Below are 72,089 nucleotides of genomic sequence, written 5' to 3' on the forward strand. Positions count from 1 at the left end.
AAACCCCCTTGAACATGGTGTATGATTCTCTTAATGTCCTGTTGGGTTCTGTTTGCTACTATTTCGTTGAGGATTTTTGCATCTATGTTCATCAGCGATATTGGCCTGTTGTTTTCTTTTTTTGTGACATATATGTCGGGTTTTGGTATCAGGGTGATGGTGGCCTCATAGAATGAGCTTGGGAGTGTTCCTCCCTCTGCTCTATTTTGGAAGTGTTTGAGAAGGACAGGTTTAACTCTTCTTTCAGTGTTTGATAGAATTTGCCAGTGAAGCCATCTGGTGCTGGGCTTTTATTTGTTGGAAGATATTTAATCATAGTTTCAATTTCAGTGCTTGTTATTGGTCTCTTTTTATTTTCTGTTTCTTCCTGGTTTAGTCTCAGAAGGTTGTGCTTTTCTAAGAATTTGTCCGTTTCTTCCAGGTTGTCCATTTTATTGGTATAGAGTTGCTTGTAGTAATCTCTCATGATCCTTTGTATTTCTGCAGCGTCAGTTGTTACTGCTTCTTTTTCATTTCTAATTCTGTTGATTTGAGTCTTCGCTCTTTGTTTCTTGATGAGTCTGGCTAATGGTTTATCAATTTTGTTTATCTTCTCAAAGAAGCAGCTTTTAGTTTTATTGATCTTTGCTATTGTTTCCTTCATTTCTTTTTCATTTATTTGTGTTCTGATCTTTATGATGTCTTTCCTTCTGCTAACTTTGGTTTTTTCTTGTTTTTCTTTCGCTAATTGCTTTAGGTGTAAGGTTAGGTTGTTTATTTGAGTTGTTTCTTGTTTTTTAAGGTAGGATTGTATTGCTATAAGTTTCCCTCTTAGAACTGCTTTTGCTGCATCCGATAGGTTTTGGGTCATCATGTTTTCATTGTCATTTGTTTCTAGGTATTTTTGATTTCCTTTTTGATTTTTTCAGTATCTCTTGGTTAAATAGTAGCATAGTGTTTAGCCTCCCTGTGTTTGTAATTTTTAGGATTTTTTCCTGTAATTGATATCTACTCTCATTATGTTTTGGTCAGAAAAGACACTTGATATGGTTACAATTTTCTTAAATTTACCAAGGTTTGATTTGTGACTCAAGATATGGTCTGTCCTGGAGAATGTTCCATGAGAACTTGATAAGAAAGTGTATTCTGTTGTGTTTGGATGGAATATCCTAAAAATATTAACTAAGTCCTTCTTGTTTAATGTGTCATTTAAAACTTGTGTTTCCTTATTTATTTTTATTTTTGATGGTTTATCCATTGGTGTAAGTGAGGTGTTAAGTTGCCTACTGTGGTTGTGTTACTGTCGATTTCCCCTTTTATGGCTGTTAGCATTTGCCTTCTGTATTGAGGTGCTCCTGTGTTGGGTCCATAAATATTTATAATTATTGTATCTTCTTCTTGGATTGATCCCTTGATCATTATGTAGTGTCCTTCTTTGTCTCTTTTATTAGTCTTTATTTTAAAGTCTATTTTTTCTGATATTAGAATTGCTAGTCCAGGTTTATTTTGACTTCCATTTGCATGGAATATCTTTTTCCATCCTCTCACTTTCATTCTGTCTGTGTGCCTCAGTCTGAAGTGGGTCTCTTGTAGACAGCATATATATGGGTCTTGTTTTTGTATCCATTCAACCAGTCTATGTCTTTTGGTTGGAGCATTTAATCCATTTACATTTAATTTAATTATCCATATGTATGTTCCTATTCCCATTTTCTTAATTGTTTGGGGTTTGTTAGTTTCCTTCTCTAGTGTTTCCTGCCTAGAGAAGTTTCTTTATCATGTGTTGTAAAGCTGGTTTGGTGGTGTTGAATTCTCTTAAGTTTTTTTGTCTGTAAAGGCTTTAATTTCTCCATCAAATCTGAATGAGATCCTTGTTGGGTAGTTATTTTGCTTGTAAGTTTTCCCCTTTTATCACTTTAAATATGTACTGCTCCTCCCTTCTGGCCTTCAGAGTTTCTGCTGAAAGATCAGCTGTTTAACCATATGGGGGTTCTGTTGTATGTTATTTGTTGCTTTTCCCTTGCTGCTTTTAATGTTTTTTCTCTGTATTTAATTTTTGATAATTTGATTAATATGTGTCTTAACGTGTTTCTCCTTTGATTTATCCTATATGGGCCTCTCTGTGCTTCCTGGAGTTGACTGACTATTTCCTTTCCCATGTTAGGGAATTTTTCATCTATAATCTCTTCAAATATTTTCTGAGACCTTTGTTTTTCTCTTTTTCTTCTGGGACCCCTGTGGTTTGAATGTTGTTTCAGTTAATGTCTGAGACTGTCCTTAATTCTTTTCATTCTTCTTTCTTTATTCTGCTCTGTGGTAGATATTTCCAACTACTTTATCCTCCAGGTTGCTTGTCTGTGCTTGTACTTGAGTTATTCTGCTTTTGATTCCTTCTAGAGAACTTTTAATTTCATTTATTGTGTTGTTCATCATTGTTTGTTTGCTCTTTAGTTCTGCTAAGTCCTGTTTAAATATTTCCTGTATTTTCTCCATTTTATTTCCAAGATTTTGGATCATCTTTACTATCATTACTCTGAATTCATTTTCATGTAAGCTGCCTATTACCTCTTCATTTGTTTGGTGTGCTGGGTTTTTACCTTGCTCCTTCATCTGCTGCATATTTCTCTGTCTTCTCATGTTGTTTAACTTACTGTGTTTGGGGTCTCCTTTTTGCAGGCTGCAGGTTCATGGTTCCCATTGTTTTTTGTGTCTTCCCCCAGTGGGTGATGTTGGTTCATTGGCTTGTGTAGGCTTCCTGGTGGAGGGGGCTGGTACCTGTCTTTCTTGTGGGGAGGGATGTGTCCAGTGCTGTGTTTTGGGGTGTCTGTGAAGGTAGTATGATTTTAGGCAGCCTCTCTGGTAATGGGTGGGGTTGTGTTCCTATTTTGCTAGGTGTTTGGCATAAGGCATCCGGCACTGGATCTTGCTGGCCATTGGATGGAGCTGGGTGTTATCGTTGAGATGGAGATCTCTGGGAGAGCTCTAGCTGACTGATATTATGTGGGGCCTAGAAGTCTCCGGTGGTCCAGTGTCCTGAACTCAGCTCTCACACCTCAGAGGCTCAGGCCTGACACCAGGCCAGAGCACCAGACCCTGTCAGCCACATAGCTCAGAAGAAAAGGGAGGGACTTCCCTGGTGATGCAGTGGTTAAGAATCTGCCTGCCAATGCAGGGGACACGGGTTTGTGCCCTGGTCCAGGAAGATCCCACATGCTGCAGAGCAACTAAGTCCATGTGCCACAACTACTGAGCCTGTGTGCCACAGGTACTGAAGCTCATGTGCCTAGAGCCCATGCTCCACAATGAGAGAAGCCACTGCAATGAGAATCCTGCACACCACAATGAAGAGTAGCACCTGCTCGCCGCAACTAGAGAAAGCCTGCATGCAGCAACGAAGACCCAATGCAGCCAAAAATAAAATCAATAAATAAATTTATGAAAAAAAAAGTTTAAAAAAATGGGGCTTCCCTGGTGGCGCAGTGGTTGGGGGTCCACCTGCCGAGGCAGGGGACGCAGGTTCGTGCCCCAGTCCGGGAGGATCCCACATGCCATGGAGCGGCTGGGCCCGTGGGCCATGGCCACTGGGCCTGCGCGTTTGGAGTCTGTGCTCCGCAGTGGGAGGGGCCACAGCAGTGAGAGGCCCGCGTACTGCAAAAAAAATAAATAAATAAAAAATCCTGAAAAAAAAATAAAAAAATAAAGAAAAGGGAGAAAAATAGAAAGAAAATAATATTAAAAAAAATAAAGACAAAAAATTATTAAAATAAAAAAATCAAATAATAAGATACTAAAAAAGGAGAGCAACCAACCCAATAAACAAATACACCAATGATAACAAGCACTAAACAGTAAACTAAGATAAACATAAATATCAGAAACAAATCAGTCGCAGCTAGCAAACCCAAAGTCTACAGTTGGTCCTAAAGTCCACTGCCCCAATTTTGGGATGATTTGTTGTCTGTTCAGGTATTCCACAGATGCAGTGTACTTCAAGTTGATTGTGGGGATTTAATCTGATGCTCCTGAGGCTGCTGGGGTAGATTTCCCTTCCTCTTCTTTGTTCACACAGCTCCTGGCGTTCAGCTTTGGTTTTGGCCCCACCTCTGCATGTAGGTCACCCTTAGGCATCTTTTCCCCACTCAGACAGGAGGGGGTTAAAGCAGCAGCTTATTAGGGGGCTCTTGCTCATTCAGGCTTGGGGGATGGAGGGTTCTGGTAGGTATAATGGAATGCAGGGTGAGCCTGCAGTGGCAGAGGCCAGCGTGACTTTGCAATAGCCTGGGGCGTGCCGTGTGTTCTCAGGGGGAAGTTGTCCCTGGATCATGGGACCCTGGCTGTGTTGTATTGCACTGGCTTCTGGGGGGTTTGGATAGTGACCTGTGCTTGCACAGAGGATTTTTGGTGGCTGCAGCAGCAGCGTTAGCATTTCTTGCCTGTCTCTGTGGTCCGAGCTGATAGCCGTGGCTCACGCCCGTCTCTGAAGCACGTTTAGGTGGCGCTCTGAATCACCTCTCCTCGCGCACCCTGAAACAATGGTCTCTTGACTATTAGGCAGGTCCAGACTTTTTTCTGGACTCTCTCCTGGCTATCTGTGGTGCATTATCCCCCTTCAGGCTGTGTTCATGTAGCCAACCCCAGTCCTCTCCCTGGGATCTGACATCTGAAGCCCGAGCCTCAGCTCCTAGCCTCCACCCGCCCTGGCAGGTGAGCAGGCAAGCCTCTCGGGCTGGTGAGTGCTGGTCGGCACCAGTCCTTTGTGTGGGAATCTCTCTGCTTTGCCCTCTGCACCCCTGTTGCTGCACTCTCCTCTGTGGCTCAGAAGCCCCCCCACCCCCACCCCTGGTGTCTGCCAGTGAAAGGGCTTCCTAGTGCGTGGAAACTTTTCCTCCTTCACAGCTCCCTCCCAGAGGTGCAGGTCCCATCCCTATTCTTTTGTCTCTTTGTTTTCTTTTTTCTTTTTCCCTACCCAGGTACGTTGGTATTTTCTTGCCTTTTGGGAAGTCTGAGGTCTTCTGCCAGCGTTCAGTAGGTGTTCTGTAGGAATTGTTCCACGTGTAGATGTATTTATGATGTATTTGTGGGGAGGAAGGTGATCTCCACTTCTTACTCCTCCGCCATGTTGAAGGTCCCCACCTCTTTCACCAGTGTCTTATAGTTTTAAGTGTACAGTTCTTTCACCTCCTTGGTAAGATTATTCCTAGTTATTTTATTCTTTTTGATGCAATTGTAAATGGAATTGTTTTCTTAATTTCACTTTTTGATAGTTTGTTAGTAGTATATAGAAATCAACAGATTTCTGTATGTTGGTTTCGTATTCTGCAACTGTACTGAATTTATTTATTAGGTGTAACTTTTTTTTGGTAGAGTCTTTAGGGCTTTCTGTATATAATATCATGTCTGCAAATAGTGACAGTTTTACTTTTTCCTTTTCAATTTGGATGGCTTTTATTTCTTTTTCTTGCCTAATTGCTCTACCTAGGACTTCCAGTAGTCTGTTGAATAAAAGGGGTGAGAATGGGCATCTTTGTCACTGCATTTTTTTATTGCTGGCAAAGCAAGCACAGTCCCGTGTCCCCTCACCAGATGGAGATAGCCTCACAAAGCCTGGGCGTGGATTTCTCCAGATTCTATCTTGTGTTTTTTCCCCTTGCTGATCCTATTGTGTGTCCTTTTGCTATAATAAGCTTTAGCCATTAGTGCTTTTAGCAAAACATTAAATGTTTGCATGGTCTTTGAGACCCCCTGGGACACATGCTCACTGTGAGACTTATAACAATCAAAGAGGAATTGGAGGAAGTACAATTACTAAAATTGATGAATGCACTTCATTCTTTTGGCTTGGGGAGGGACCTATACCACCACCTGAACACATCTGAGGTTCTGGGAGTGATTGGGAAAGGAGGATATGTGTGTATATTGGAGAGTGATATTGAAGTGTAGAACAGTTCCTGGCACATAGAAAGTGTATAGTACACACATTTTGAGAGAGAGAGAAAAAGAATGAACTGAGCAGAGCTAGATTTTGGCTTCAGATATCATTTATTCAAAAGCATAGATCTTAACTATTATGCCATATTGCCCCCTCCTTTGCCTTCTTTCCTTATGTACCGTTGGGAGTGTCACATAAAAGGGCTTTTAAAAAGGACCACATACCATTACAGATGGGAAGTTTCTCTGTCAGTCTACATGCAGTGTCAGAAGGCAAAGTTGCTTTATCCACTTGGAAAATGGGTAAAACAGAATCTTCTTCTGTTCCATCTGGTGTTGTATCTAGACTGGGTATTTTGGAAATGCTGTTGGGTTGATTTGGATGGGAGTTTTAGTCTGTTTTCTTAAATGATTCCTGCAGTAAGCCAAAATAATTTCATTTTGAGAATCCTTGCTTTTAGTGGCCTTGTTTTTTAAGTAGCTTGTACTTCATGAGGAAAAACTTTCAGGCAGTGTTTTCTTTGGGGGTTGTGGGTTGAGATGCCAGAGGAATTGTCCAACAGGTTACCTAGAGGTGAAGATAGGGTGCAGTAGGCATCTTAATTCTGAGAGTGGAGTGGGATCTTGCACAGGTAGGTGCTGTCCTTGTGTGGTGGATAACTGCAGTGCAGCAGCACCAAGCACAGCACACAGTGCTCATAGGAGGTTCGCGTGGCTCTTCCACTAAATTTGTTGTCACCTCTGTCAACATTTTTTTTCCTGCTATACAAGAAAAAAAAGGCTATATCACTTTGATTTATAGAATATCAATTCCAAGAATGACCTTAGATTTAAACCAGCCCAAGACTCTAATTCTGCAGAAAAACTAAGGTTCAGGGAAGGGAAGGGACTTGTCCAATGTCACCAAGGAAATTAGTGTCAAGGTGCAATTAGGAACTGGTTCTGCTGACCCTCAGCTACTGTGCTTTTCTTTGCACATTAGAGACTACCAATGGCAGAGTGGGTGTTAATATTATTCCTCTAAGTTTGTATAGATCCTTATGACTTTTCAAAACCTTATGATCTTCAGAGGTATACCTGTAAATTAGGAAATGGAGATGCAGCATGTTGAATGGAGTTACTCGGATTTGAGCCTAGTTCTTCTAACTCTGAATTTTTGCTTTGTATACTACTCTGGACAGTAGAATTTTAGCAATGATAACAGCAATTATGACTGCTACTCACAGAAGGCTCTTGGATACAATGAACAGAAAATCTACTCAAAGTAGTGTAAGTAACAGAGATTTATTTTCTCATCTAGCAAGAGCAAGCAGGCGGGGAATAGGGCAGCTCTAGGGTTGTGAAGAATTTGGTGGCTCAGTGACATCGTCACAGACCAGGGTTCTTTCCATTTTTTGCTGTGCTATACTCATTCTGTCAGCGGGGTCTCTCTTCATGGTCACAGAGTGGCCTAAGTTAGCATTATAACCTTAATGACTAAGAGGCTTGCAGGTGTCTCTTTTGTTTACTTACTTATTTATTTATTTTTTAGCAAGGAAAACTTCCAAGAAGTTACCCAGAAAAAAATCTTCTCAGGTCTCAATGGCCAGGATTGGGTCCCATACCCATTTACGCAATCACTGGCAAGAAGAAAAGAATACAGTGCCATATAGGCCCATCCCGGTTTACTCCCTGGGATAATGGGGGTAGGGTCAGCTGCTGTTGAGAAACATGTGAAATAACATGTCCACGTTTACACAGGTAGAAAAGGGTAGAGAAAGAAATGAAATGTAGATCTTCCTGGCTCTGCAACCAATGTTCTTAACCACTACGCAAAACCACCTCCCGTTCTTATGTTCCCTGCTGTCTCTCCCCTTCGCAGTACCACTTGGCAAATTCCCAGCGCATACGCCTAAGTCGCTTTGGCTGGTGATTGCAAGATCGTCTCCTTGCCAGGTCAACGTCAGCTATCAATCCCCATATCCTGGGCGTGCGAACCAGCTGATTAGAGCTGTAAGTAGGTGTTTAACAACACGGAGGCAGCCAGAGTATCCGTCAGCAGTTTTTTTTTCCCCTGGTGGCTGGGCATTAGAAAATCTGCTGAGAGAGGCACCCCTGTTCCACTGCTGCTGGGAGGAGGGAGTCTCACCGGAGTAGATGATTTGAGAAGGGTAGAATGACAGGATGTCAGCTGAAAGGTCCCTTAGACATGATCTAGTCCAGTCCCCTCACTGCACTGATGGGAAAACTGGGAAGGATTGCTTAGGATCCCACAGAAGTCGTGGTTGGATCCAGCACTAGAACCTGTATTTACCCAATGGTATTTCCAAGGTATTTCAAAGCCTAACTTACACATTGGCTTGCAATTCCAACTCAAGAAATCAGTTTTTAATTGAAATAATATCTGAAAACTCTTGGTGGGAATGTAAATTGATACAGCCACTATGGAGAACAGTATGGAGGTTCCTTAAGAAACTAAAAATAGAACTACCATATGACCCAGCAATCCCACTCCTGGGTATATACCCTGAGAAAACCATAATTCAAAAAGAGTCATGTACCAAAATGTTCACTGCAGCTCTATTTACAATAGCCAGGACATGGAAACAACCTATGTGTCTATCAACAGATGAATGGATAAAAAAGATGTGACACATATATACAATGGAATATTACTCAACCATCAAAAGGAACGAAACTGAGTTATTTGTAGTGAGATGGATGGACCTAGAGACTGTCATACAGAGTGAAGTAAGTCAGAAAGAGAAAAACAAATACTGTATGCTAACATATATATATATATATGGAATCTAAAAAAACAAAAGAAAAAAAATGGTCAGTAGAGCCTAGGGGCAAGATGGAAATACAGACGCAGACCTACTAGAGAATGGACTTGAGTATACAGGGAGGGGTAAGGGTAAGCTGGGACAAAGTGAGAGAGTGGCATGGACATATATACACTACCAAATGTAAAATAACTAGTGGGAAGCAGCCGCATAGCACAGGGAGATCAGCTCGGTGCTTTGTGACCACCTAGAGGGGTGGGATAGGGAGGGTGGGAGGGAGGGAGATGCAAGAGGGAAAAGATATGGGGACATATGTATATGTATAACTGATTCACTTTGTTATACAGCAGAATCTAACACCATTGTAAAGCAATTATACTCCAATAAAGATGTTAAAAAAAACAGGCATTTTGGATTGTATTGTCCAGTCCCAGTTAGGTGTCTCCTGGCCATCTCCTGAGAGAAATAGTCATTAACATACATTCACATGGGTTAATTGCTCCAAGCAAAGCCTGTCAGGTTTCTAGTTAGACAGGGCAGCCACCTGTAGCAAATCCCCACTCCTTTCCAACTTCCTTCTTCCTTTCCTGGGATGTTAGCCTTTCTGGTTTGATCATTCAGGACAAGTTCTAGCACTGGAAAGTGCTAAAGGCATGTGAACCTTGGAGCCTCAGGTCTAAAAGAGAATGTTCCCAGCTTGAGAAGAAAAAGTTAAACGGCAGGTCAGAGTGCAAGGATTCCTTGTGACATTATGGGATGGCTTGAGATCCCCATATTTCTGATAACTCATATATATGTGGGTATGGAGAGATCCTAAGAATTTAAGCAGTATTTATTGAATGTCAGTAAAGAATGATAGTGGTAGCAGCTGCTATTCATTGAGCACTACTCTGTGCCAAGAACTGCCAGGTCCTTCACATGTGTTTTTAACTTGAGTCTTCAAAATTGATGATACTTTTGTGTTTATTATCTGCCTCTCAAGATTAGAAAGTCTGTTCTATAGTCAAAGGAACCTTTAAGTACTGCTATATGCCGAACTCCTAGAACAGTTTCTATTACATAGTAGGTGCTCAGTTAATATATAGTGAATTAATGATGTGACAGTAAACTGATGAGATAGGTAAGCTTGTTCTTCATTGTACAGATATGACAACAGAGGCTTAGAGAGATTAATTTGTGCAAGGTAACTATATCAGGTATCTTTTGGCTGCAACTAATGTTGCTTTATACAAATGAGGGTATTTTTTTTTTCCTCAGATGAGAATTCTGGTGGTACTCTTAATACTGATTCCACCTCAGTGATGCCATTAAGGATTCAAGTTCTTTCTAACATTCTCCTCTGTCTCCGCTGTCTTCAGTGTGTTGGCTTTTCTTTATGCTTAAATGCTCCTGGCCACAAGATGGTTATAACCCAAAGTGATTGCTTCAGGCAGGAAATCTATGTTCAAGGAAGTAAGAAGATGTGGGTAGCACTAGCCATGTGTATTTGTTTATATGAAAAATAAAAGTCTTCCCAGAGGCCCCTGCCGGATTTCTACTTATGTCTCGTTGGCCAGAGTTATGCCACATGACTAACCCTATATGCAAGGGATGCTGGGAAAATGAGTATTTGCCTTTCTCTGGCTTTTTTTTTCACATATTTATTGAAGTATAATTGCTTTACAATGTTGTGTTAGTTTCTACTTTATAACAAAGTGAATCACCTATACATATACATATATCCCCATATACCCTCCCTCTTGCTTCTCCCTCCCACCCTCCCTATCTCACCCCTCTACGTGGTCACAAAGCACCGAGCTGATCTCCCTGTGGTATGTGGCTTCTTCCCACTAGCTTTCTGTTTTACACTGGGTAGTGTATATATATCAGTGCTGCTCTCTAACTTCATCCCAGCTTACCCTTCCCCCTCCCCGTGTCCTCAAGTCCATTCCCTATGTCTACATCTTTATTCCTGTCCTGCCCCTAGGTTATTCATATATATGTTAGCATACCGTATTTGTTTTTCTCTTTCTGACTTACTTCACTCTGTATGACAGTCTCTAGGTCCATTCACCTCACTACATATAACTCAATTTCATTTCATTTTATGACTGAGTAATATTCCATTGTATATATGTGCCACATCTTCTTTATCCATTCATCTGTTGCTTCCATGTTGCTTCCATAGGTTGCTTCCATGTCTTGGCTATTGTAAATAAAGCTGCAGTGAACATTGTGGTACATGACTCTAGTTGAATTATGGTTTTCTCAGGGTATTTGCCCAGTAGTGGGATTGCTGGGTCGTATGGTAGTTCTATTTTTAGTTTTTTGAAGAACCTCCATACTGTTCTCCATAGTGGCTGTATCAATTTACACTCCTACCAACAGTGCAAGAGGGTTCCCTATTCTCCACAACCTCTCCAGCATTTATTGTTTGTACATTTTTTGATGATGGCCGTTCTGACAGGTGTGAGGTGATACCTCATTGTAGTTTTGATTTGCATTTCTCTAATGATTAGTAATGTTGAGCGTCCTTTCAAGTGCTTGTTGGCAATCTGTATATCTACTTTAGAGAAATGTCTGTTTAGGTATTCTGCCCATTTCTGGATTGGGTTCTTTGCTTTTTGATATTGACCTGCATGGTCTGCTTGTATATTTTGGAGATAAATCCTTGGTCAGTTGCTTCATTTCCTAGAATTTTCTCCCATTCTGAGGGTTGTCTTTTCATCTTGTTTATGGTTTCGTTTGCTGTGCAAAAGCTTTTAAGTTTCATTAGGTCCCATTTGTTTATTTTTGTTTTTATTTCCATTTGTCTAGGAGGTGGGTCAAAAAGGATCTTGCTGTGATTGATGTCATAGAGTGTTCTGCCTATGTTTTCCTCTAAGAGTTTGATAGTGTCTGGCCTTACATTTAGGTCTTTAATCCATTTTGAGTTTATTTTTGTGTATGGTGTTAGAGAATGTTCTAATTTCATTCTTTTACATGTAGCTGTCCAGTTTTCCCAGCACCACTTATTGAACAGCCTGTCTTTTCTCCATTGTATATTCTTGCCTCCTTTGCCAAATTTATGGTGGCCATATGTGGGTGGATTTACCTCTGGGCTTTCTATCCTATTCCATTGATCTATATTTCTGTTTTTGTGCCAGTACCATACTGTCTTGCTTACTGTAGCTTTGTAGTATAGTCTGAAAGCAGGGAGCCTGATTTCTCCAGCTCCATTTTAATTCCTCAAGATTGCTTTGGCTATTCAGGGTCTTTTGTGTTTCCATACAAATTGTGAAATTCTTTGTTCTAGTTCTGTGAAAAATGCCATTGGTAGTTGGTAGAGATTGCACTGAATCCATAGATTGCTTTGGGTAGTACAGTCATTTTCAAAAAGTTGATCCTTCCAACTCAAGAACATAGTATATCTCTTCATCTGTTTGTATCCTCTTTGATTTCTTTTATCAGTGTCTTATAGTTTTCTGCATACAGGTCTTTTGTCTCCTTAGGTAGGTTTATTCCTAGGTATTTTTTTCTTTTTGTTGCAATGGTAAATGGGAATGTTTCCTCAATTTCTCTTTCAGATTTATCATCATTAGTGTATAGGAATGCAAGAGATTTCTGTGAATTCATTTTGTATCCTGCTACTTTACCAAATTCATTGATTAGCTCTAGTAGGTTTCTGGGAGCATCTTTAGGATTCTCTATATATAGTATCATGTCATCTGCACACAGTGACAGTTTTACTTCTTGTTTTCCGATTTGGATTCCTTTTATTTCTTTTTCTTCTCTGATTATTGTGACAAAAACTTCCAAAACTTTGTCAATAACAGTGGTGAGAGAGGGCAACCTTGTCTTATTACTGATCTTAGCGGAAATGGTTTTAGTTTTTCACCATTGAGAATGATGTTGGCTATGGGTTTGTCATATATGCCCTTTATTATGTGGAGGTCAGTTCCCCCATGCCTACTTTTTGGAGGGCTTTTATCATAAATGGGTGTTGAATTTGTCGAAAGCTTTTCTGCATCTCTTGAGATTATTATATGATTTTTATCCTTCAGTTTGTTAATATGGCTTATCACATTGATTGGGTTTATTGAAGAATCCTTGCATTCCTGGGATAAACCCCACTTGATCATGGTGTATGATCCTTTCAATGTGCTGTTGGATTCTGTTTGCTAATATTTTGTTGAGGACTTTTACATCTATGTTCATCAGTGATATTGGCCTGTAATTTTCTTTTTTTGTGACATCTTTGTCTGATTTTCGTATCAGGGTGATGGTGGCCTCGTAGAATGAGTTTGGGAGTGTTGCTCCCTCTGCTATATTTTGGAAGAGTTTGAGAAGGATGGGTGTTAGCTCTTCTCTAAATGTTTGATAGAATTCACCTGTGAAGCCATCTAGTCCTGGGCTTTTGTTTTTTGGAAGAATTTAAATCAGAGTATCAATTTCAGTGCTTATGAAATTTCTGCTTGTATATTCTATTTCTTCCTGGTTCAGTCATGGAAGGTTGTGCTTTTCTAATAATTTGTCTACTTATTCCAGGTTCTCCAATTTATTGGCATATAGTTGCTTGTGGTAATCTCTCATGAACCTTTGTATTTCTGCAATGTCAGTTGTTACTTCTCCTTTTTCATTTCTAATTCTGTTCCTTTTGAGTCTTCTCCCTTTTTTTCTTGATGAGTCTGGCTAATGGTTTATCAATTTTGTTTATCTTCTCAGGGAAGCATATTTTACTTTTATTGATCTTTGCTATTGTTTCCTTTGTTTCTATTTCATTTATTTCTGATCTGATCTTTATGATTTCTTTCCTTCTGCTAAATTTGAGGGTTTTTTTTTTTTTTTTTTTTTTTTTTTTTTTGCTGTTGTTGTTCTTTCTCTAATTGCTCTAGATGTAAAGTTAGGTTGTTTCTTTGAGATTTTTCTTGTTTCTTGACATAGGATTGTATTGCTATAAACTTCCCTCTTAGAACTGCTTTTGCTGCATCCCATAGGTTTTGGGTAATCATGTTTTCATTGTCATTTGTTTCTGGGTATTTTTTGAGTTCTTCTCTGAGTTCTTCAGTGATCACGTTTACTGTCATTACTCTGAATTCTTTTTAAGGTAGACTGCCTATTTCCTCTTCATTTGTTTGGTCTGGTCGGTTTTTACCTTGCTCCTTCAACTGATGCATATTTCTCTCTCTTCTCACGTTGTTTAACTTACTGTGCTTGGGGTCTCCTTTTCATAGCCTGTAGGTTTGAAGTTCTCATTGTTTTTTTGTGTGTGCCACCAGTAGTGAGGTTGGTTCATTGCCTTGTGTAGCCTTCCTGGTGGAGGGGACTGGTGCCTGTGTTCTGGTGGATTAGGCTGGATCTTTTATTTCTGGTGGGCAGGACTGCGTCCGGTGGTGTGTTTTGGGGTGTCTGTGACCTTATTATGATTTTAGGCAGCCTCTCTGCTAATGGGTGGGTTTGTGTTCCTGTCTTGCTAGTTGTTTGCCATAGGGTGTCCAGCCCTGTAGCTTGCTGGTTGTTGAGTGGGCTGGGTCTTCGTGTTGAGATGGAGACCTCTGGGAGAGCTTTCACCATTTGATGTTACTTGGGGCCGGGAGGTCTCTGGTGGACCAATGTGCTGAACTTGGCTCTCCCACCCCAGAGTCTCAGGAACAGCAAGACCCTCTCAGCCACATGGCTCAGAAGCAAAGGGAGAAGAAAAAGAAAGAAAGTAAAAATAAAATAAATTTATTAAAATAAAAAAAATTATTAAAAATAAAAGGAATAAAAAAGTAATAAAAAGAAGAAAAAGAAAGAAGAGAGCAACGAAACCGAAAAACAAATCTGCCAAAGATAACAAGTGCTAAAAACGATACTAAAAAAAAAAAACCAAAAAGACTGGACAGACAGAGCCCTAGGACAAATGGCAAAGGCAAAGCTATACAGACAGACTCACACAAAGAAGCATACATATACACACTCACAAAAAGAGAAAAAGGAAAACCAATATATATATAGAAGGATGAGAGCAACCAAATCAATAAACAAATCTACCAATGATAATAAGCCCTTAATACTAAACTAAGATAAACATAAAACAGAAATAAATTAGATGCAGAAAGCAAACCCCAAGTCTACAGTTGCTCCCAAAGTCCACCGCCTCAATTTTGGGATGATTCGTTGTCTATTCAGATATTCCACAGATGCAGGGTACATCAAGTTGATTGTGGAGATTTAATCCGCTGCTCCTGAGGCTGCTGGGAGAGATTTCCCTTTCTCTTCTTTGTTCGCACAGCTCCAGGGGTTCAGCTTTGGATTTGGCCCCGCCTCTGCATGTAGGTCACCTGAGGGTGTCTGTTCCCTTCCCAGACAGGATGGGGTCAAAGTAGCATCTGATTCAGGGGCTCTGGCTCCCTCAGGCCAGGGAGAGTGAGGGGTACAGAATGCGGGGTGAGCCTGAGGCACAGAGGCCAGTGTGACGTTGCAACAGCCTGAGACGTTCCATGTGTTCTGGGGAAGTTGTCCCTGGATCCCGGGACCCTGGCAGTGGTGGGCTGCACAGGCTCCCAGGAGGGGAGATGTGGATAGTGACCTGTGCTTGCACACAGGCTTCTTGGTACCTGCAGCAACAGCATTAGCATTTCATGCCTGTCTCTGTTGTCCGCACTGATAGCTGTGGCTCATTCCTGTCTCTGGAGCTCGTTTAGGCAGTGCTCTGAATTCCCTCTCCTTGCCCACTCTGAAACAATGATCTTTTGCCTCTTAGGCAGTTCCAGAGCTTTTCCTGGACTTCCTGCCAGCTAGCTGTGGCACACTAGCTCCCTTCAGGCTGTCTTCACGCAGCCAACCCCAGTCCTCTCCCTGGAATCTGACCTCTGAGCAGACAAGCCTCTTGGGCTGGTGAGTGCTGGTTGGCATTGATCCTCTGTGTGGGAATCTCTCCATTTTTCCCTCTGCAGCCCTGTTGCTATGCTCTCCTCCATGGCTCTGAAGCTTCCCTCCTCCACCACCCACAGTCTCCATCCACGAAAGGGCTTCCTAGTGTGTGTAAACTTTTCCCCCTTCACAGCTCCTTCCCAGAGGTGCAGGTCCTGTCCCTATTATTTTGTCTCTGTTTTTCCTTTTTTCTTTTGCCCTATGCAGGTACGCTGGTATTTTCTTGCCTTTTGGGAGGTCTGAGGTCTTCTGCCAGCATTCAGTAGGTGTTCTGTAGGGGTTTTTCCACGTGTCGATGTAGTTTTGATGTATTTGTGGGGAGGAAGGTGATCTCTGCATCTTACTCCTCTACCATCTAGCCATCAGTTCTGGCTTTATAGAGGAGGCAGGGCAAAGAGATGGGGATTAGCAATAGATATATGCTAGCCAACTAATGTGTCTGCTGCAGTCAGGCAAATAGTAGTGGTGGAGCCAGGATTGGAACATAGGTTTATTTGCCTCCAACGTCTGTGCTCTTATTGAGCAAACATTCGCTAATCTGACTTCTACTTCTGATCTCAATAAGAAATGACCAACTTGGGAATGTCTTGTTCTGTTCTGAGTCCATGTTCTGTTCTGTGTCACGGTTTTCTCTTCAAAATGAAGGAATAGGTTAAGAGCAGTTTGCATTTTCTGCTGGCTATAGGATCGTATGATTTTTTCTTTCTTTGCGGTGCGCAGGCCTCTCACTGTTGTGGCCTCTCCCGTTGCAGAGCACAGGCTCCAGACGCGCAGGCTCAGCGTCCATGGCTCACGGGCCCAGCTGCTCCGCGGCACGTGGGATCCTCCCGGACCGGGACACAAACCCGTGTCCCCTGCATTGGCGGACTCTCAACCACTGCGCCACCAGGGAAGCCCGGATCGTATGATTTTATGTCTCAGTCTTGCTGATGGCCACTTTTAGAAGTCTTATTCAAAGCCAAGGCATAATCAAAGTCACCATCTCGGTGGAGTAATATGTTTCCCAGGATCCAAATGCATAAAGTGGAATTGATTTTTTGGAATTTGTTTTCATAGATGGTGTTTTTACGTGTCCCTTTGAGATATCTGATTCAGTTTTAGATGGTGAATGAAGATTTCTTTTGTCTTTTGTGATCTGTAAAGCCCTATTGTTATTGAGGTTACTGTTTAAACACGTCTTCCTCCATCCTTTCCTTTTTTGGCATTCTGACCAGCCTAGTCTATGGAGTTTATATTTCAGGGTTTGCTTTCATTTACTATTGCATCTTGCTATCAATAATTCCTCTTCTAACGTTGAGAACCAGGGGACATGAGGGCCAGTCCCAAATCTTTAATCAGCTGTGGGACCCTGAGGAGGCCCCTCTACTTCTCTGTGTCTCTGTTTCCTCATTTATAAAAGACCTGATCGTTTATATCTTAGGATACTCCCAGCTCTCCTATTCACATATCTGCAAGGACAAAGCAGGTTCTGATTAATAAGCAGAAGAACATATTAGCATTATTTCTTTCATCTGTAAAGTATCTATAAAGATCAAGAGAATAAATAGAAAATGTTAAATAGATATGTGAAATATTAATAATTACTAGTTGTATAATCATTGTTAAAATGCCAGGTCAGACTTACTATTATTTTTTTGAAAATAGTGTATTAGGGTGGATTTAGGATATGCAAGGCAATGTATTGGTAACCTTAGCAAAATATGACACTCTGATGTGGAAAGAGCATTGGATGTAGAAGCAGACCACTCTGGGTTTCCACTGTAACTCTGTCATGTGATAGCTTTGTGATCTGAGTCATGTTATTTATAATCACGTTCCCAGAGTTCCTTTTCCACAAAATTAGGATTAAGGATGTTTAAATCACAAGGTGATGGTGAGGATAAAATAAGCAAATTTATGGAAAGTGCTCATCTGGTGCATCTAGAACCAAACAAAATATTTGTCAATTTTCTGAGTGTAAATTTTCAACTCTGGTGGTAGAGCCACATTTAACTGGACTGGGCATGAAGCCCCATGTATCCTTACTATACCGTCCATCTGAAGTTTTGTTGTTTCATATCGAGTGGAATGAGTGAAGTTTTAGCAGTCAGGACTCCTTGTTCTATTCTGTTCTCTTTAGCTTATGAGATCTGGGACATGGGGAACTTCATTTAATTTTTCGAGTCTTCAGTTAGCACATGTGCAAAATGTTAACAACTATTTCAGAGCCCTCTAATAATTTCAACAGACTTGGTAATCTCCAGAGCATTATGAAAATATAAGGTATCACTTCTGTTATTAGTTCACCTAAATATCTTTAAACTGGTCCCCTCTTTACCTGTTCAAATTCTTTCTGAAGTTCAAGGTCAAAGTCATCTCACCTATTGTAGGGAACGTTTCTTCTACCCCAACTCTGCAAAATCTCCCCCATTATAATTTCTCCTAAGACTTTACTGGTTAGACTACTCAGTTGGAATTTAGCATAGCTGCCATATAATGTTAATTATTTCTCCCTGTTTGTAAACATTTCTCTCTGACTTCATATTGGTAATGCTTTCTACACACTACTCCAAATCTTTCATAGCCTCTATCTGTGCATCTATCTTAGGGGACAGTTAAAAAAATGTGTGTTGGTTGATTGGTTCTCTATGTTATTATTTCATTGTTCAGGCTTACCAGTTTTCATTCAGGAACAACTTATTTTTATTTAAAATTAATTAATTATTTTTTGAGGGGTATGGATATTATATACCCATGGCTCAAAATTCAAAAGGTAAAATGCAAAAATGGGTCTCCCCTCCCATCCGGCTCCCTCGCCCCCCCCGCCCCCCCCGGTTTCCCTCCCCAGAGGCAATCGCTGTTACCAGTCCCTCCACTGTCCTACCCAAAGCTGGTCTACTCCTTTCCCTTACAATGGCAGGTTTCTCTTATGTACCTTGTGTTTTTAGCTACTCTATCATGGATAAATTAAATCAGATAAATATCTAATATCTTCCTTATCAGTATAAATAGAGCAGTCTCTCTCTCTTTTTTTGTATTTTGTAGTTTGTTTAAACAATTACTTTTTTATTGGAAAATGTTGAGAGAATTGTAGATTCTCATGCAGTTGTAAGAAATAACACAGATCTTGTGTACTATTTATACAATTTCCCTTAACGCCAGCATTTTGCAAAACTGTTAGTACAATATCACACCTAAAATGTTGGTGTTGATACAATCTACTAATCTTATTTAGATTTCTCCAGTTTTACTTATATTTATTTACGTATAAGAGAGAATGTTGGAGCATTTCGTTCTATGCAGTTTCATCACATGTGTAGTTTGGTGTATCCACTGCCAGTCAAGACACTGAACATTTCCATCACCCTTATAGTCACACCCACCTTCCTCCCACCCCTTCCTGGTCCCTAACTCCTGTCATTCACTAATCTGTGAATAAATTTTTGTCATTCAAAAAATGTTATATGAATGTTATATGAATCATGCAATGTGTTACCTTTCAGACTGGCTTTTTCTTACTGAACATAATTCCCTGGAGATTTGTCCAAGTTCTGAGTATCCATAGTTTGTTCCTTTTTGTTACTGAGTATACATTTATGTATCACAGTTCATTTCATCATTCATCTGCTCAGGGACATCCAGGCTGTTTTTAGATTTTTATTATCATGAATAAAGCTGCTGTGAGTATTTATATAAGTTTTTTTGCGTAAACAATAAGTTTTCAATTTTCTCGGTAAATGCCCAAGTGTGTGGTTGCTGGTTTGTATGGTAATTGCGTGTTTAGTTTTAAAAGAAACTACCAAATTTTTCCGTAGTGGCTATACCACTTTACATTCCTACCAGCAACGTGTGAGTTTTCCCGTTCCTCTGCATCCATACGAGTGTGTGGTGATGTCACAATTTTTATTTTAGCAATTCTGTCTGGTGTGTAATGATAGCTCATTATGATTTTAATTTGCTTTCCAAATTAAAATCATAATGACTCTGATGGTTGATGATATTGGACATCTTTTCTTGTGCCTTTATCATCTGTATGTCCTCTTTGTTGAAATGTCTGTTTATGTCTTTTGCCAGTTTTCTAATTGGGATGTTTTATTTTTTTAATGTTGAGGTTGGAGAGTTTAAAAATATATTTTAGTTACCAGTTCTTTGTTGGATATGGGGCTTGTGAATATTTTCTTCTTTTTGTAGCTTGTCTTTTGATTCTCTTTCCATGGAGTTTTACAGAGCAAGAGTTTTTAATTTTGATGAGATCTAATTTATTAGTATTTTCCTTTATAGATTATGCTTTTGGAGTCAAGTCTGAGAACTCTGTCTAGCCCTAGATTCTGAAGATTTTCTGCTATGTTTTCTTTTAAAGTTTTATAGTTTTACACTGCAGTCCAAAACCCATTTTAAGTTAATTTTTGTATAAGATGTGAAGTTGAGGTTTATTTATTTATTTTTTGCCTATTGGTGTCCAATTACTCTAGCACCAGTTGTTGAAGAGGTTATCCTTCTTCTAGTGAATTGCTTTTGCATCTTTCTTTATCAAAAATCAATAGCACATGTTTGCATGAGTCTATTTGTGTGTTTTCTATTCTGTTCCATGGATCTGTGTCTACCCTTCCACCAGTACCTCACTGTCTTGATTATTGTAACATATAATAAGTCATGAAATCAAATAGACTGATTTCTTCTACTTTATTCTTCTATGTAAGATTGTTTTAACTATCCTGGGGACTGTGGCTTTCCACATGAATTTCAGAGTAAACTTGGCTATGCATATAAAATACTTGCTGGACTTTTGTTAGTAATTGCATTATACCTGTAGGTCAATTTAGGAAGAAGTGACATCTTTACTACATTGAGTATTTACTATGCTCTTCATTCACTTAGGTCTTATTTGGTTTATTTCATCAACATTGTGTAATTTTCAGCAGACAATCTGTATATGTTGTTATCTAAACCTTTCATTTTTTTTGGAGTGGTCATAAATTGTACTGTGTTTTTTCTAGTTTTATTGAGATATGATTGACAAATCAACGTTGTATGTATTTAGGTTGTACAACATGATTTTTTAAAAGATGTAAAAGGTGATGATTTAATATATGTATACAGTGTGATATGATTAACAGTGGTACTATGTTATAATTTCAATTTCCGTAGGTTCATTGTTAGTATATGGAAATGTGTTTATTTTTTGTGCTTTAATTTGCATTCTGCAAACTTGATCAACTCACTCATTGCTGAAAAATTCCAGAACTTATTTTTTAAAATATTTATTTATTTATTTAGCTGTGCCAGGGTTTAGTTGCCACATGTGGGATCTTCACTGCCCCGAGTGGGATCTTTAGTTGTGGCATGTGGGATCTTTAGTTGTGTCATGTAGGATCTTTTAGTTGCAACATGCAGGCTTTTAGTTGTGGCATGCGGAATCTAGTTCCCTGACCAGGGATTGAACCTGGGCCCCCTACATTGGGAGCACAGAGTCTTAACCACTGGATCACCAGGGAAGTCACCAGAACTTATTTTTAATAGATTTCCTGGTATTTTCTACATTAGATAAGCAGGTCACCTGCACAAAGGGATCATTTTATTTCTTTTCTTTTTCTTTTTTTTTATTCTGTATGGCTTTTATTTCTTTTTCTTGACTTATTTCAGTATTTAGAACTTCCAATACTATATTGAATAAGAGTGGTAAGAGTAGACCTCCATACCTTGTACCTGATCTTAGGCGGAAAGCATTCAGTTTTTCAGGTTTAAGTATGACGTTAGCAGCAGATGACTTCATTTTTTAAAAGACTACTGAAGAATACTCCAGTGTAAGGCTGTACTATAATTACTTCCCCAGTTCTTTATCAGTGGATTTTTATTGCTTTCAATCTTTTGCATAATAATGCTCCTATGAATGTTCTTATACATATGTCACTTTTCACATATTCATGAATGTATGGGTAGAATAAATTCTTAGAATGTGGCCTTCCTTTCTGTCCTATCTAGACCTACTCTCTAGAAGATCTTGAGCAATTTTGTGGCCTTAAATACCACATAGTGAGAACTCCCGAATATATATTACCAGATTGACCCCTGCCCTGAATCCAGATGTGTGTATTCATTTGCCCACTGACCATCTCTATGTGGATGTCTAAATTGCTTCTCCAAGTCAACAAGTCTAAAACTGAACTCATAATATGCTGAATCCATCCCTCAAAACCTGTCTCCTTTTTTTTGTTTTGGAGCTTTCTCCATTTTAGTAAATGGAATTCCAGCCTTCCAGTGTCTCAGGCTAAAAACCTTGTATTCATCCTTGTTGCCTTTCTCTCACTCGCATACAAACTAACAGCCAATCCTGTCCCAGCTATGATCAATTCTTCCCACTCTATGGCTACCACCCTGGTCCAGACTACCATCCTATCTTCCCTGGATTATTGCAGTGGCCTCCTGTCTTGTCTCTCTCCTTCTGCATTGCTCCTCAACAATCTCTTCTCCATACAAGAGGTCACAGTCATTGTCTAAAAGCATTACATTATGCATGGCTCTGCCAAGAATGTCCAAGTGGCTTCCCATCTCTCTTAGAGAAAAATCGAGGTTACTCTGGCCTGGAGGCCTCGAATAATCTAATTTGTGACTTTTTCATGCTTTGGGTCCTGCTGCCTCTCTGAGTTATCTCACTTTGCTCTGGCCACACTGACCTCATTTCTGTGCCTTAAAATGTCAAGTGCACTCTGACCTCAGATCATATAGTATCACCGTGCCTGGAACACTCTTTCCCAAGGTACCCACATAGCTTACCTCTCATTCCCTTCAGTTTTCACTTGATCAGAGAGGCCTTCACTGAATACCTATGTCCCACCTTGGCACTCTCCATTCCCTTTAACCTGATTTATTTTCCTGCTTGCCCTTTATCATCACCTAAAATATGGTATGTTCACTTGTTTGTAGAACATATCTCTAGCACCTCCAGCAATACACAATACATATTTGTTGAATGAGTTAATGAATTAACTGCTGGGTCAAATGGTATATACATTTAAAATTTGATAAATATTTGCAAGTTCCTCTATAAAGAGCTTGTGCTACTAATATATGAACGTTGCACTCCCACTGGTAATATTTGAGCCTGTTCCTTTTTGTACGCAAGCCATTAAGAGTTTGTCTCAGCGCTTAGTTTTGTACTCCAGCAGAGGCAGACATGATGGATTCAACCTCCACACATTTATCAGGACTCTAGGACAAATTTCACAAACATTCCATTTAGTTCTGGTTGTTTTAACAGTAGAACAACTTAAATAACTTGGCTCCCAAGGTTTGTGTGTTCATAACATTTCACAGATTAGAAGACTCTGGCAAAGTGATCATAGCTTCTGTCTTGTTGACATTGAAATATCAGTAGAGCTAACCTTATCTTTCCATTAGACTTCCTCTCGAATCGTAATTCAAAGAGCACAGGAGAACCCTCTTCCTGGTGACTTTTTTGTTCGTTAGGGAGAATAGTAATTCTGTTCTCTCCTCAGCAAAGAGCATCTTCTAGGCTCTCTATACCACAGAGGATGTTTTGGTGGGGGTGGGAGTGGGGATAGCAGGTGTGAAGATTATACCATTCCAAGAATTAGACCAGAGAACAGGGACCTCATTGCCTGCTGTTATATTCCTACTGCTGGACCCTTAGTAGTTGCTAAATAAATAGTTCTGGAGTATTGATTTAACATCTGTGTTATTGACATGACTGCTATAATAACAGTCCTTAATATCAGTATTATGCTTTACAACCCACAGAATGGCTTAATATGATTCCAAAACAGCACCCACTTTTTGAAAAGAGTCTCGAGAGGGTGAGTCAGAAAGGATGGAGGCAAACTTGGCCGTTGACATGTTTCCCAAAGTGTGTAACTTCAGTATTAATATGTTATACAGATTTCTTAGCAGCAGGGGGTTTTGAAAGCCTCTTCAGAGACTCTTGGTTGTGAATATGCTTTGTGAATACCTAAGAGGGGAGTACAGAGCGTGGTGTTTGCCGACTTATTTGAACTCATCTTTTATTCCCTAAAGTATATTATGGGCTTGGTATTCCAGGGAAGAGGTTTTCAGGAAGACCGGCCTAGGGCCCTTTGCTCAAGGTAAGCACTTGGAGACAGATAACCTCTTATTCCAGGCCTGATTCTTTACTGGAGTTTCAGTTTGGAGATTTCATCTAAAGAGAGAATATTGACATTTTGCTTTAATTTTCAGGACAGAGTGCAAAGGACCATCCCTAGAAGGCCCGTGATTTATTTAGAATATCTGTAGAAGTGAAACTTCTCCAGAAGATCTGAGTTACTCAGTTCTGTGGGTTGTTTGATCGTTTCACTGGCTGTCCTTCTTAATTCATTTTTCACTGGTTGGCACAGCTGGCCAGGATACGTGTTTGGCAGAACTTGTTCAGGAGAGATCAGCAGAAAAAAGGAAGGAGCTGGAAGCAGCTCATGAAACCCTGGGATCTTCACTTGACATTTATTTTCCTCTCACCCAACCTTCCTGTCCCAGGTACTGACACCAGAAGAATAATGTAAGTTAACTCAAACGTGGAGCTGCCACTGAAGAGAAAAAAGACTCGGAGAACTGTGCTGACAAAAGGTAGAAATGTTCTGAGGGCAAGGGCTGATTTCCAGCCAGAGGTGTCAGGGTCTGCTTCAAGGAGAAGGTGGCCACTAATTTAAAATGCCCATTTCGGGGACTTCCCTGGTGGCACAATGGTTAAGAATCCACCTCCCAATGCAGGGGACACGGGTTCGAGCCCTGGTCCAGGAAGATACCACATGCCGTGGAGCAACTAAGCCCATGTGTCACAACTACTGAGCCTGAGTGCCACAACTACTGAAGCCCACACACCTAGAGCTTGTGCTCTGCAACAAGAGAGAAGCCTGTGTACCGCAATGAAGAGTAGCCCCCACTCGCTGCAACTAGAGAAAGCCCGCGCGCAGCAACAAAGACCCAATGCAGCCAAAAATAAATAAATAAATAAATAAATTTTTTTAAAAGCCCATTTGGGAAGACTTAACATTGATTGAAGTTATTGGGGGCACCTTGACTGTCACATTTTATTTTTTAATTTTATTGAAGTATAGTTGATTTACAATGTTTTGTTAATTTCCTTTGTACAGCAAAGTGACTGTTATATATATATATACACATATGTAAAACACTCAGTTTTATATATATAAAAAACTGTGTATGTATATATATATATGCATACACATACACATTCTTTTTCATATTCTTTTCTATTATCGTTTGTCACAGAATATTGAATTTAGTTCTCTTTGCTATTTAGTATGACCTTGTTTTTTATCCTTGACTATCACATTTTAAATGTACATATCCTACGAATGATTCCATCAAGTCCTATAGCAGCTCCCCTTGTAGGAATTACCATAAGGAAGCCCTCACACCAGAAGTGAAATGTATATTTACCAATGATGAATTATGATCTATCCAAACAGTAGATTACTGTGTAGTTAGGAAGAAGAATGTACTACCTCTATGTGTACTAATGTGAAGATATATCCATTATACTTTCCAAATGAAGACATTGGACCTTTTGTGTCGATACCATTTTTATTAAAAAAAATAAAAGTTAATAGCTTATCGTATAGAATATAGACAAGAATAGAGACTTAGAATATAGCTTAAGCGGCTAATAGTATTTATTTCAGGTGAGTGGGAAACTAGGAAAAAACTCTCATGCTCTATATTATTATATTTCTATAACATGTATTTATTTATTGTTTTTGAATACTCTTTATATTTTATTTTATTTTATTTTATTTTATTTTATTTTATTTTATTTTATTTTATTTTGTTTGTGGTATGCGGGCCTCTCACTGTTGTGGCATCTTCCGTTGCGGAGCACAGGCTCCGGACGCGCAGGCTCAGTGGCCACGGCTCACGGGCCTAACCGCTCCGCGGCATGTGGGATCTTCCTGGACCGGGGCATGAACGCGCGTCACCTGCATAGGCAGGCGGACTCTCAACCACTGCGCCACCAGGGAAGCACACGCTTTATATTTTAGAGCAGTTTTAGGTTCACAGCAAAACTGAGGAGAAAGTAGAGAGAATTCCCGTATATGCTCTGACCATACAAGCACAACCCCTGCACTGTCAATATCCCCCCCTAGAGCAGTATATACGTTTGTTTTAATCGATGACCCTTCATTGGCATATCATCACTCAAAGCCCATGGTATATATACTAGGGTTCATTCTTGGTGTTGTACATTCTATGGATTTGGACAAATGTTTCATGGCATGTACCCACCGTTACAGTGTCATACAAAATAGTTTCATTGCCCTAAAAATCCTCCATACTCTGCTTATTCATCCCCTTTTCTTCTCTAACCCCTGGCAACCACTGGTCTGTTTGTTTTTTTAAAAAAAAATTTTATTGGAGTATATTTTATATTAAAAAATTTTAAAATATCTTTATTGGAGCATAACTGCTTTACAATGTTGTGCCAATTTCTGCTGTACAACAAAGTGAGTTAGCTATATGTATGCATATATCCCCATATGCCCTCCCTCTTGAGCCTCACTCCCAACCTCCCTATCCCAACCCTCTAGGTCATCACAAAGCATTGAGCTGATCTCCCTGTACTATGCAGCAGCTTCCCACTAGCTATCCATTTTACATTTGGTAGTGTATATATGTCAGTGTTACTCTCTCACTTTGTCCCATCTTCCCCTTCCCCTCTCCGTGTCCTCAAGTCCATTCTCTACGTCTGCATCTTTATTCCTGCCCTGCCACTAGGTTCATCAGTACCACTTTCTTAGATTCCATATATGTGCATTAGCATATGGTATTTGTTTTTCTCTTTCTGACTTACTTCACTGTGTATGACAGACTATAGGTCCCCCCACCTCATTACAAATAACTCAATTTTGTTCTTTCTAATGACTTAGTAGCATTCCATTGTATATATAAGCCACATCTCCTTTATCCATTCATCTGTCAGTGGACATTTAGGTTGCTTCCATGTCCTGGCTATTGTAAATAGTGCTGCACTGAACATTGTGGTACATGTATCTTTTTGGATTATGGTTTTCTCAGGGTATACGCCCAGTAGTGGGATTGCTGGGTCATATGGTATTTCTATTTTTAGTTTTGTAAGGAACCTCCCTCTACTCTTCTCCATACTGGCTGTATCAGTTTACATTCCCACCAATAGTGCAGGAGGGTTCCCTTTTCTCAACACCCTCTCCAGCATTTATTGTTTGTAGATTTTTTGTTGATGGCCATTCTGACTGGTGTGAGGTGATACCTCATTGTAGTTTTGATTTGCATTTCTCTAATGATTAGTGATGTTGAGCATCCTTTCATGTGCTTTTTCTCAATTTGTATGTTTACTTTGGAGAAATGTCTATTTAGGTCTTCTGCCCATTTTTGGATTGGGCTGTTTGTTTTTTTGATATTGAGCGACATGCACTGCTTATATATTTTCGACATTAATACTTTGTCAGTTGCTTCATTTGCAAATATTTTCAACCATTGTGAGGGTTGTCTTTTCGATTTGTTTATGGCTTCCTTTGCTGTGCAAAAGCTTTTAAGTTGCAGTAGGTCCCATTTATTTATTTATTTTTAATATCCCTTACTCTAGGAGGTGGGGCAAAAAAGATCTTTCTGTGATTTATGTCTTAGAGTGTTCTGCCTATATTTTCCTCTATGAGTTTTATGGTGTCCGGCCTTACATTTAGGTCTTTAATCCATTTTGAGTTTATTTTTGTGTATGGTGTTAGGAAGTGTTCTAATTTCATTCTTTTACATGTAGCTGTCTAGTTTTCCCACCACCCCTTATTGAAGAGGCTGTCTTTTCTCCATTGTATATTCTTGCCTCCTGTGTCAAAGATAAGGTGACCATATGTGTGTGGGTTTACCTCTGGGCTTTCTATCCTGTTCCATGATCTATATTTATGTTTTTGTGCCATTACCATACTGTCTTGATTACTGTAGCTTTGTAGTATAGTCTGAAGTCAGGGAGCCTGATTCCTCCAGCTCCATTTTTCGTTCTCAATATTGCTTTGGCTATTCGGGGTCTTTTGTGTTTCCATACAAATTGTGAAATTTTTTGTTCTAGTTCTGTGAAAAATGGCATTGGTAGTTTGATAGGGATTGCATTAAATCTGTAGATTGCTTTGGGTAGTAGAGTCATTTTCACAATGTTGATTCTTCCAATTCGAGAAAATGGTATATCTTTCCATCTGTTTGTATCATCTTTGATTTCTTTTATCAGTGTCTTATAGTTTTCTGCATACAGGTCTTTTGCTTCCTTAGGTAGGTTTATTCCTAGGTATATTATTCTTTTTGTTGCAGTGGTAAATGGGAATGTTTCCTTAATTTCTCTTTCTGATTTACCATTGTTATAGGAATACAACGGATTTCTGTGCATTAATTTTGTATCCTTCTACTTTACCAAATTCAGTGATTAGCTCTAGTAGTTTCTGGTGGCATCTTTAGGATTTTTCATGTGTAATATCATGTCGTCTGCAAACAGTGACAGTTTTACTTCTTCTTTTCTGATTTGGATTCCTTTTATTTCTTTTTCTTCTCTGATTGCTGTGGCTAAAACTTCCAAAACTATGTTGAACAACAGTGGTGAGAATGGGCACCCTTGTCTTGTTCCTGATCTTAGAGCAAATGGTTTTAGTTTTTCCCATTGAGAATGGTGTTGGCTGTGGTTTTGTCGTACATGGCTTTTATTATGTTGAGGTAGCTTCCCTCTATGCCTACCTTCTGGAGAGTTTTTATCATAAGTGAGTGTTGAATTTTGTAAAAAGCTTTTTCTGCATCTATGGAGATGATAATATGGTTTTTGTCCTTCAGTTTATTAATATGGTGTATCACATTGATTGAATTGCATATATTGAAGAATCCTTGCATTTCTGGGATAAACCCCACTTGATCATGGTGTATGATCCTTTTAATGTGCTGTTGGATTCTGTTTGCTAGTATTTTGTGGAGGATTTTTGCATCTATGTTCATCAGTGTTATTGGCCTGTAATTTTTGTGTGTGTGTGTGACATCCTTGTCTGGTTTTGGTATCAGGGTGATGTTGGCCTCATAGAATGAGTTTGGGAGTGTTCCTCCCTCTGCTATATTTTGGAAGAGTTTGAGAAGGACAGGTGTTAGCTCTTCTCTAAATGTTTGATAGAATTCGCCTGTGAAGCCATCTGGCCCTGGGCTTTTGTTTCTTGGAAGATTTTTAATCACAGTTTCAGTTTCAGTGCTTGTGATTTGTCTGTTCATGTATTCTACTTCTTCCTGGTTTTGTCTTGGAAGGTTGTATTTTTCTAAGAATTTGACCATTTCTTTCAGGTTGTCCATTTTATTGGCATAGAGTTGCTTGTAGTAATCTCTCATGATCCTTTGTATTTCTGCGGTGTCAGTTGTTACTTCTCCTTTTTCATTTCTAACTCTGTTGATTTGAGTCTTCTCCCTTTTTACCCTGATGAGTCTGGCTAATGTTTTATCAATTTTTTTTAATCTTCTCAAGGAAGCAGCTTTTAGGTTTATTTTTAATCTTTGCTATTGTTTCCTTCATTTGTCTTTCATTTATTTCTGATCTGATCTTTGTGATTTCTTTCTTTCTGCTAAGTTTGGCTTTATTTTTGTTATTGTTGTTCTTTTTTCTCTAATTGCTTTAGGTGTAAGGTTAGGTTGGTTTTTTGAGATTTTTCTTGTTTCTTGAGGTAAGATTTTATTGCTATAAACTTCTGTATTAGAACTGTTTTTGCTCCACCTCATAGGTTTCGGGTCGTCATGTTTTCATTGTCATTTGTTTCTAGGTATTTTTTGATTTCCTCTTTGATTTCTTCAGTGATCTCTTGGTTATTTAATAGAGTATTGTTTAACCTCCTTGTGTTTTTATTTTTTACAGTTTTCTTCTGTAATTGATATCTAGTCTCATATAATTGTGGTCGGAAAAGATGCTTGATATGATTTCAATTTTCTTAAAATTACCAAGGCTTGATTTGTGACCCAAGATGTGATCTATCCTGGAGAATGTTCCATGAACACTTGAAAGTGTATTCTGTTGTTTTTAGATGGAATGTCCTATAAGTATCAATTAAGTCCATCTGCTCTAATGTGTCATTTAAAGCTTGTGTTTTGTTATTTATTTTCATTTTGGATGATCTATCAATTAGTGTAAGTGTGGTGTTAAAGCCGCCTACTATGATTGTGTTACTGTCGATTTCCCCTTTTATGGTTGTTAGCATTTGTCTTATGTATTGAGGTGTTCTTATGTTGGATACATAGATATTTACAGTTGTTGTATCTTCTTGGATTGATCCCTTGATCATTATATAGTGTCCTTCTTTGTCTCTTGTAATAGTCTTTATTTTAAAGTCTATTTTGTCTGACATCAGTATTGCTACTCCAGTTTTCTTTTAATTCCCATTTGTATGGAATATCTTTTTGCATCCCCTCACTTTCAGTTTGTATGTGTCCCTAGGTCTGAAGTGGGTCTCTTGTAGACAGCATATATATGGGTCTTGTTTTTGTATCCATCAGCCAGTCTTTGTCTTTTGGTTGAATCATTTAATCCATTTACATTTAAGGTAATTATCAATATGTATATTCCTGTTCTCATTTTCCTAATTGTTTTGGGTTGGTTTTTGTAAGTCTTTTCCTTCTCTTGCGTTTCCTACCTAGAGAATTTGTTTTAACATTTGTTGTAAGCTGGTTTGGTGGTGCTGAATTCTCTTAGCGTTTGCTTGTCTGTGAAGGTTTTAGTTTCTCTGTCAAATCTGAATGAGATTCTTGCTGGGTAGAGTAATCTTCATTGTGTGTTATTTGTTGCTTTTCCCTTGCTGCTTTTCATATTTTTTTATTTGTGTTTAATATTTGTTAGTTTGATTAATATGTGTCTCTGTGTGTTTCTCCTTGAGTTTATCCTGTATGGGACTCTCTGCGCTTCCTGGACTTGATTTACTATTTCCTTTCCCATTTTGGGGAAGTTTTCAAGTATAATCACTTCAAATATTTTCTCAGATACTTTCTTTTTTTCTTCTTCTTCTGGGAAGCCTATGTTGTGCTTAATGTTGTCTCAGAGGTCTCTTAGACTGTCCTCCATTCTTTTTTCTTTATTCTGCTCTGTGTCAGTTATTTCCACCATTCTCTCCTCTAGCTCATTTATCCATTCTTCTGCCTCAATTATTCTGCTATTAATTCCTTCTAGAATATTTTTAATTTCAGCTATTGTGTTGTTCATTACTGTTTTTTCTTTAGTTCTTGTAGGTCCTTGTTAAATATTTCTTTTATTTTCTCTATTTTGTTTCCAAGATTTTTGATCATCTTTATTATCATTACTTTGAGTTCTTTTTCAGGTAGTGTGCCTACTTCCTGTTCATTTATTTGGTCCTGTGGGCTTTTATCTTGCTCCTTTGCCTGTAAGATATTTCTCTGTCTTCCCATTTTGTCTAATTTACAGTATTTGAGGTCTCCTTTCCCTAGGCTGCCAGGTTGTAGTTCCTCTTAATTCTGTTCTCTGCCCCGGTGGTGAGGTTGTTCCAGTGGCTTGCGTAGGTTTTTGGAGTGTAGTTGATTTACAGTGTTGTGTTAGGTTCAGGTGTACAGCAAAGTGAATCAGTTATACTGGGTGGGCCAAAAAGTGCCTTCGGTTTTTTAAGTAAAAATAAAAGACACATTTTTCATTTTCATCAAGACCTTTATTGGACAGTGTATTCACTCTTTTGTTCCACTACCTTCTACCTTTTTTCACTCAACTTCATAATTCCACCTTCCCAAAATGTTTTATCTTTTTGAGCAAAGAACTGTTCCAGGTGCATTTTACAGTCTTCCTGAATTTGAAATTATGTCCATTAGAGAGAGAATTTTGTAAAGACTGAAATAAATGGAAATCTGAAGGTGCAATGTCTGGTGAATATGGTGAATGAGTCAGAACTTCCAGCCAAGCTGTAACAGTTTTTGCCTGGCCATCAAAGAAACATGCAGTCTTGCGTTATCCTGATGGAAGATTTTGTGTTTTCTGTTGACTAATTCTGGGCACTTTTCATCGAGTGCTGCCTTCAGTTGGTGTAATTGGGAGCAGTACTTGTTGGAATTAATCATTTGGTTTTCCAGAAGAAGCTCATAATAGAGGACTCCCTTCCAGTCCCACCATATACACAACATCACGTTCTTTGGATGAAGACTGGCCTCTGGTGTGGTTGATAGTGGTTCATTTTGCTTCCCCACAATCTCTTCCATTCCACATTATTGTACACTATCTACTTTTCATCTCCCTTCACAATTTGTTTGAAAAACGGAATGTTCTCATTATGTTTCAGTAGAAAATCGCATGTGGAAGTATGGTCAAGAAGGTTCTGTTTGCTTAACTTATGTGGAACCCAAACATCAAAGCAATTCACACAGCCAAGCTGGTGCAAGTGATTTTCAGCGTTTGATTTGGATATTTTGAGTATGTCGCATCTCCCATGTAGTATAACATTGATCGTTCTCAATTATTGTTTCTGTTTGATCGCTGTCAACTTCAACTGGTCTACCCGACTGTGGAGCATCATCCAGCGAGAAATCTCCAGCATGAAACTTTGCAAACCACTTTTGACACATTTGATCAGTCACAGCACCTTCTCCGTACACTGCACAAATCTTCTTGTGCATTTCAGTTGTGTTTTTACCTTTCTTGAAATAATAAAGCATGATATGCCAAAAATGTTCCTTTTTTCTTCCATCTTCAGTATTAAAATGGCTACACAAAAATTCACCAATTTTGATAAGTATTTTTTTAAATGCATGCTGATAGGACAGCTGTCACATACAATCTAACAAAATTGTTTCAAATGAAGTTAAAGACAACTAAGTGCTAGTAGAGCCATCTTATGGGAAAAAACAAACAAACATTTTGGCCCACCCAATACATATACATATATCCACTTTTTTTTTTAGATTATTTTCCCATATAGGCCATTACAGAGTATTAAGTAGAGTTCCCTGTGCTATACAGCAGGTTCTTATTAGTTATCTATTTTATATATAGTAGTGTGTATATGTCAATCCCAGTTTATCCCTCCCCCCATCCCTTGGTAACCATAAGTTTGTTTTCTACATCTGTGACTCTACTTCTGTTCTGTAGATAAGTTCATTTGTATCCTTTTCTTTAGATTCCATATATAAGTGATATCATATGATATCTTTTCTGACTTACTTCACTCAGTATGACAACCTGTAGGTCCATCCATGTTGCTGCAAATGGCATTATTTTGTTCTTTTATTTGGCTGGGTAATACTCTGTTGTATATATCCATCACATCTTCTTTATCCATTCCTCTGTTGATGGACATTTAGGTTGCTTCCATGTCTTGGCTATTGTAAATAGTGCTGCAGTGAATATTGGGGTTCATGTATCTTTTCAAATTATGGTTTTCTCAGGGTATATGCCCAGGAGTGGGATTGCTGGGTCATATGGTAGTTCTATTTTTAGTTTTTTAAGGAACCTCCATACTGTTCTCCATAGTGGCTGTATCAATTTACATTCCCACCAGCAGCATAGGAGTGTTCCCTTTTCTCCACACCCTCCCCAGCGTTTATTGTTTGTAGATTTTTTGATGATGGCCATTCTGACTGGTGTGAGGTGATACCTCATTGTAGTTTTGATTTGCATTTCTCTCATAATTAGTGATGTTGAACATCTTTTCATGTGCTTTTTGGCAATTTGTATGTCTTCTTCGGAGAAATGTCTATTTAGATCTTCTGCCCATTTTTTTATTTTTTTTTTTTATATTGCGCTGCATGATTTGTTAGTATATTTTGGAGATTAATCCCTTGTCAGCCGCTTTGTTTGCAAATATTTTCTCCCATTCTTAGGTTTGTCTTTTTGTTTTGTTTATGGTTTCCTTTGTTGTGCAAAGCTTTTAAGTTTAATTAGATCCCATTTGTGTATTTTTCTTTTTATTGTCATTACTCTAGGAGGTGGATTGAAAAAGATCTTGCTGAGATTTATGTCAAAGAGTGTTCTCCCTGTTTTCCTCTAAGAGTTTTATAGTGTCTGGCCTTACATGTAAGTCTTTAATCCATTTTCAGTTTATTTTTGTGTATGGTGTTAGGGAGTGTTCTAATTTCATTCTTTTACATGCAGCTGTCCAGTTTTCCCAGCACCATTTATTGAAGATACTGTCTTTTCTCCATTGTATATTCTTGCCTCCTTTGTCATAGATTAGGTGACCATAGGTGCGTGGGTTTATCTCTGGACTTTCTATCCTGTTCCATTGATCTATATTTCTGTTTTTGTGCCAAAACCATACTGTTCTAAAATAATTTTAAAATTTAAATTATATTTTCTAACTATAAAGATAGAAAATAATGATAAAAGTTTAAAAAAATAAATTTATTTATTTTTGGCTGCTTTGGGTCTTTGTTGCTGCGTGCAGGCTTTCTCTAGTTGCAGTGAGCAGGGGCTACTCTTCATTGTGGTGCATGGGCTTCTCATTATGGTGGCTTCTCTTGCTGCGGAGCACAGGCTGTAGGTGTGCAGGCTTCAGTAGTTGTGGTGGGTAAGCTTGGTGGTTGTGGCTTGCAGGCTCTAGAGCGCAGGCTCAGTAGTTGTGGCACATGGGCTTAGTTGCTCCGTGGCATGTGGGATCTTCCAGGACCAGGGCTCAAACCCGTGTCCCCTGCATTGGCAGGTGGATTCTTAACCACTGCACCACCAGGGAAGCCCTGATAAAGATTTTTTAAAGTACAGTTCAAGTTTGGTTTGTGTGGCAGCTTCTCTTTTCTCATTACTCAAGGGACTTAGTAAGCATGGAAATTCCAAAACACATAGGAAATGTATAATTTCCCTTTCTTTTTTCTCTTTCTCTTTGCCTACTTCTTCTAGTCCTCACCTCACCTTCTAGAGCCCTCATTTCTGCCTCACCTACTTTCTCTCATGGACCTTCTTTGTCCCTTCCAACCTTCTTAAGCTCCCAGTATAGAACCCATCTGTTCTCATGTGATGCTGAGTTTGTTTCTCCGTATCTTTCCCATATAAATGTGCCCATGCTGACCACTGAAGTTTCCAGTGTTTTCTCCAGCACAGTGGTTAACACACTGCTATATTTAAAATAGTTAACCAAAAAAGGACCTACTTTATAGCACAGGGAACTCTGCTCAATATTCTGTAATAACCTAATGGGAAAAGAATTTGAAAAATAATAGATACACATATATGTATAACTGAATCACTTTGCTGTACACTGGAAACTAATACAACATTGTTAATCAACTATACTCCAATATAAAATAAAAATTAAGAAAAAGAATAGGCCCTTATGGGTGAACAGAAAGGAAATAATGTCTGGCATATTCTGCTCTACAAATGCATCTACTTTGTGCCATTGGCCTCTATTTTTTTTCCTATCTGTAAAATGATAGAATTACATTAAATCATCTCTAAGGATCTTTCCCAAGCTAATATTCTATCATTACTTAAGAAAATATATTTACTACTTTAAGGTTGTTTGGCTTTGTGCTACTCTTATCTGCTAGAGGAGGGAAAGGTTTTTTTTTTTTCTTTTTTTATCACATTCCTTAAAAACATGCTGACAGACAGCACTGGAAATTCCAAGCTTTGACTTTGCCCTACCTTATTTTGTTGCCTTGCTCCATTCACTTTACTTCCCTGGGTCTGTTTTCTCAGCCCAACAGTGGGAGTACCTGTCTGTCTATATTCTCCTCATTATTAAGGAGGTATTTTGGGATGAATGTGGATATTGACCTGGCTTTCATCTCAAGGCTGTGATAAGAATCAAATGGGCAGATGGATGTGTAAGTGCTTTTATCACCGTAGAGTGGTTTCTCAACCTTGGTACTTTTGTCATTTGGGGCCAGATGGTTCTTTCTTGGAGGCTGTCCTGAGTATTGTAGGATATTCAGCAGCATCCTTAGCCTCTACTTACTAGATGCTAGCAGTCCCTTCTCTCCAACTGAGAAGCTAAAAATGTTTCCAAATGTTGCCAGATGTCCCCTGGGGGACAAATAAACCCTGATTTGAGAACCACTGGTGTATGTCATATATTGACTTCAAGCATTGTTGATTATATAACTACTTTGAGAGGAAGCAAATGAAAAGAAAAAGTCACATAAGTGGAATTCCAGAGAGTGCCAGAGATGACTCCAGTGAGGAACAGAAGATAATGCACGAATGAAGATAGTGCCAAATACAGCATCATTTCTGCGCAATCATATTTCCTGTGGGAACACTCTGTACCCTAAGGAAAGATGGAGAGATTAATCTTGTTGAGAAACCCTCCCACAATTGCACAGGAGGGTAGGGGTTTATAGTTCTTGCCAACTTCTGGTTATAGATGGTGATGCAAGGGGGTCTCAAAGAAACATGAAAGACACAGCTCATTCTACAAGGTCAGAAACATACAGGATTTCATGGATATTAGAAAGCATTTAGTCAGATCTCCCATTCGAGTGCTACACTGCTTTGTGGAGTATTCTTAATCCTACTAGCTATTTGGCCTTGAACAACTTATTTACCCTTTCTGAGCATTTGTTTCCTCCTTTCCTTTTTGATTCCAGAAGAATGTCCAATTTGTTCAGTTCCTTAATAACATAATAACAGTTGCGAGCAAGATTAATCATTGTATTACACAGGGTTCTTCTGCACTTTATACGCATATTAGGCATATAGCGACCTACATAGCAATAGATCTTGTTATTGTCCCATTTTATAGATGAGGAAATTGAGCATGAAGAGAGGCTTTAAACCCAGCTCTCCCTGTCTCCAGAGCTCACTCTCTTGCCTACCGCTACAAATATCACTGCTTCACAGCAAAAGACTTAACATACAACACAAAACCCTAGTTCACTGTTGGTTGTTCATTTCTCTCTGTCATCTGCTAGACTGTGAGGAACTTGAACGATCCCTACACCTGCTCCCAGACTCCAAGGGCTCCAACATGTGCACTGTACTATTCTGCAGCTACTATGCCTTAATCTTAAGGAATAAAGAGCTAATGGTTCAATTTCAAATACCAGGACCCAACCCGGCAGCAAGAGGGCATGTAAAGAGCCCAAATAAATCAGAAATGTCGGTCTCTCCAGGCAGCAAGTGACCGAAAGGTATTCATAGATTTATAAACTAGGATTAAGTAGAAACTGAGAAATCATTTTTCCAGTGCCTTGGACTTTGAAATAAGAAAGCACAGGAAAGTTAAGTACTTGTTTGTGCTCACACAGTGTGTTGGTAGCAAAACAGGATTGAGACTGGGCTCTGGGTCCCTGTCCTGTTTCCTGCCATTATCAGTGGAATGCTGTGTAGGATGATGGATCAGAATGCAGCATCTGGGAAACATGTTACTTGGGCTGAGAATTGAGATCAGAGCAAAGATGCTTAACTTTTTCTTTATCTGCATGTGGGAATCACAATAGTTCCTACCTCAAAAGGTTGTGGTGGGGATTGAATGAGATAAAGTGCAAAAAACCCTTAGCACAGTGCCTGTCACATGGTAAAGACTCAACAAATGTTAGTAATTATTATTTTTGAAGATTTTTAGGAGATTTCTAGCCCCATGTTTTTATGATTTTTCTCAGAATGCAATATATATTCACTTTTGAAATCTACATATAATACAATTTTTCCTTTTTTATTTTGCTTATAGTTCTTGGAGTTTTGGCAAAGTCATACAGTCTCGTAACCACCACTGTAATCAAGATACAAAACAGTTCCATCACTCCAAGAAATTGCCAATTTCTCCCTTTCTAGTCAACCCCTGCACCCACTCCTAGACCTGGCAAAAATGGATCTGTTTTCTGTTCCTATAATTGTGTCTTTTTCAGAATGTCATTTAACTGGAACCATATATTATGTAGTCTTTGCCTTCTTTCTCTTAACATAATTCATGAGATTCATCCATGTTGTGTTATATCTCCATCTCTATCTCTATCTCTATATCATTGTTTCTTTTCTGTTTATTGCTGCGTAATATTCCATTGTGCAGATATACCACAGTTTGTTTTTCGATTCTGTCCACTAGCTGAAGGACATTTGTGTGCTTATAGTGTGTATGGAGCAATTACGAATAAAGTTGCTATAAACATTTGTGTACAGGGTTTTAGGTAGATATAAGTTGTCATTTCTTTTGGGTAAATAACTAGGAGTGTGATTGCTGGGCCCTAGGATAAATGTGTGTTTTGGGGAGACTCAAACTGTTTTCCGAAGTAACTAACATTTTACATCCTAAAATATGAGGATTGCAATTTCTCCACTTTCTCCCCAGGACTTGGTATGACCAATCTTTTAACTTTTAGGCATTTATATAGGTGTGTCATGTTATTTCACTGTAGTTTGAATTTGAATTTCCCTCATGACAGATGTTGTTGATCATCTTTTCATGTGTTTATTTGCCATCAGTATATCTTTGCTAGAGTACTTTTTCAAATCTTTTGCTCATTTTTTTAAAACTGGGTGATTTCTTTACTTAGCATCAAGTTTGAGAATTCTTGACCTATCTTGGAGACAAGTCTTTTGTCAGATATGTGTTTTGCCAGTATTTTCTCCCGGCTGTGGTTTTTCATGCTTTGAACTGTGTCTTTTGTAAGGTAGAAGTTTTGAGTTTGATCATGTCCAACTCATTGATTTTTCTTTTATAGATCATGCTTTAGGTGTTGTGTTTAAGAAATCTTTGCTTTATCTACTATCACAGAGATTTTCTCATATGTGTCCTTTTAGAAGTTTTATAGTGTTAAGTTTAACATTTAGGTCTATAATCCATGTTGAGTAAACATGGGGTGGAGGGTTTCTTTTGGCATATAAATGTATATTAATTCCATAATGCTAGTTACATGTAAACAGTGGCTGCTGCTGTGGCTGACACACTGCACATCTGTATCCTAAGAATATTGATAACTTATATTAACATAATTATCCATCTGTCCATTCATAGTTCTTCCTTCAACAAATGAGTATCTACTATGTAATAGTTACTGTCTTAGGTAGAGATTGTCAACATTACTGACCATGAGGTTGAACAACACAGGTTCCTTAGAAAGTCAGTTATGGAGGTGCACAAATTTATAATAATGATGCCAGGTGCCACAGTTATTTGTCAGCACGATGAGGAGTTAATTTCTTGGGTCTGAGAAGGGAGGAAACTTGAAACCTGACAAAGTCAATTCTCTTAATTTCATAGCTTACTTCAGATCCTGGGGACAAAATAATCAGGTTTTAATTGAGCCAAAACCATCTCCAGGGACTTAGAAAATGTCTTGTAAACAATTTTGCTAGTGGACCAAATACAGAAAATGTCTTATAAACAATTTTGCTAGTGGACCAAATACCCAGAGTCAGAGAGAGTTCTAGGAAGAAATTGTTTGCCCATCTCACTTTTTCTCCCTTCTAAGTAACGCATTATGTTGTCTCTCTGTTTGAACATCTATAAATAGAACTTTCCCGCAGATAACTTAGAAAACCTACCTGAAATCTTCAGGCCTGTGTCACATCAATTTCTTTCCAAGTATGGAATAGTAAGAAGCACATGAGAATGAATCCACGGCCCATCTCTCAGTGGGCAAAACATATGGTACCTGACTTTATTTCTCTTTAGCACAGTTCTCATATCTGCAAGAATGAAATATTGTACTAACTTTTTAAAAATTTACTACTTTCTGGGGTTATCTTCACTGAACAGTGAAGAAATGAAGAAGGTGACTCTTTCTACAGTATAATGCTACTCATAAGGTGGGTGGGGTGCTTTCCATGGCATTAATTTATGCAATAACACCACACATGCAATGAGTAATTTCTATATGCCAGGCATTCTACTAGGCTTTGGAGCTACAGTAGTGAGTTCAAAACAAATATTATCCTTGCTTATGTGGAGCCTGCAGTTTAGTGGTGAGAATGAGACTAAAACAGATAATCACAGACATAAATGTATGATTACAAACTGTATTAAGTCCTGGGAAGTTGTATAATAAATTATCTATGCTGGAATGAGTCCCCAGGTCATCTGACATATACCCAGTAAATTTTATGGGTTGTCCTTTCTCTAAGTAATTCTGTGTTCCCTAGGAAAGACTTGTTTCTCAACTATTCTCAAAAGGGTCAGAAAATATAGTAAAGTAGCCTCAGTGAATGGTCTTGGGTATAACATGAAAAATCAATGTCATTTTATTACCAAAATCATTAATTTAATATTTTAGAGATCAAACATAATTTGTTTTCATTTCTATATTAAGAATGAAAGAGCAGGAGTTAATTTGTGTTAAAGTCTTCTGGTGACTCAGAATCATCATCGTGAACACTGATCTTTTCTTTTTTTATAGAAAAAAATATCTCCACATTAATTAAATTAGTTGAGCATAATATGGCATCTTCTAATATTTGAAGGAAATGGAGTAGTCACATGGCAGATAAATATATTTAAGTATTTTAATGAGTTAAAGTTCAGTATAAAAGCACTTGGTATAACTCGAGCACACTATACAACATCCTCTATAAATTATACTTTTAAAGGAAAAAATAAACCATATTAATTTCTTCAGACAAGGACTTTATTCTACAAATTGTTTGTAAAAGAAAATTTAAGCAATAATGTCTCCTCTTCCAGTGAAACAATTTGGATTTGAATGAAAATATCAAATCACTACTTTTTTCAAATAAAATGGTTTGGCACCATCTTTCATAGTAACACAACATCTGTCTTACTGTTTGATCACATTCGTATTTGTTAAGACTCGCTTTCATTCAGAATTTGCTTTAGAGAGGAAATAAAAAGCCTCAGTTTTGAAGGCATTCGACCATTCACCAAGTACTGTCTCCAGGAGCGGGTACTGCTCTGGGCTTGCCTTCTCCAGGCTCTGGAGACCAGGAAGAATTTGGCAATTGAATCTAAATCTTTTTTTTTTTCTTCATTATACTCTTGTGTTCAGAGTTCCAGGCAAAACAATAAAAAATTATATTTGTTCTATCTTTTCATTCTAAGACATAGCCTAACAATTTAGTATACAAATTGAATTTTACCTACATTTCTTTTATTTTTTTTAATTTTTGAATTTTATTTTATTTTTTTATACAGCAGGTTCTTATTAGTCATCCATTTTATACACGTCAGTGTATACATGTCAGTACCAATCTCCCAATTCATCACACCCACCCCCACCCCCTGCCGCTTTCCCCCCTTGGTGTCCCTACGTTTGTTCTCTACATCTTTGTCTCTATTTCTGCCCTGCAAACCGGTTCATCTGTACCATTTTTCTAGGTTCCACATATATGCGTTAATATACAATATTTGTTTTTCCCTTTCTGACTTACTTCACTCTGTATGACAGTCTCTAGATCCATCCACGTCTCAAAAAATGACCCAATTTCATTCCTTGTTATGGCTGAGTAATATTCCATTGTATATATGTACCACACCTTTATCCATTCATCTGTCAATGGGCATTTAGGTTGCTTCCACGACCTGGCTATTGTAAATAGTGCTGCAATGAACATTGGGGTGCATGTGTCTTTTTGAATTATGGTTTTCTCTGGGTATATGCCCAGTAGTGGGATTGCTGGGTCATATGGTAATTCTATTTTTAGTTTTTTAAGGAACCTCCATACTGTTCTCCATAGTGGCTGTATCAATTTACATTCCCACCAATAGTGCAGGAGGGTTCCCTTTTCTCCACACCCTCTCCAGCGTTTGTTGTTTGTAGATCTTCTGATGATGCCCATTCTTACTGGTGTGAGGTGATACCACATTGTAGTTTTGATTTTCATTTCTCTAATAATTAGTGATGTTGAGCAGCTTTTCATGTGCTTCTTGGCCATCTGTATGTCTTCATTGAAGAAATGTCTATTTAGGTCTTCTGCCCAGTTTTGGATTGGGTTGTTTGTTTGTTTTCATATTGAGCTACATGAGCTGTTTATATATTTTGGAGATTAATCCTTTGTTGATTCATTTGCAAATATTTTCTCCCATTCTGAGGGTTGTCTTTTCGTCTCATTTGTGGTTTCCTTTGCTGTGCAAAAGCTTTTAAGTTTCATTAGGTCCCATTTGTTTATTTTTGTTTTTATTTCCATTACTCTAGGAGGTGGATCAGAAAAGATCTTGCTGTGATTTACGTCAAAGAGTGTTCTTCGTATGTTTTCCTCTAAGAGTTTTATAGTGTTCGGTCTTACATTTAGGTCTCTAATCCATTTTGAGTTTATTTTTGTGTATGGTGTTAGGGAGTATTCTAATTTCATTCTTTTACATGTACCTATCCAGTTTTCCCAGCACCACTTATTGAACAGACTGTCTTTTCTCTATTGTATATCCTTGCCTCCTTTGTCATAGATTAGTTGAGCATAGGTGTGTGGGATTATCTGTGGGATTTCTATCCTGTTCCATTGATCTATATTTCTGTTTTTGTGCCAGTACCATATTGTCTTGATTACTGTAGCTTTATAGTGTAGTCTGAAGTCGGGAGTGTGATTCCTCCAGCTCCGTTTTTTTCCCTCAAGACTGCTTTGGCTATTTGGGGTCTTTTGTGTCTCCATACAAATTTTAAGATTTTTTATTCTAGTTCTGTAAAAAATGCCATTGGTAATTTGATAGGGATTGCATTGAATCTGTAGATTGCTTTGGGTAGTAGAGTCATTTTCACAATTTTGATTCTTCCAATCCAAGAACATGGTATATCTCTCCATCTATTTGTATCATTTTTAATTTCTTTCATCAGTGTCTTATAGTTTTCTGCATACAGGTCTTTTGCCTCCCTAGGTAGATTTATTCCTAGGTATTTTATTCTTTTTGTTGCAGTGGTAAATAGGAGTGTTCCCTTAATTTCTCTTTCAGATTTTTTATCATTAGTGTATAGGAATGCAAGAGATTTCTGTGCATTACTTTTGTATCCTGCAACTTTACCAAATTCATTGATTAGCGCTAGTAGTTTTCTGCTGGCATCTTTAGGATTCTCTATGTATAGTATCATGTCATCTGCAAACAGTGACAGTTTTACTTCTTCTTTTCCAATTTGTATTCCTTTTATTTTTTGTCTTTCTGATTGCCGTGGCTAGGACTTCCAAAACTATGTTGAATAATAGTGGCAAGAGTGGACATCCTTTTCTTGTTCCTGATCTTAGAGGAAATGGTTTCAGTTTTTCACCATTGAGAACGATGTTTGCTGTGGGTTTGTCATATATGGCCTTTATTATGTTGAGTTAGGTTCCCTCTATGCCCACTTTTTGGAGAGTTTTTATCATAACTGGGTGTTGAATTTTGTCAAAAGCTTTTTCTGCATCTATTGAGATGGTCATATGGTTGTTCTCCTTCAGTTTGTCAATATGGTGTATCACATTGATTGATTTGCGTATATTGAAGAATCCTTGCATCCCTGGCATAAATCCCACTTGATCATGGTGTATGATCCTTTTAATGTGGTGTTGGATTCTGTTTGCTAGTATTTTTTGAGGATTTTTGCATCTATATTCATCAGTGATATTGGCCTGTAATTTTCTTTTTTTATAGTATCTCTGTCTGGTTTTGGTATCAGGGTGATGGTGGCCTCATAGAATGAGTTTGGGAGTGTTCCTTCCTCTGCAATTTTTTGGAAGAGTTTCAGAATGATGTGTGTTAGCTCTTCACTAAATGTTTGATAGAATTCACCTATGAAGCCATCTGGTCCTGGACTTCTGTTTGTTGGAAGATTTTTAATCACAGTTTCAATTTCATTAGCTGAGATTTGTCTGTTCATATTTTCTATTTCATACTGGTTCAGTGTTGGAAGGTTATACCTTTCTAAGAATTTGTCCATTTCTTCCAGGTTGTCCATTTTATTGGCATAGAGTTGCTTGTAGTAGTCTCTTAGGATGCTTTGTATTTCTGTGGTGTCTGTTGTAACTTCTCCTTTTTTGGTTCTAATTTTATTGATTTGAGTCCTCTCCCTCTTTTTCTTGATGAGTCTGGCTAATGGTTTATCAATTTTGTTTATCTTCTCAAAGAACCAGCTTTTAGTTTTATTGATCTTTGCTATTGTTTTCTTTGTTTCTATTTCATTTACTTCTGCTCTGATCTTTATAATTTCTTTCCTTCTGCTAACTTTGGGTTTTGTTTGTTTTTCTTTCTCTAGTTCCTTTAGGTGTAAGGTTAGATATTTTATTTGAGATGTTTCTTGTTTCTTGAGATGGGGTTGTATAGCTATAAACGTCCCTCTTAGAACTGCTTTTACTGCATCCCATAGGTTTTGGATCATCGTGTTTTCATTGTCATTTGTCTGTAGGTAGTTTCTGATTTCCTCTTTGATTTCTTCAGTGATCTGTTGGTTATTTAGTAGCATATTGTTTAGCCTCTATGTGTTTGTTTTTCATACGTTTTTTTCCCTGTAATTCATTTCTAATCTCATAGCATTGTGATCAGAAAAGATGATTGATATGATTTCAATTTTCTTAAATTTACTGAGGCTTGATTTGTGACCCAAGATGTGATCTATCCTGGAGAATGTTCCATGTGCACTTGAGAAGAAAGTGTAATCTGCTGTTTTTGGATGGAATGTCCTATAAATATCAATTAAATCTATCTGGTCTAGTGTGTCATTTAAAGCTTGTGTTTCCTTATTTATTTTCATTTTGGATGATCTGTCCATTGGTGGAAGTGAGGTGTTAAAGTCCCTCACTATTATTTTGTTACTGTCAATTTCCTCCTTTATAACTGTTAGCAGTTGCCTTAAGTATTGAGGTGCTCCTATGTTGGGTGCATAAATATTTACAATTGTTATATCTTCTTGGATTGATCCCTTGATCATTATGTAATGTCCTTCCTTGTCTCTTGTAACATTCCTTATTTTAAAGTCTATTTTATCTGATATGAGTATTGCTACTCCAACTTTATTTTATTTTCCATTTGCATGGCATATCTTTTTCCATCCCCTCACTTTCAGTCTGTATGTGTCCCTAGGTCTGGAGTGGGTCTCTTGTAGACAGCATATATATGGGTCTTGTTTTTGTATCCATTCAGCAAGCCTGTGTCTTTTGGTTGGAGCATTTAATGCATTCACCTTTAAGGTATTATCAGTCTGTATGTTCCTATCACCATTTTCTTAATTTTTTGGGGTTTGGTTTTGTAGGTCCTTTTCTTCTCTTGTGTTTCCCACTTAGAGGAGTTCCTTTAGCATTTGTTGTAGAGCTGGTTTGGTGGAGCTGAATTCTCTTAGCTTTTGCTTGTCTGTAAAGCTTTTGATTTCTCCATCGAATCTGAATGAGATCCTTGCTGGATAGAGTAATCTTGGTTGTAGGCTCTTCCCTTTCATCACTTTAAATATATCATGCCACTCCCTTCTGGCCTGTAGAGTTTCTGCTGAGAAATCAGCTGTTAACCTTATGGGAGTTCCCTTGTATGTTATTTTTGTTTTCCCCTTGCTGCTTTGAATAATTCTTCTTCATCTTTAATTTTTGCCAATTTGATTACTATGTGTCTGGTGTGTTTCTCCTTGGGTTTATCCTGTATGGGACTCTCTGCGCTTCCTGGACTTGGATGGCTATTTCCTTTCCCATGTTAGGGAAGTTTTCGACTATAATCTCTTCAAATATTTCCTCTGGTCCTTTCTCTCTCTCTTCTCCTTCTGGGACCCCTATAATGCGAATGTTGTTGCATTTAATATTGTCCCAGAGGTCTTTAGGATGTCTTCATTTCTTTTCATTCTTTTTTCTTTATTCTGTTCCGCAACAGTGAATTCCACCATTTTGTCTTCCAGGTCACTTATCCATTCTTCTGCCTCAGTTATTCTGCTATTGATTCCTTCTAGTGTAGTTTTCATTTCAGTTATTGTATTGTTCATCTCTGTTTGTTTGTTCTTTAATTCTTCTAGGTCTTTGTTAAACATTTCTTGCATCTTCTCAGTCTTTGTCTGCATTCTTTTTCTGAGGTCCTGGATCATCTTCACTATCATTATTCTGAATTCTTTTTCTCGAAGGTTGCCTATCTCCACTTCATTTAGTTGTTTTTCTGGGATTTTATCTTGTTCCTTCATCTGGTACATAGCTCTCTGCCTTTTCATCTTGTGTATCTTTCTGTGAATGTAGTTTTTGTTCCACAGGCTGCAGGATTGTAGTTCTTCTTGTTTCTGCTGTCTGCCCTCTTATGAACACTGATCTTTTGCTCTGTAGGATTCATTGGGTAGGACGGACTATATGCCTGTACTCTGAATGGACCCTGGCTTTACTTTTTTGAGTCCTTATATCTACTTGTATAATGTTGCTATTTTGTTCTCTGTTAGTCAGCTGTCATCCTTCCTATCCTCAGTGTGTTTGCTCCTCTAGCCCTTTTTTTTTTTTTTTTGGCTTCACTGGGTCTTCTTTGCTGCACACAGGCTTTCTCTAGTTGCAGTGAGCAGGAGCTACTCTTCGTTGCGGTGCACGGACTTCTCATTGCAGTGGCTTGTCTTGTTTCTGAGCACGGGCTCTAGGTGCGCAGGCTTCATTAGTCGTGGCATGCAGGCTCAGTAGTTGTGGCACACGGGCTTAGTTGCTCCACGGCATGTGGGATCTTCCTGGACCAGAGCTCGAACCCGTGTCCCTTGCATTGGCAGACGGATTCTTAACCACTGTGCCACCAGGGTATTCCTGCTCCTGTAGCCCTTTTCATTTCTATTTCTAATCTGCTGTGGTTTAGGAAACAGTATAATCACACTCATTAGAATTGTTTGTGAATGGAGAACAGTCTCTGAGGCAGATCAGAAACCCTCTTCCTTTAACAGAGTATATCAGCTTTATGCATGAAAAATTTTGTATTTTTGAACATGAGTTTTGGTTAGTAGTGATAGTTCCAGTCATCACAAAGGTGTCTTTCAATAAATGAAGTGATTGATGTAAATCAGAGAGAATGGTAGCTAGTTCACATCTATTCCATTTACATGGTGCTTTTCACCTTTGAAAGTGCTGTTTTACCTTCTAGCTTACTTCATCTTCACTAAACCAGAGTAAGGAGAGATAAGATGGATATTATAAGGAAACTCATGTGCAGAGATTCGAATGATTTATCTCAAGTCACTTGGTAAATTGTTGACACAATTATGGCTAGAACATAGATCACTGTACTCTCAGCCTGAAGATTTTAGAAGGGCAGAAAAAAATAAAGAGAATAGAACTCAAGAAGCAGGAGTTTTACATTAACCCATTTTACTGGAGGAAATCTTAAGTGTTTGGGGAGCAAACCTAACTTCATTTTGGGCAAATACGAGTTTCTAGACATGCCTTGAATCGCCTGTAAATGAACAGTGCTGACTTTCCTGGCCTCTTGGATATTTTAAAGTTCTGTTTTCTCTGTCAGAGTAAATTCATCATTGGCTGCCATGTGGGGAAGTTGTTTAAATGTCAGATGATGGAGAGTGTGTATGAAAATGAGAGCTTCAAAATTAAGTTGCCATATCTGAAAAAGAGAAATGAAATATGTCATTGTTTTGGCATTCATTTTTTTCCTTTCATTTATTTTATATTTGTTCAACAAATACTTATTTGGTGACAGGTACTACTCTATGCCCTAAGCATGTAAAGATAACAAAAAATGACACCTCCCTCAAGCTGCTTATGTGCTAGGAAGAAGTGTAATGACAACATTCTACAATTAGGTTGTGGGGATTGTTCTACAACTCTGTAAATATACTAATATTAATTAAATTGTACTCTGAAAATGGGTCAATTTATGGTATGTAAATTATATTCTCAGTAAAGCTGTTTGGAAGGAGGCAAATTAAAGCATGCATAATTAGTGCCAAGGTAGGGATAAATTCAAGGTACTGTGGGAACTCTTAAGAGACACCCAAATTCAAAGAGACAAGAAGGACCTCTAGAAAAAGTGGTATCTAAGCAGGGACGTAAAGAATGAATAAGGGATACCTGGAGAATGAGTGGAGGAAGATAGGACTGAGTGATGGAAACATGACAGAAACAATATGAGCAAACGGCTGAAGGTAATTGAGAGTGTGCATGGTCTATATTCTGTAAGAGGTCGAGTGGTTTAGTTTTTCTAGAGCTCAGCTTATGAGGGGGGAATGACAAGAAGTGACAGGGAGTGCTGGAGAGATAAGCAGGAATTACGCATCATGACTTTCTGTATCATGAAGAGGAATTGGGAATTTATTCTAAAGGTAACATGGAGTTGTTAAAAGTTTCAAGGCATGGAAATGTTGTGAATAAGTTTGTGCTTTGGAAGATCTGTCCTGCTATAGTCAGGGCACTTGTTTAGGAGGAGAAAGCCTAGAGATAAGGAGACCAGCAATGCAGCTGATTCTATAAACGTGGTGAGTGAATCTGAACTAAGTAGATGAATTTAGTAATAAGGTGCAATCAGAAGGACTTCATGATAAATTGAGGAGGTAAGGAAGGTGAAGATGTTGAGGGAGATTCTAGTGTTTGAGTGACTACATAGCTCAGTGCTATTCACCAAGAGAATGAATGTTGGGTATAGATGAAACCCGGAAAAAGGAAAAGGTAGTAAACTGACACTTTAATTTTTTTTTATTTTATAATTTTTTTATATGTATGCGTCAGTGCACTTTTTAAAAAAATATTTATTTTGGCTATGCTGGGTCTTAGTTGCGGCATGCAGGATCTTTCATTTGCAGCATTCAGACTTCTTAGTTGCGGCATGCGGGCTTCTTAGTTGCGGATTCAACCTGGGCCCCCTGCATTGGGAGTGTGGAGTTTTACCCACTGGACCACCAGGGAAGTCCCAAATTGGCATTTTTTAGTTTAGGTGTTGGGCATTTTAAAATTTAGGTGTTTGTAGGATATTTAAAGGATAAGTAGGTATAGAGAAAAAGAGAGAAGAGTGTCCGAGCTGGGGCAGAGATTTTGATGGTCACCAGCTCATATGTGATCATTTAAGTCAAGTTATTAAATGAGGTTCCTTAGAAAGAAAAGAGAATATGTAGCACGAAGAGAAGAGACCAAAGATAAAACCATAATGGATATAAAAAAATCACTATGTGGGCAGAGGAAGAGGAGACTTGGCGGGATATTTAGAAGAAATAGCCGGATGGATAAGTGTGAGAAAAATAGGGGTTTATAATGTTGGAGATCTAAAAAAAAAGCCATTTAAAGGATGATCAAGTGTTCAGTGTTGCAGAGAATTAAGGACTGATCTTAGAAATGGACTAAAACTTGCTCCTTGGATTTACTGACATAGGTCATTGTTGCCCTTGACAAGAGTGATTTGAATGTAGTAACAGGGGAGAAGACCATATTACAAGGTGCTGAAGAGTGAATGGAAGAGTGAAAGGTAAAAGAATGGAGATAGCTAGTGTAGAAAAATCCTTCAGGAAGCTTGGATCATGAAGGAGAAGGGAGAAACAAAATGTTGTCTGGTATATGAGGATAGAATTTTTGCTTTTAAAATAAAATTGAAGAGACTTTTACATGTCTAAATGCTGCTGGAATGGATTTAAGAGATAAGCAGGGGTTGATAATACAGAAGAGAGAAGGGTTAATCCATAGGGGTACAAGTGAGAATGGGATGCAAAGCCTTCCTTTGTCTGTCATAGGTGATACAGTTGTTTGCTTTGATTGAGAGTCAGGAAGAGTGATGGAGTAGGTGGTTTGGGAGGGCAAAGAACGTTTGCAACATTCTCTGTGTTAAATGGGAAAGAGCACTGAGCAAACATAGGAGGCATAGGGGAATTGCCAGGCAGCACTTGAGACAGTGAATTTGTAGTGATGCTAAACCAGAAATGTTTCCAGTAGACAGAGCTGCCCTGATGTAGAAGAAACGGAGGCCACCTGCTGGATTAACTCAAGGTTGAGTCTTCAGATGAGCAAAGATAATTTAGAACCTTGATTGAAAATCAAGGTTTAAGTGATGAATCATAGAAGCTTAGTTGGATACCTATGGAAGAGAATATAGGAAGAGACTGACAGAAGGGTCCAGGGGCTGGACATTTCAAAGGAGGAAGAACAGGTATGGAGGGAGTCCTTGAGAACTAAAAGGATGGGTGGACCTAGACACAGTGAAGGGTGTTTGCATTGAACGTAGTGAGTGAAACAGTTCTGGGGACAGCCGTGACATAGCCAGGAAGGAGTGAAGATAAAAGTCATTGAAGTTAAGGAGATAAACACATTAAGAGGCCAGGTAATTGGATTACAGTCCAAGCTCTTCCCCTTTCTAGCCATATTATCTAAATCAAGGCAGCTAATCCACAAATATGTCTTGTTTGTCTACTCTGTGCCAGCACTGTGGACACAGCAGTGAACAAGGTAGTCAGAAACTGTGTCCCCAAGGAGTTTACATTCCAGTGAGTCAAAATTTAAACCTATAAGTAAATGATTAAGTGAGATACTTTAAGTACCACTATGTGTTTCAAAGAAACTAAGATCCGAAAATAATATGGAGAGGTGGTCAGGAAAGGCTTCTCCTATGGAAAGATGATGTTGAACCCAAATGTTGAGAAGGTGGCAGTCGTGCCAAGAGCTGGGAAAAGAGTGTGTCAAGCAGAAGAGCAGTAAGTGCAAAAGTTTTACTATAAGGGTGAGCTCAGTATGTTTAAGTGATAAAATGAAGACCAGCATGATTGAACCACAATAAATGGCTGGGAGAGTGTTGGAACTTGATGTCAGAGAGAGGCACATTGGGTCATTTAGGGCTTTAAATGGCCATTCAAGGGATTTAAAATTTTGTTCTAAGTGTGATAGAAAGCTCAGACAGATTCCAATGGGGGGGTATATGTGAACTAATTTATGCTGCTATGTGAAGGATAAAGTCTAGGGGGGCACGGGTGGAGAGATATTTTCCAAGGCGAGGAGAGATGATGGTGATTTGTGCCAGGTTGTTAGCAGTGGAGATGATGAGAAATGGTGGGATTCAGGATGCATTTTGCAGGTATAATTGATGTAACTTGCTAATAGATAGGTTTAGGGGAATGAAGATAAGAGAAGAACAAAGGATGACTCCTAGATTATTGACCTGAGAAATGGATGGACAGTTATATGTGGTGGGGAGCAAAATCCATAGTTCTGTTTTAGCCATGTTAAATTCGAGATGTCTACAACTTCTTTGTAAAAAACTGTTATTAAAGTATAGTTGATACACAATGTTGTGTTTAATTTCTGCTGTATAGCTAAGTGACTCAGTTATACATATATATGTTGTTCTCCATTTTCTTTTCCATTATGGTTTATCACAGAATATTGAATATAGTTCCCTGTGCTATATAGTAGGACTTTGTTGTTTATCCATCCTGTATATAATAGTTTGCATCTGCTAACCCCAAACTCCCAATCCTTCCCTTCCCAACCCCCTCCTCCCCCTTGGCAACCACAAGTGTTGTGTTCTCTATGTCTGTGAATCTGTTCTCTATGTCTGTGAGTCTGTTTCTGTTTCATAGATATGTTCATTTGCATCATATTTTAGATTCTGCATATAAGTGATATCATATGGCATTTGTCTTTCTCTTTCTGACTTACTTTGCTTAGTATGATAATTTCTAGGTCCATTCATGTTGCTGCAAATGGCATGATTTCATTCTTTTTTATGGCTGAGTAGTATTCCATTATATATATATATATATATATATATATATATATATATATATATATATATATATATATATATATATCACATCTTCTTTATCCATTCATCTGTTGATGGACATATAGGTTGTTTCTATGTCTTGGCTATTGTAAATAGTGCTGCTATGAACATTGCAGTGCATGTATCTTTTTTAATTAGCGTTTTCTCTGAATATATGCCTAGGAGTGGGATTGCTGGATCATATGGTAATTCTATTTTTAGTTTTTTGAACCTCCATACTGTTTTCTGTAGTGGTTGCACCCATTTACGTTCCCACCAACAGTGTAAGATGGTTCCCTTTTCTTTACACCCTCTCCAGCATTTATTATTTGTCTACAGCTTCTTCGTGTGAACGTAGAGTAGGTTGTTAGATATTTAAGCCTGGATTACAAGGGAATAGTCAGGACTGGAATTATAGATTTGGGTGTCTCAGAACATTAGATAGTATTTAAAGTCATGGTACTGGAAGAGATCACATAAGGAGTAAGAGTAGGGAGAGATAAAAAGAGGTCTGATAACAGAGACTTGGAGTACTGCAACATTTAGAAACATGGAAGAGAAGGAAGATTGACCAAAGGAGACTCAGAAAGAGCAGCAAGTGCATCTGGAAGAAAAGGATGAGCGTGTGGTATTCCAGAAGCCCAGGGAAGAAATTGTTTCAAATCAGATGAACTGTTGCTCCTCCCTGGTTGGAAGTAGAGGTACAGGTTGCACAGAAAATCAAGGAGAGGGGATTTGGGGCTTTCTCCCCTTATATCCTTTGTCTTTTCATTCTCTGTGAACCTGTTGAGCTTACTAGCCAAAGCTGTTAAGGGCAAGCCCCCTCTGTGACCTTCACCTTTGAGGAAGGAGAACAGCATTTCTCAAGAAAGTCTTGTATAGACATGAACAGAAATAATTCAAAGTAGAAAGTAATGTGTCATTAAAGAGCTTCAGATAAATGTCTTGAGGGTTTTTGTATTTTCTTTCTGATGGGAAAGTAGGGAAGTCTTCAGTGGTGGAGGTTATGCTCATGTGCACGTACACACACACACACACACACACACACGCACACGCACACACACACACACAAGCAGAGTCTTGAACAGATGGAAATAGGCAAGAAAGTTATCTCAACCAGAAGGACTAACATAAGCAGGGCACAGAGGAGGAAACTTGTAGCCTCTGTGTGGAGGACCCCAATCATGTAATCTTGCTTGGCTCACAAATAGGTTGGTTGATTGATTCTGTGCTCCACCCACACCCAGGTCTCACGTAAGACACTCCATGCAATGATTCTTTGCCACAGATGAAAATGTAGATAAAGCCAGAAACTCAGAAGATTAGCTCTGGGTTTCTAGACTCCTCCACTAGCACTGTTCCCTCTCCAATCTTTAATCCATCTCTGAAACTTCCCTGGTCTCCAAAGAGGAAGGATAGCAATGAGACTGTATTGAAGTCCTAAATCCCCAATGGCCCAGCTTAATCGAATGGACATATTTCATTAACCAAATGCCTCTGCCATCTACTCTACTCCAATTTGGAATGCACGAAGAACATATTTCTCAATTATGTTGGAGAAGATGTCTGAGCTCAGAGGCCCTGGCCAGCAGCCTTTCCTCAGGCAGTGCTCAGTGGGGAGACCTGCCTCCAGCTTGTAGTGGCCCTCATGTTTTTTTAATGTCCTCTCTCAACTCCACCACTCACTTTGCATTACTACATTCCCTTTTGGGTTAGAACTCATTGGATCCAACACCTCAAACAAACATGCTCCACCCTGGTTTAAAATCGTCATATTTATTTCAACCACTAACGTTTGTTGAAATCTTTGTTATGGCCAAATGCTGGGCTAAGCATTTTGCGTGGCGTTTTACCTAAACCTTAAAACTTCTCTATTAAGTAAGTAGGATTCCCCATTTTATAGATGAGGAAATTGAGGCTTAGCAATCTTAAATCATTCAGCCAAGGTCCCACAGATGGTAAGTGATGGAGCTGGGATTTGAACGTAGGCAGCCTGGCACCAGAGCACATGTTCTGACCCAATGTGAGTTATTAGAAGTACAACACACTGACAATGTGCAGAGTGTGAAGTGTGTGCTATTCTACCTTCAGGGCCTTCACAGTGAGATGTGGAAGAAATAAGGAAATTAATCAGCGTATGTGGAGACAAGGAAGTGCTAAGTATAGGTTGGGAATGGAAGAAGTGACCCCCAGGGTTCCAAGTCAAAACATCGGTAGAGTGTACTTGGGTATTTATAATCTATTCCAGAAATGTGGACTGCCAAACAACCCACCACATCTGTTTACCCACCTGTGCCCTCAACTCCCAAACCTTCTTGCTATTTAACTAATCAGCTGTGCTAATGCATGCGCCTGGCTCACCCCATTAGGGCTGTGGAGGATGTAGGAGAAGAATCCCACGGCCCAATTGTGATTTTTCTTGTTCTGCAAATTCAGGCCCTATTTCAGATTCCTGTCTCATGCTGCCCACACGCTTCTCCCTGCCCCTGGGGCCTCATTGCGCAGATAAGTTTTTACCAATCATCATCACTATCTCCAAGCCTCCAGTCCTACCACCCTGCCTTCACTGTTGAAAGGTAGCTTGTCCATCTCCTTCACAGGGAAAATAGAGGTCATCAAATGGTAACTTCTCTGGCTATCTGCACTTCTTGTTAACTTCTACCCCTAGCTCATTCCCTGCCATCTCAGTAGAATAATGACAAAATTAACCATTGTCATTTATTTAGCCCATTTTATAAATCAGACACTACAGATTGTCTACATGTATTAGCTTATTCAATCCTCCCAGACACCTTATGTGAGGGGAACTATTTTTAATCCTCATTTTATGGACAAGAAAAGTGAGTCTTAGAAAGGTAGCGAGCTGTTCCCCAGGATTATGTTCTTATAGCTCTTGCCTTCTCATGATATATGTTGTCCCTAAGAAACTGCATCATCTTATATGACATCAGCCACTATCTATATATACTCATGGCCAAATCTATATTTCCAGCCTAGAATTCTTTTTGAGCTTCTCTTTATTCAGTTGCCCAATAGATGTCCACTGGCATCTCAGAATTAAACTTGGCCTCCACTCCCATCATAACCCATCATCAGAATTGCTTGTTTTACTACATTTCCTGTGTCCATGCATAATACAACTATTAGAGGTTATAGTGAGACTAAGATAATAATATGATGATGCTTGCTTATGCGGGAGAAGGAGAAACCTGTCTTCAGTCAGCCACTAGTCCCCACAAGATCCTCAGAGGAGACTTAATGAAAAACAACGGGAATAATCTGATTATTAGCTATGGTTTTGGACCCCACACCTGATATAGAACTGAAAGTGAATCAAGTTTGCCTTATGGAGGATTCATGTCTCCATTTGATGAATCTGAGTGGCCTTGAAACAAGGTAGGTTGAAAGAGCTATTCTATTTATACCCCAGTGCCCAAGCTGAATCCCTCATCTCATACGACAAGCTATGTACAGGTGTGTAGAAATTTGAACTCACTTGCCTAGCTTTTACAAACTAGGTCCTAGATGCTCTAGAGACAGAGACTGAAAAAAAGAAACATGGCTGGACTTTCTCGTAGAAGAGCAGTCTCCAGTAGACGTGTCTTTCTCCAGGCTCTTGGGAAAAAGAGGTCTAGCCAGACTCTAGCTGTATGGAATGAGATTGAAAGGGAAAGAGCCCACTGGTCTAAATTGCAGCATCATATCTTTTTGAAAGCTTGCTCCCTGAGACTGGAGCACCATACAGTGTCCTGGAATTGAGCAGATCAGCGTTCCTCCTTTCTGTGGATGGAATATCCTATCCTTGATCTCAACCCTAGAGAGGAGTAATGAGGGAGCTGATGTAAGGAATAGCAAGAAACTTGGAATTCCTTCTTTTCAAAGTCCTCCCTTTATTAGCTGTGTGACCTGTTTTTTTCAGCCTCCCTGAGCCTCAATTTCTTTGTCTGTAACATGGGGATAACAACTCTACCTGGCACATAATAAGCCATCAGTAAATGTGATGTATGATGTGGGGGTAATGAGAAGGTTGAGGCACTGGTAGCAAGAGTGGAAGCTGCAGTCATGGTCGTGGTGTTGGTAGAGGAGACCGAAGTGGCTGAAGTGGTGACAGTGGTGTTTTTTGTGGTGGTCAGTGATCATCTACTGGTTAGTCAGAATAGAGAACTGTCTGACTTTTCATCTTCCTTGTCACTTATCACATTTAATCCATCAACATCTATAGATTTTTATTTCATTAATTCATGTCGGGTCTTATAACAATGATCCTAGTTAGAACCCATGGTATCATTTCTTTTAGCCCAAGAAGTGACTTGACTTTCTCAGGACCACACAGTGAAGATCTAGTGCTGGTCTAGGTCCTCTTATTCCATGTTCTTTCCAATCTACTGGAGACAGTAGAGTAGAGTAGCTAAAAGTCAGGATGACTAGGTTCAATTGTGGCTTCCTTCCCCCACCAACTCTATTATCTGGGCAAATTACTTACCCTCTTTTACCTACCAGCAAAGTACACAATAACAGTAGTACCCACCACATAGGGTTGTTGGGAGGATTTAATGCGGTAATGGATTTAAAGTATGTATCAATTGCCTAGGGTTGTTTTTTTTTGTTTTTTTTTGCGGTACTCGGGCCTCTCACTGTTGTGGCCTCTCCCGTTGCGGAGCAACAGGCTCCGGACGTGCAGGCTCAGCGACCATAGCTCACAGGCGCAGCTGCTCCGCGGCATGTGGGATCTTCCTGGACCGCGGCACGAACCCGTGTCCCCTGCATCGGCAGGCGGACTCTCAACCACTGCGCCACCAGGGAAGCCCTAGGGTTGTTTTAACAAAGGACCACAAACTGAGTAGCTTGAAACAAGGGAAATTTATTGTCTCACAATTCCGGAGGCTAGAAGTCCAAAATCAAAGTGTCGGCAGAGCCATGCTCTTTCTGATGGCTCTAGGGGAGAATCCTTTCTTGCCTCTTCTAACTTCCAATGTTGCCAGCGATCTTTGATGTTCCTTGGCTTGTTGATGCGTTACTCTAGGCACAAAGCTGTCTTCTCCCTGTGTGTCTTTACATCATCTTCCATCCATGTGTGTTGCCAGCAATCTTTGATGTTCCTTGGCTTGTTGACGCATTACTCTAGGCACAAAGCTGTCTTCTCCCTGGGTGTCTTTACATCACCTTCCCTCCATGTGTGTGTCTGTCTCTGTGTCTGAATTCCCCCTTTTATAAGGACACCAGTGATACTGGATTATGGATCATTCTAACTACTCATTTTTAACTGGATTATCTCTGTAAAGACCCTATTCCCAAATAAGCTCACATTCTGAGGTACTGAGAGTTAGGGCTTCAGTATATCTTTTTTGATGGGTGCATAATTCAACCAGTAACAAAGAACTTTGCTCAGTCTTGGGTACAGAGTAAACGCTCACTAAATATTTTCCTTCTTCCTTCTTCCTCAACTCCTTAGCCTCTGCTGTCAAAGGAGAGCTCGGTGCTGAGGAAGAAGACTGATAGCTTTGCCTCGGCGATAGCTCATATTACACGTATGCACATTCAGCTCTGGAGGCAGGTGGCCTCTGTGTTCTCAGAGAACATCATCCATATTGTGACACTCTGACATGTGTCAGCCACAGGGTTCTCCAGGGCTTCTTCTCTGGGGATCCTTGTGAAGCTGGAAAATTAGCCTCCGATCCTGGGCAGTCTGAATGATGGCCTGCCCAGAGGCGGAAGGGGGAGAGGGTCAGAGTGGCAGAGACCTCAGCTTCTACCCCACCCACTTCCCTCATCTTAGAGGTGAAGAGACTGAAGCCCAGAGAGGGAGAGCCACTTCCCTCAGCTCACACAGTACATGTGGGGGGCAGGGCACAACCAGAGCCCTGGTCTCCTAATTTCCACGTGATGCCCTTTCAACCATATCCCTATCCCACTGTCCGCATTGTTGTTGTTTTGCTGTTTACTTTGTACAAAGACGCTCTCTTTGAATTTCTCCACCTGTATAATGGAAGAGTTGCTCTAGGCCAGCACTGTCTGATAGAAGTACACCATACGCCTCATAGATAATTGTAAATTTCCTAATGGCTACATTAAAAAAAGTAAAAATCAACAAGTGAAAATAATTTTTAATAATATGTCACCCGTATATCCAAAATATGGCTTCAACATGCAATCACTGTAGGAATGTTAATGAGATATTTTACAGTTTTCTTACTGAATCTTTGAGACCTTGTGTCTTAATTTCAACTCACCACATGTCAAGTACTCATCAGCCACGAGTAGTCAGTGACTACAGTATTGGACAGTAGAGCTCTAGGGCGGTGGTTTCCAGTGTTGGGCTGCCTACCTGCCCGTGGTGAAACTGTTGGTATAAATTTATCATTTCTTCTTTCTGAGGAAAGACTACCCTTAATTCAAGTTTATCTCCTTTCTCTCCTAAAATTTTTGGTCAGAATGCACCTCCCTTTAAATTAAGTGGTAGTGACACATAGATGGAACATGTTTGGTTTTGTTTTTAAAATGTCCTTATTTAACAAAATAAATTACTGGGAACACTAGATCAGACCCTCACTAAGAGAAAGCATATATGTATATGTGAGTGTGTATGTATATATGTGTATATATACGTGTATATCTATATGTATATCTATAAAACACTGGTCTGTGAAATTATCACCGTCAGTCTTCTAAGAGTCTTTCCTAATCTGATCTTCTGTAATTATCATTCAAAGTCAAACAAGTAAAGTGTCTCTGTGTCTTAGGGATCGGAAAATGGTAGCCAAAATGACCAACAAAGATCCACTTGTCTCTCTGGCTTTGTGGATTGTGGAGCATTTGGGCTTTGCATCGCCGAGTTGGTTGTGAATGAAGGCTCTTAATAGGTCAAGCCATTGCACTGAATACTTTGTTTTCTCTGGCTTTAGGAAAGATAACGAAGGGGCGCTTAGAAATTTCTTCTTCTGTATTCCTCAAGCACGTGAGTTCTAGTGCCTTCTGAATCACTCTCCATGGAGTGCATTTGAGGTGGGCTCAGGCCCTGTTTCCTCCAGATGTTTCCACATGGGGTGGGCAACATGATGGGAAGACATAGTCAAGAGTAGGGCCAATTTTTTTTTTTACTGTTACCTACTGAACCTTGCAGACTCTGTGCTCTGCCTGTCAATCACCCCTCCTTACACCTCCATGCTTCTCCATCCATAGAGATGATCTGTTTTCAGTTTCTCAGATGTTCCACGCTTCTTCATGCTTCAGGGTCCTTGGATGTGTTTCTCCCTCTGCCTAGAAAGCTCTTTCCTTCCATCTTACCTTTCAGGGCTCAGCTTAAACATTACTTCCTCAAGGAAGCCATCCTTGATCCTCCAGACTTAGGTCCCCTGTTATAGGCTCTCTTCACTCCTGTGCTTCACAGCATCTAGCCCAATTATATTTCATTACCCGTTTGTGTGATTGTCTGGTTGATGTCTGCCTATTCCACTAGACTGGAAGCTCCAAGAGGGCAGGCACTCACTTGTTCAAAGCCATTTGCCTGTCACCTAACACCATACTTGATTCAATAGACACTCAGTCAATGTTGGTTGCATGTTCTGCCTGCCTACAGTATTTCATTCTGGAGTAGTTTCTTCACGTACTGAGAAGAGGGCAAGTCAAGCCCATTTGACCCTTTTTCCCACTGGACCAATACAGGGTTCTGTGGCATGTGATCCCTTGGTATATGGAAGATCCAGAAGATTCTGTATACTTCCCTCTAGGCGTACCTAGCAAAGACACTGAGTTTGCCATCAGCATTGCATTGAGAATCACGAGGTGTGTCATGGTCACACCCCAGCTCCTCATTGGCTAAGAGATCTTGGGAAAGCCACTGAAATGTTAACTCAATGTACTTATCAGTCTCAGGTGATCCAGCTGGTGGCTTCAGCCTGAAATTGGTTTGTCAAAATCTGTCAGATGGTAGAGGGCTGGATCGGTGATCTCTGGAGGGCTCGTTCAGACTTTGGGCAATGGGGAGATCTTGTCAGAAACTGTGTTGCTTGTGACTCTGGGTTCTGAGAAACAGAAACTCGTCAGAGGAATAAAGGTTACCTATTTTTCGTCCAAGGTCACCAGTGAGTCACTGACTGTGCCTAGAATAGAAATTGGCACAGGAGCAGGGTTCCGACCGTTTTTGAACATCACCCAGATATTTGTTAGACGATGAATACTTTTTCTCTGTTTTAATGAATATGGACTATGAGTACTGAGGAAACAGGCCCAAACAGTTAGGGAAGAGGAGTCCAAACAAATTGAGACCCTGCCCTAGAAACACATGCCTGGGTCGCTTGTCCCTCGGCCTGGGGGATCGCGCTGGAATGGAGAGAGCCCTGGACTGGGAGCCAGGAAGCCTGGGCTTTAGTTGTAGCACTAATGCCAACTATATGGGAGGTGTCAGCTTTCTGGATGCCGATCCCCTCTTCTGGAAAATGGAAAGAGCCAACTTTGCCCACCTCAGTGGAATGTGGTGAAGCTCCCATAAATATTGATTTAAAAGTATTTCATAAACATAAAGCCCTTTACAAACAGAAGAAGTCCCGTTATTGATTTTGTTGCCAGTGAGGATATCCAGGCATAGATGCAGTCAATGTACGGTGAGAGCCCTCTGGGCTTAGTCATTCACTGTGAAGAGTGGGTCATTCACATCTCTGGGACTCAACTTTCCTATCCGTGAAGTGGGACAAGCAACTCTTTCTCTGCCAGCTCACTGAGTTGCTATGAAGATGAAATAGGAACACCTACTGTGTGTAAGGCCCCATTCTAAGCACTCATACTAACTCACCTAATCCTCATCCTAACCCAGTAGTACCCAAGGGCACTAGTATTTTCCCCAGTTCTGGAGAGGAGGAAACCAAAGCCTAGAGAAGTTAGGTAACTTGCCCAAGGATACAGAGCTAGTGACAGTGGGTGGTTTGGCTCCAGAACCAATTCACTTAGCCATCAAGCACAATATATATAAAGTATAGTAGAAGCAGGAAAGAAGGCTATAGTTGGTTGTAACCTAGGGAGACCAAGGGAAGCTTTCTGGAGGAAATTACAGAAACTGGGAAGGGCATTCCAGGGAGATTGGAAGAGCTAGTGCCTGGGAAACCATGAGGCCCTCCATGATTGGGCCCCTGCCAACATTCATGACCTCCTCTCCTTTACTTCTGCCTTGTTTACCCTGTTGTAGCCACACTGTCCTTCCTGCCAGTCCCCAGACGTACCACGCCGCTCTTGCTTCAGGTCTTTTGTGTTAGTGCTTCCCTCTCTTAGGACTCTCTTCCTCAGTTCTCTGCATGGCCGCTTCCCTGACTCAGATGCCACCTCCTTAGAGAGGCCTCCTCTGACACCCACGTCAGTGACAATTGTCTCCCCTCCCTCAGCTGGTAACTCACTCTTTTACTTCTCTTATTTTTTCTCTTTGTACGTGGCACTACCTGAAAGAATATATTTATTAGTTCACTTTATTTTAGGCTGCCTTTCCTGACTCGATTATAATATCCACAGGGCTGGGATCTTGTCTGTCTTGTTCACTGCTATGTCTTCAGCTCTTAGAGTAGTGTCTGGCACATGGGGCTCACCAGGGAGTATTCGTAGAGTGAGTAAGGGTAGGGTGGGAAATAGGGTGTGTTGGGATAAGGTTGTTCCTGTGGGTAGGGGCCTTGTAATGAAAATCTTGAAATGACCATAGGCCATTCTTATAACCCTTTTTCTAACAGGGGTTCTTTTTTTTCTAATTTTTATTTTATACTAGAATATAGTTGATTAACAATGTTGTGTTAGTTTCAGGTGTACAGCAAAGTGATTCGGTTATACATATGTGTGTGTGTGTGTGTGTGTGTGTATATATATATATATATATATATTCTTTTTCAAATTCTTTTTGCATTTAGGTTATTACAGAACACTGAGCAGAGTTCCCTGTGCTATACAGTAGGTCCTTGTTGGTTATCTATTCTAAATATAACAGTGTGTACATGTCAATCCCAAACTCCCAGTCTATCCCTCCCCCGCCACCCTGCCCTTCCCCCCAGTAACCCTAAGTTCATTCTCTAAGTCTGTGAGTCTGTTTCTAATAGGATTCTAAGGCAGTGTTGCCCCTGCCCCCAGGGGACATTTGGAATTGGTGTGGTCATATGGTTGGTCCCAGTTGCAGGGGAGCACTGCTGACATTTAGTAGACAGGGATGCCATTTCTCCTATATTATACAGAACAATCCTGCCCTACACACCAAAAAAGGTCTCACCCAAAGTAACAATAGCACCCCCAAGTCCCCTTAAGAGACACAATGAGTATTTAATGAAAATGACCTTCAGGAGACTGGATAACAGCCCTACTCTAGCCTCAGCCTTTTAGCAAAAAGAAGAGCTTGACATGGAGTTTGGGTTTATTCATCTGTAAAGTATAGGTCTTTTCTTTGCCCCTGGGTTACCTGTGCTAATAGAGATTTCTCCTCTGTGCTTCATGAACTGCAGGATGCTTTGATTTTAGTTAGTTAGGGTCTCATATTAGGCATCTCTTCACATGTATGAAACTTATTATTATACTATTTGCATGAAAAACATCTCAGGCATGATTTCATTTGAATCTGACAATTCCCCCTGTAAAGATAAAGGAAAAAAACATGTATCTAGAGGTCTGTCTTCTTTCTTTCTTTTTCCCTCCCTCCCTCCCTCCCTCCCCCTTCCTTCCTTCCTTCCTTCCTTCCTTCCTTCCTTCCTTCCTTCCTTCCTTCCTCCCTCCCTCCCTCCCTCCCTCCGTCCCTCCCTCCCTCCCTCCCTCCCTCCCTCCCTCCCTCCCCCTTCTTTCCTTCCTTCTTTCCTTCCTTCCTTCTTTCCTTCCTTCCTTCCTTCCTCCCTCCCTCCCTCCCTCCCTCCCTCCCTCCCTCCCTCCCTCCCCCTTCTTTCCTTCCTTCTTTCCTTCCTTCCTTCTTTCCTTCCTTCCTTCCTTCCTCCCTCCCTCCCTCCCTCCCTCCGTCCCTCCCTCCCTCCGTCCCTCCCTCCCTCCCTCCCTCCCTCCCCCTTCTTTCCTTCCTTCTTTCCTTCCTTCCTTCTTTCCTTCCTTCCTCCCTCCCTCCTTCCTTCCTCCCTCCCTCCCTCCCTCCCTCCGTCCCTCCCTCCGTCCCTCCCTCCCTCCCTCCCTCCCCCTTCCTTCTTTCCTTCCTTCCTCCCTCCCTCCCTCCTTCCTCCCTTCCTCCCTCCCTCCCTCCCTCCGTCCCTCCCTCCCTCCCTCCCTCCCCCCCCCTTCTTTCCTTCCTTCCTTCCTTCCTTCCTCCCTCCGTCCCTCCCTCCCTCCCTCCGTCCCTCCCTCCCTCCCTCCCTCCCCCCCCTTCTTTCCTTCCTTCCTTCCTTCCTTCCTCCCTCCGTTCCTCCCTCCCTCCCTCCCTCCCTCCCTCCGTCCCTCCCTCCCTCCCTCCCTCCCTCCCCCTTCTTTCCTTCCTTCTTTCCTTCCTTCCTTCCTTCCTTCCTTCCTTCCTTCCTTCCTCCCTCCCTCCCTCCCTCCCTCCCTCCCTTCCATTTATCCATCCGTCCATCCATTCTAAACTTACCTATGAACTCTAGGATAGGGACAGAATCTCTGTATTCCTGGGCCGCAACACAATTCCGTCTATAGGAGGTCCTCAGTGTGCTTATTTGATAAATGAATGAATGAATGAGCAAAAGAGTGAGCCAACAAATGAGTCTCTTCTGGTATCAGTTGCTCGTGGTGAAAAAGAGCAAATAGGACCAACTCCCTCAAGCCAGATGCTGTGTACCAGTCCTGTAACGGCCCTGCCCCTACCTCAGACAAGAACAAGTATGCTTCTCCATGACCTGCCTCGTCCCAGGGTGGGCAGAAGTCAATTCTGCCGAGGGTTAAAGCTGGATTAATGGCCCGTGAATGGTTGCTTTCTCTCCTGGCTGAGCACAGTAAATATCGATGGTAATATAATGTTCTTTCTCGATGGGGGGAGAGTGAGGGAAACAAGAGAGGAGGAATTGACCTTTTAGCTCTGAAAGAAAAGAATATTGGAGAGACAATGTCCCATCAAAATACACACGCACACATGCTTACACTCACATGCATAGACATGCTCATGCAGTTGGTAACATTTCTGGGATAATCTTCTCCTGATCAGATATTTTTCACCTTTTCTGGGTTATGGAAATCCTTAGAAGAATCTAATTAAAAACTCTGGACCTTTTCCCGGGAAAACACATATATACACATTCACATTAAGTTTGTCACATGATGTCATGGAACTCAGAAACCCACTACAAAGTGTCCCTGCTTGTAGTAAGGAAGAGATACAGTCATTTATATTTTGAATTTAATTTGCAGATGTATCTTGCTTGGCTTAAAGGCAATTTAAAATTTTATTAAGTTAGTTTCTCAAAAACAAAATCAGAAGTTTCCACATAAAAATCCGGGGATCTGGCTTCTTTTAAAAAATTAAAATGTTTGGCACTCTTGGGCTCACATGGCAGCCATCATCTGGGTTGAGCTGTGCTTTTTTTTTTTTTCTTTTTTCACATGGAAAAGGCTCCTCAGTTGTCGACACTGCACCCCCCCATTTTTAGGCCTTTGAATTTTGTCTCTTACCTTCAGAGGGGTTAAGATCAAGAACCCCTGCCCCTCAAAGTTTCTTAGTTTGGGTTCGAGGAAGAGAGATCTCAAGGAAACCATGAGGTCTAGTATCCTTGGAGCCTGTCCTCAAAGCAAATGCCACATGCATCCCAGTACATAAAACTAATAAAGGAGAAGGTTCTCTGTTTAAATGGGGCCCATGGGCCTAATATCCCTGCCAGTTAGTTTGGGCTGCCCTAGCCTTGCTTCAGTGGCCATCACGGCACCCCTAGGGACTCTACATGGCAAATTTGAACACTTCTTTGTATCCATCAGAACGCTTCAGTGGCATGTGACAGAAACCCAGCTTGAGCTCGCTTTAGCTGAAAAGACAATTTGTGGGTTTAGGTAACTCTGGGTATATGTCCTCAGACAGGGCTGGATCCAGGAGCCCAGATGTTGCCATCAGGGATCTCCCATCACTCTTTGCTTTTCTCTGAGTTGGTTTTATTCTCAGGAAGCCTCTTCCCACGTGGGAGCCAGATGCCCACCAGGAAGACTGTATCATCTCTATAGCCAGTAATCCTGTTAGGAGAAAAGCTTCTCCTTCCTAATAGTTCCAGCAGAGCCAGGGATATGGTTTTCTTGGACCATTTTGGGTCAGTGCTCATCCCTGAGTCAATCACCATGGCCAGGAAAATGGAACGAGCCTTGTCCAGGCCTTGATCATTTGTTCCAGGGATCATGGAGCTCCAGGGAATAAGGTCAGTGCCACATGAACCTCCTGGATGAGGACTAGGTAGGGCTGGCTCCCCAGAGGAATACTGGGGAGTCATTACCGAAAAGGGAGGCATAGACACTAGAGAGGCATAAGTAACAAAGGACTGCTTTACATTAATTTAACCCAGCTTTTCTTTTCACTCATGAGGATGTGGAGACTCTATAAGGGGAAGGAACTTGCCTAAGGCCACAAACCTGGGGCATGGCAAAGCTGAAGCGTAAACCCGGAACTTTTGCCTCTAATCCTGTGCTCCTTTTGTTTTAGGCTCTGGTCCTTCTTTATCATCTATTTTTCTGTGATCCTGGCAGATAGGTTGTGAGGGAACAGTAATCATACATGACAATAAATCAATCCTTGAATCATCACATTTCAGTGGTAAAAGGGGCCTAAGTGGGCTTATCATTTAAATGAGAAAATAGGCCAGGAGAGACTAACTGACGTGTACAAGGTCAACTGACAATTTATATAAGACTATCAAAGTGCCCTCACATCTCTTATTTCATTTGACAGTAAGAACAATCCTGTGACACATGAAACTTGGGTGGTTTTTCCAAGTGTTTTCTCATCAGTGAGATCACTTTGTTCCCACAACAGCTCTATAAAATGGGAGAGGATAAGAATTGTTTAACCAGGTTTATGAATACAGGCACAGGGTCAGAGAGGTTAAGATACTTGCCTAAGGACCCACAGCGTGTAAGGCACAGAACCAGTCCTAGAATTCATCTTTCTGGCCCTGGATAGTTTTTTGGTGTCACACTTGAATCAAATAATGACTTTAAACGGATGGACCTTCTACCTAAGTAAAAATCTAAAGCAGTGTGACAGACTGATAACCATTAAGGTTTTCAACTCTTACCATTGTTAAGTTACATATTATATTTGTCCTATACCACAGTTAAACACAGGGACAATAGAGCTTTAATTCACAAAAATAAAATTTAAGTAACTGGATTTTGGGAAAACAATATAAACAGGGAAGATGAAACTAAAGTTAGAGAATTTTAGTTCTGGAAAGGATTGTAAAATAAAAGAACGAATAGCTCTCTTCCTTTTGGGTAGGGGAACTGAGGTTCAGAAAGTTGACATAATTTGCGTCAGATCCCATTTCTGGCCTATGGTAGAGACTGGGCAAGAATATAGGTCTTCCAACTTCCTGTCACCCTAAGGCCTTTCATCGTGGTGACTGAGATGACCTTCTAAGTAATTCTGTAGTACTTTTGAGAGTGTGAGGCACAGCAGCCATGGGTGGTACTCAAAGTGAACTTTGGTGTCTTCGAGACCTGAAATTAAGTAACATTGATTCAAACTCTGAGAAGGTAATTCTCTTTAATTCCCTTAAAACTCTTCTGATTGCATTCAAGGGAAAGTCTCTGTTGGATTCGAATCTGACATTACCGCCTGTCTAGCACTTGCCAATTTCCCTTATTTAGGAGAGTGTGCAGGCCTCAGGCTCACAGCATGTGAGCAAGGCAAGAGTGCTTTGTGGTAGGCAAGAGTGCCTGGCCAGAATTTATTAACACTGTTTTGTTTTCATTATGTGTATTTGCACACATGACAAATCATATTCACTTTCAATTCACCTGATGATCTAACACTTCTTTAAAAATAAGTTCTTTTCAAAATTTATTTAAATAAACATGAGTTGATTTATTAAAAAATCTTATGCACATCATAGTGCAGATGATGGTAATAGTACACAGATAGGACAAAAATCAAGGCGACAACGATTAGATGAAGTTGGAGAAATACTGCCGCAGGAACTGGGTCCAAGGCCATTGTGTGGGGCATGTTGAAAAGACCTCAGAGAAATGCAGATTCGACAACTAGTCCTGCCACCAAAGTTAGCTGTGTAACCTTGGGCTAGATACTCCATATCTCTGTGTCTCAGAGAGAGAGAAATAACGAATAATACTTCGTTTGTGAGGCCGTTGTGATGATTGAGAAATATCTATAACAAGGACCAGGCGCCATCCCCAGCACTCGGCAGGTACTGAGGAAATGGTAGCTCTGAGGAGAGCTGAGCTTTTGATGCTTACAAATGAGAGAAGAGAATAATGAAAGGACAGGGAGAGCAATGAAGCATCAAGTGCAGCTTGACATTAACCTCTCTTCACCTTGCTTCTCCTGAAATGGCCAGGTAAGATCACAGCCGGTTAAGTACGTCTTTGCTCCAGGAGGTCTGTTTGTCACTTTCCAAAAACAGTAAACTATCGTTCTTGAGGCTGCTTTATTGCTCAGAGACTGACTACAAGTTTGCTTGATGGCAAAGCAGCCTTCAGGGCACCCTGGGAGGTGGATTCATTTGTTATTCCTGCATAGGAGGCCTTAGCTTCTGGGTTGTTAAAGAACAAACAAAAATATCCCTTAAAAAATAGGCTATGGTTTGGTGAAGCTTGAAATGTAATCCTTTGGTTTAGCCCTAAGAGAAAATCTTCGTTAAGCTTTTCGAGGTTTGCCCTGATGGGCTGTGGTTTGTTCTGTGCGCTGTCGTTTGCTTGTGTGATTTCTTAAAATATTGTGTTAAAATATTATTTATCTTGATTACTGAGTTTTGGGCTCCTCCTTAAATGTTGCACCTGAGGCACATACCGTACCTCACACTAGTCCTAGCCCTGTTCCCTGGTCCACAGGGACCAACGGCACCCCTGCCGTAAGGAAGAGAGGCTATAATTGCACGGCCAGGTCCCTGGTAGGCCTACAGGTCAATATTAGCGAAAGGGATTTTTTTTTTTTTTTTTGCTCAACATAAGCTGGACAACAATGAAATACTAGTTTGCTTTATGAAATGATGCTTGCCCTGCCATGGTAAAAGTAAAACCCAGATTACATGACTTCATGCAGGAATCCTAAGAGGGGTGAGTGTTTATGCACTGAGTGGGAGGTTTGGATGGAAAACCTTCGCTTATAATTGCCTGAATCGAATCCATTCTTTCATTCAGCAAATATCATTTGGAGTGTCAGCGCTATGCTAGACACTGAATGTGAATGCAAATGTCAAGAGATCATGTGGCCATCCTCAGGAGTTCCCATTTCTCAGCTGTGAATGTGGCAGGGATAGACAAAGAACGCCAACAAAGTAGTTAGCATTCACTGAATGTCCAAGGCACTGGGGCTGGGTGCTCTACGCGTATTATTTTGTATTTTTATGTAAATAAAAGGTACATATAGTGAAATCCCCAAGTCTTATGTGTACAATTTGATAAGTTTTTATCTGTCTATCTATCTAGCTAGCTAGCTAGCTATCGAATCTCCAGTTAACCATCATCCCAATCAAGATACAGAGAGAGGACATTTGCATCACCCCAGTAAGTTCCTGTGTGCCCCACGCTAGTCGATCTCCGTTCCCCTCAGAGGAAATCTCTGCTTTGCTCTCTAATATCATATATTCGTTTTGCCTATTCAAAGACTAAACATATGTGAAATTGTACAGTGTGTTAGAATTTGAGACTGCCTTCCTTAAATCAGCATGTTTTTGAGATTCATCCATATTATTGTAGGTTTTACTAGCTTGTTTCTTATTTCCAAGTAGTATATTCTATTGTATGAATGTAACCGTATTTTTTTTAAAACTATTCACCTGTTGATAGTTGTTTCCAGTTTGGGGGTGTTACAAATAAAGTTGAACATTTTTTTGTATAAGTCTTTTGATTGATATGGGTTTTCTTTTCTGCTGGGTCATGAGGTAGGGATATATTTAACTTTTTGAGAAATTGCCAACTAGTTTTCCAAAGTGGTTGGACCATTTTATATTCCTACCCAGCAATACATGAGAGTTCCGGTTGGTCCACATCTTTGCCAATATTTGGTGTTGTTGATATTTTTAATTTTAGCCATTCTAGTAGGTATGCAGTGGTATGTAAGTGTGTTTTTCCTTTTTTAAAAAAAATTGTTTTAACTTTACATATAGTAAAATTGACTTTTTATTGGTGTATGACTCTGAGTTTTTTTTATGTATATAAATTTATTTATTTATTTATTTTTGGCTGCGTTGGGTCTTCGTTTCTGTGCGCGGGCTTTCTCCAGTTGCGATTAGCAGGGACCACTCTTCACCGCAGTGCGCGGGCCTCTCACTGTCGCGGCCTCTTCCGTTGCGGAGCACAGGCTCCAGACGCGCAAGCTCAGTAGTTGTGGCTCACGGGCCTAGCCGCTCCGCAGCATGTGGGATCTTCCCGGACCAGGGCACGAACCCGTGTCCTCTGCACTGGCAGGCGGATTCTTAATCACTGCGCCACCAGGGAAGCCCCTAACTCTGTGAGTTTTAACTGTGTGTAGATTTGTGTAACTACCCCACTATCAGGATATCAAATAGTTCCATCACCTGAAAAAATTTCCTTGTGCTGCCCTATTACAGCCAAACCTTCTTCTTACTCCAGCCCTGGCAATCACTGATGTATTCTCTCTCCTTATAGTTTTGCCTTTTCCAGAATGTCATATAAATGGAGTAACATATTTAATTTCTGAGACCAGTTTTCTCACTTAGCAAAATACCTTTGAGAGTCATCCATATTGTTGCATCTATCAGGAGTTTTTCTTATTATGAATGAAGAACTGCTATAAAGATTTTTGTAGAGGTTTTGTGTCTACATAAATTTTCATTTCTCTGGGGTAAATATCTAAGTGAATTGCTGGAGTCATATAGTAAGTATCTGTGTATGATAAGTGTATGCTTGCCTTTATAAAAAACTGACAAATTCTGCTGCAAAATGGTTGTACCATTTTGCACTCCTACCAGAAACCTTTGAGAATTGTAGTTGTTCTCTGTTGTGGGTACTCTTTTTCTTTTTTCCTTTTTATGGGGGGGGGGGGTAGGAATGTCATGCTAATAGATGTGTAGTAGAATTGTATTGTAGTTTTAATTTGCATTTTTTCTAATGGCTAATCATGTTGAGTCTCTTTTCATGTGCTTAGTTGCCATCCATATGTCTTTGTCAAAACACCTATTTAAATCATTTGTCCAATTGAAAACAAAATGGCTCATTCACTTTTATTGAGGTTTGAAGGCTCTTTATGTATTCTGGATACAAGTCCTCTGTCAGATATGTGTTTTGCAAATATTTCCTCTAGCCTGTGGCTTGTCTTTTCATTCTCTTAACAGTGTCCTTTGCAGGGCAGAAGTTTTGAATTTTAATGAAATCTAATTTATATTTTTTTTCTTGTATAAACCATGCTTTTCATGTTGTATCTAAGAAATCTTTTCCTAGCTCAAGTTGCAAAGAATTTTTTTCTATATTATAGTTTAAAATTTTAATCCATGATTCATCAATTATCTTTTAAATAAATTAGAAGATAAACATCTAGATTTCATTTTTTATCCATGTATTTACCATTTTGGGGATTCTGTATTTCTAGAAATCTAAGGTTTCATTCAGTGTTATCTATCTTCACCCTGAAAAACTTCCTTTGCCACTTCTATGCACAGATCTACTAACAATTAATTCCCCAAACATTTATTTATCTGAAATTTTAAAAAAAAATTATCTTTAGTTTTAAAGGATATTTTCACTGGATATGGATTTATAGATTGACAGTTTTACTTTCCTCAGAACTTTAAAGATGTCATTCCATTGGCTTCTGGTGTATCTAATAACCTCTGATGAAAAATTAGCCATCATGATATTTTTATCTCCTTTATGTAATGTGCCTTTTGTGTCTGGTTACTTTTAAGATTTTTCTTTTTATCTTTCACTTTTATCAGTTTGATTCTGACATGTGGTTTTCTTTATATTGATCCTGCTTGGGACTTGTAGTAATTTTTTTGATCTCTGATTTGATCTTTTTTCATAGTATTTGAGAAGTTTTCAGCCAGTATCTCTTCAAATATGTTTTCTTCATTTTTCTTTTATCTCCTTATGAGTCTCTAATTATACATGTTAGGCTGCTAGATGTTTTCCCACAGGTCATTGAGACTCTGTTCTTATTTTTCCCAGTCATTTTCTCTCTGTTCTTAAAGTTGGATAATTTCTATTGATCGCCTTTCAACTTCATTAACCCCTTTGCCTTTGGTTTCCATTCTGCTGTTAATTCCATTAAATGAATATTTCATATCTAATATTGTCAGTGCTAGAATTATCACTTGGTTCTTTTTTGTAATTTAAATTTTTCTTTTGAGAATCCCCTCTCATTGTTCATTAACACCATTTTTTCCCTTTAAGTTTTGTAACGTATTTCTAATATTTACATTAAAGTCCTGGTCTGATAATTGCATCAGGGATATGCTGGGGGTCTATTTCTATTGCTTGCCTTTTCCCTTGACTATGGGTCACATTTTCCTCTTTCTTCTCACATATAATAAAGTTGGATATTGTGGATGATACATTGTATATTCTATATTTAAAATATTTTCCTTTATCAGAATTTGTTTTACCAGGCAGTTAAGTTACTGAATAATCATGTTAAACTTGTGAGCGATTAAAAAAATTTTTTTTATTGAAGTATAGTTGATTTACAATGTTGTGTTAGTTTCAGGTGTACAGCACAGTGATTCTGTTCATACACACACACACACACACACACATATGTATATACACACACACATATATATATATATTCTTTTTCAGATGTGAGGGTTTGATTTTATACATTTGTAGGGTATGTATGTTTCTGGTTTGCTCCTAATCCTGGAGAGAATCCCTTAATCCTGAGAAATTACCTTTACCCTGTGTTACAGGTTTTCTGGAGCATTAATGGAAAGCCAAGTCATTTATCAAGCATTTCTAACATGGCATGGTTAAACCTGCAAGTTCTGTCTCCTCTGAAGTGAGCAGAAGCTGAAATATCACTTTAGGCATATTGCCTTCCACTGTTGATTTCTGCTTGAGCTCCTCACAAGTCCTATTCTGGAGCTGGCCAAAGATTTGAGAGGTGTTTATATTCAGGTTTTGGTGCTTCCTCTTACATAAGTTCTTGCTTTCCTGGATTTTCTCCATCATTTGTAGCCATTCTGGTGTCACTGAAATCTTCAGACACCTTTAGCCAATGAGACTGCAGTGTTCTGCTTGACTATTAACCAGTCTGGACCGTGTAGACCAGCGAATGCCCTCAGGAAAAAAGCTAAATGAATATGGATCTTGTCCCATGTTGTTTTCTTCTTTCATGGATAGAGCACACTCCAATTTCTGCCTGCTTTTGATCACTCTCAGTACCTTAAAACATTTCATTTAGTTATCATCATCTGTAACTGGGTTAGTGCAATACAAGCTACTCTGTTATTATTGGAATTAGAACTTCTTTTGACTCTATGAGTTATTATATTTTTTCTTATAATAGAATAATATTCTATTATTATTACATTACATATTTTGTTATATTAATATATTCCAGTTATTGTAACCAGGGTTTTCCTGATGAACAAAATAAGGCTAAGAGAGATTAATTTACTTTCTTGAAGTTATCCAGCCTGCTAGTGGTACAGGATATGACTTTTTTTTTTTTTTTTTTTTTTTGCGGTACGCGGCCCTCTCACTGTTGTGGCCTCTCCTGTTGCGGAGCACAGGCTCCCGACGCGCAGGCTCAGCGGCCATGGCTCACGGGCCCAGCGGCACGAACCCGTGTCCCCTGCATCGGCAGGCGGACTCTCAACCACTGCGCCACCAGGAAAGCCCCAGGGTCTGACTTTAAAACCTGTAATTTTACTTGTAAATCTAAAGTCCTCGGCGTCATAGTAATTCAAGGTAAAGAATGAAAAAATCATGTGACCTCAGGGCAAAACTCAACATGTTGGTGGTAGGCCCATCCTGTGTTTTTCAGTCTATACAGTAGCCA

The sequence above is a fragment of the Pseudorca crassidens genome, chromosome 3, assembly GCF_039906515.1.
Source record: "Pseudorca crassidens isolate mPseCra1 chromosome 3, mPseCra1.hap1, whole genome shotgun sequence".
Lineage (NCBI taxonomy): Eukaryota > Metazoa > Chordata > Mammalia > Artiodactyla > Delphinidae > Pseudorca > Pseudorca crassidens.